The following is a 72,089-nucleotide window of genomic DNA, read 5'->3' as shown; positions in this document are numbered from 1 at the left end:
CACATAGAGTATGGCTCTGTGTTGCCGGATGTCATGCAAAACTCCATAATTGGCACAGGAATGTAGATTGATGGATCGACTAGGATGAGGATCCAACAACTTTTCTATTTCATACGGAGGTCAATTCTTTTGTACATTGACATCTAAAAAAGAATGCATTGCTTTACATAGGGATGAATCTAGTTTTATATGTCTGATTCCATTCCCCTTTCCTATATAAGATCAGAAACAACCATTGTCTTTGTAAGGAAATTTCAGTGACCATTGTGAAACAATTCAAGCAGCAATACCAGAGCATGGAGACGGACATCCCTCCGCCGTACGGATAACCTTGAAAATTCAATTTTTTTTTTGCAAGATATGCCTATTTTCTTTACATTTTGTTAAAGGATTTCCTGTGTCATACTTGAAATCATTTTGTGTTAATTTTTAATAGATTGGTAGGTGAAGAATCAAGTTTGAGTAGGGCGTTCTTTACAAATGAAGATTGAACTTTTGTAGCGAGTTTAACATGGGATGGGGAGAAAATTTGGATTTCTGTAGTGGTTAAAACAAAGGTTTTTGAGGGTTGATGGGATCATGCTTGAGACCAAATCAAACAATTACGGTTTGGGTTAAGTTTTCACCTTCTTTTGGTGTGAATTTTTATGGGTATTATTAAGGTAAGGGGCAGACCTCCCAAAGAGTCATAACATCAGTGTCTATTAAACATAGACTGCTTCACCTAGTTTTTTTTCTTAAGCCTTTGAAAGAACTGTAGTATTAAGGTCCCTTTGGACTGGACTGAGAAGTTTAAGAGAAAAAAACATTATATATCTTAGAGGGTGTCCATGACATTGATTTTTTTCAGTAGTAACCTCTGTATATATTTTGTTTGTTTCTGAAGTGAAAAAGGGATGACGACCATTGATTTTGTACAGGGCTATGGTAAGTAATGGTTATGTCTGTATTTAGCAATTGGAGTTTGATTCAACCCAGTAATGACAGATACAGTTACCTGGTCTTTGAGTTGCCGCTTCTGGCAAGCTAAATGATTTCAGAGTGATGGACACAGTTATTCTATTTAGAAGTTGTGCACTTATGTACAATCTCATACAATGATTTTTCATTATAGATGCATTTTATCTTCATCTTAGGTAATGAAGGTACTGTTGTATTTTTGTTGAATCTACAAACCTGTGCACTACTAACATATTTAATGCACACAGATTTGAATTGAGAAGGAATTAGATCTCACTTGTCCATTGTCCATCTCTCGTGACTTGCAAAACAATGCAGATTTTGCATATTAATGTGCGTGAATCTGAATTGGGAGGTGTCCATTCTCGAATTCCCATATGGCCCTAATTTACAGAAATGTTTTTGCAGGTTCACTGTTGGATAGGAGATTGCAACTTTCCTTGTTTCATGTGGAATACTGTCCAAGGCTTGGGAAGAGTCACTTCTTGCAAGTGGCTCAGAAAGCGGATATAGAGAATGCAACATACAAACCGACAACAGGGTCTTCTTCGCTTGCCTCAATGGTAATTGTGATCAACCAGCTCTCGTCCATCAGGGAGCTCTTAAGTTGTTCCTGCATATTATGGAGGATACAAATTTCCAAGCAAAGGTAACCTTCCAACATAAAGTAACCTTGGATTCAGAAAAAGAGGGTTTACTTCTTCACTAAGCAGAGATGATTTTTGTTCAAAAAAGGGAGAAGTAACATTGTGTTTTGATGTATTCCATTATTAATCAGCTGCAGATGTACACCGACTTGAAGCAAAAGAGACTAAAACCTATCGTCTTTGTGGGTCATTCCTTAGGAGGCGCAGTTGCAACCTTGGCCACCCTATGGGTATTGGAAAAAAGGCTGAGGCAAAGCTCTCCCTTCTGTATCACATTTGGTTGCCCTTTGGTGGGGAGATGTAAATCTTGTTGAAGAAATAGACCGTTAGAACTGGGGAGGCCGCTTTTGTCATGTGGTTTCCAATAATGATATTGTTCCTCGGATACTCCTTGCACCGTTTGAGTCCACTGTTGAACCCTTGTGGGGCAAAGTAATCAATGGCAGCAGTGATCAACCTGATTCTTTTATTCAGGAGGCTTACAAGGCTCTTTGTCAATATGTAAGGGGGTCATATTACAGCCCATATAAGCCTCTTGGCACTTACATGTTTTGCTTGTGTTGCAAACTCGGAGATAATTTTGGAGATGCTTTGTTTGACAATGCAAAGCCAAGAAACTTGTTCTGACAAGATTGTTCAGGATTTCTTTTTAGAGCACATAGAGTATGGCTCTGTGTTGTCGGATGTCATGCAAAACTCCATAATTGGCACAGGAATGTAGATTGATGGACCGACTAGGATGAGGATCCAACAGATTTTATATTTCATATGGAGGTCAATTGTCTTGTACATTGACATCTAAAAAAGAATGCATTGCTTTACATAGGGATGAATCTAGTTTTATATGTCTGATTCCATTCTCGTTTTCAGTCTTAGGCTTATGCTATTAATTTCCTTATTTGAAGGGTCCATCCATAATCAATGAATCTGTTTATATAATGTTTAACATGCGATAGATATTGTATGAGGGTTCACTCTCATTTCAAAAGGCAGGACCCAAATTTTAAAAATTGTTATGACCGCCAGGTTCTTGAACAACGCTCCCATAATGAATCCCGACCCCACCTGAGCAGACGGCTCCTCACCGATTAGCACCTGGAGTGTTTGTTTTGTTGAAAATATTGAGGGGCTCAAATCCGTCATCAAAACACTTCCCATATTTTCCAGCTGGAGTGTCTGTTCTGTTAAAAATATTAAGGGGCTCAAATCCGTCATCAGAACACTTCCCATATTTTCCTGTAGAACTGCCATTCAAATCACAAACGCACAGTATCACATGTTCTCCGTTTTGCAGGCCCTGAGCATGGACCGGCGAATAGGCTCCAAGGGTTTCGAAATACCCGCGGGATCATTCAGGATAATAAACATAATTGTGTTAAATTTAAAAAAAAAAAAGGTTAAATAAAAAAATATTCACAATAAATTTAAAAGTGATGATGATGATGATGAACGTCCGTTGAGACCAAACATTGGTCTATCGGACCTAAAGAAACAAATTATTTATTTTGATTTAAGATTTTATTCCTATGTTCAAAAAGCTTGGAGAGAAGCCTCCTGAGCTCACTATAATTTTGACATTGTAAAAGGCTAGGAAGGTCAGTATTGTAACAAAGATTGTGAAACTGAGATCTAATGTGGTTGTACGCGGGGCACTCTAAAAGGAAGTAGTTTTCATCCTCGATGTTCCTATTCTCACATATATGGTAGATCCTTTCCATCCATGGCATTTTAGGAACTGTCCAACGACCTGTTTCACTATGGAGTTCATGAGAATTCGTTCTAATCTTTGCTATATTAATTTTCTTCTTTGAGCTAGTTAAAATAGAGAGATACTTTTGATCTTCTAGGGTGGGGTTGATGACCTTCTTATAATAACTTAATTTTCTTTTAGCCGCTAAATCTTTCTCACACCACATTTTTTCTTTAAACTTAGAAGTAACAATATCTTTAATGTTATTTATGTTTTGCAATGCATCATTCTCGTTGATCTCCCAATAGTTTAACTAGGCCCTTATGTCTTTATGCCACCCCTGATTGAGCCTTAGGTGGTTTTGGCTTGAATTTAAAGCTAGCTTAGGAAGTCTATGATCGTCTATGTTAATGAGTTTTTGCTTGTACAACAGAAACCTAATCATAATTAGGCTCTCAATAGGGGAAATACTTGCTTCTATAAGGAGAATAGGATAGGGTGTATTACTTTTAATTTTCAGGTTATAAGTTATAAAACGCTTCTGGATTTGCTCAATCTTTCTCCATGATTCTTTGGAGATGCTGCAACCCCAAACCTCACGGCCATATAAGATAACAGGAGTAACTAAAGTTTCAAAGAGGAACTTCTTTTTATCCTACATTACAAGGTTTGTCATTTTACCATTATTTTCAAGACCAAAATAAGCTTTCCACCTCCCATTAATCCTTTTCTCAATGCTATGGTTCCAGTTGAGCTTGTGATGAATATCAATTCCTAGGTACTTGTAAGAATACACTTCCTCCAAGTTATTATTGTCATACATAAAATTAGCGTAAGTGTCACTCTTGGATTTGATAATCATAACTTTTGTTTTGTCAGTGTTAACAGTCATACCCATGGTAGAGCAGAAATCCTTAAGAAGCTTGAGTTGCTTATCAAGATCAGATGGGCACCTTGCCAAAAGAACAATATCGTCAGCATAGAGAAGAAGGATGATGACTATCCCAGCTAAGATCATGCCATCACATCCTGCTTCCTCTAAATAGCCTTCGAGCTAATTAAAAATATATAAAAATGTTAGTTCTTATATTTATTTATTAATTAATAATAATAAATTTATTAAGAAATCTTTTAATTTAATTTTTATTAATTTTAAATCAATAATAAATAATAATAATTTTATTAAGAAATTTTTTAATTTAATTTTTATTAATTTTAAATCAATTTTATGTATAGATTAGTTTGGATTAATCTTAATTTTGGGTCTATGAAATACGAAGAGGGATGAAATCTTTTTTTCATCTTGTAGAGGGATGAAACCTTTTTTTCATCTTGTAAACATTTTTAAAGTTTTTTTTCTAGATGTTTCATAAATTCAAAGTTAAGATAGATCTATCTTATTTGCGTTCTTCAATTTATACCTTACGACGTTTCTTTTGCAACATCTGGTGCAAATACTAATTTAATCACTAGTATAGTTTCCCAAATAATAAACTAAAAAAATTAATAATAATATATCTTGTAAACTAATAAGTAAAAAATATATCATTATTATTATTTTTTATTTCAATAAAAATTTATTATTATAATTTGCCCAAAAGAATAATAATTCGTTGAGAGAATCACTATTATGATGTACTTTCTTATCGAAGGTGCAAGGAAATTTCCCAGCCCATTAAGAGCGTTGAACAACAACCATGTTTTCACCAGCAGTCAATCGGGAAAGAGGGCGAAAACTCACTAGAAGTCACGATTTAGAAAAGTTGATAAGGTTGAGCCTTCTGCTCTCCCATAAGTTTCTTGGGAGAGTTTGAAATTTTTGATATAATGCAATCATAATAGAATGAAAAATGAATAAAATAATGAATTTTAAAGATTTTTTATTTATTCTAAAATTAAAATTTTTGTTATTATTTTTATTTATTTATTTAATTTAAAACGGAGTCGTTTAATGAGGTGGAAAAATTATCCTGACGGTTAAAAGTGGTTGGAATTCGGTTAAAAAATTTTCAAAAAATATTGTAGAGCCAGTGTTTGAATTGTGTTTTTGAAGGTGGAAATGGATTCAGCACCATAAAAACCTGTAAGACACATAAAATTTTGAAGTTTAAAAACTATAACTTGAATTTACAAAAATCCTTGCCAGATTTTTTCTAAATATAACTGTAATTTCCATAACTTTCCGAGCAACTCCTCCACCTCGATTTAAAACGAGTATGATTCTAAAAAAGAAACTCATATACTACATCATCATTACAATATCATTGCATTATAGTTATGTCAACTGATGACAACATATCGTGTATATAGCAATTCAAACCCGCGTGAGTAAGTCATTAATCAACGGTCCCAACAACCCTGGATAAGAGGAAGAAAGGAGAATATACTAATTTAAGAAATGGCGAGGTGAATTTACGTGGAGGATTCTAGACGATTACAAATGAGTGCACTACACGTTTCGCATGGCAAAACCACAAAAAATCTGAGTACGATTGAAAAGGAAAGGGTGGTTTGGCGTACTGGTGAATTTCAACGTCAAAACAACACCCATTATTGAGATTCCTTTGGACTTTCACGCAGCTGCGCGTGCTCTGCACGCAATGCCTGTCCCACTCCAAAAGAGTTTCGACCACTCGTATTGCCATGGCGGGCCTATGGATTACCCCCTTCTCCATCTATAAATGTCACGCAATGTTTTGCTTTCTCAACACATTCAAGAGTTTGTGAGAGTATTCAATTCTGTGTGGTAAGCAATCTTGTGCAAAGATGTCTTCTGGTTGTGGAAACTGTGATTGCGCTGACAAAAGCCAATGCACCAAGAAGGGCAACACCTTTGGGTTGGAGCTCATCGGTGAAACCATCAACTTCCAGTACCAGAATATGGAAGGCGCAGAGAACGACTGCAAATGCGGACCAAGCTGCAAGTGCAACGGTTGCACCTGCAACAACTGATGATGGAGCACATAATATAATCGATTACAATAATTCTCTACTCCCCTCCTCAGGAGGCCCTCTATGTAACCTCTGAGGCGGAGTATTGATTATATAATAGATATTGTTGTTTATCATGTGATGTCGAGGAGGGTTTCTGTAGATGAATTATAACTCTCATCTGCAGATCCCCTCAGTGGGGGTAAACTATTGAAATTCAAGTGGGTATAAATATTTATTATATTGCGTCAACATAGGTGTGTTATAATCGTGTGCCTTTTCTCAATATTTTAATAACATTGTGATATTTTATTACAGGCAAGTTACGGAGATCTCCCTCCACTTCAGTTTTCATTGCGATCAATACGCAAAATATCACACAGATCGTTACATTGATCTTATTGCCAATCTCCATTTTTTCCTTTCCGCCTTAACCATCTTTTATATTGCTCGGATGGTTTAGCTTTGTTTTTTTATATTGCTCAGAGAGTTTAGCTTTGTTTTTTGTGTGGTTTTTTTAGGTGAGATGATTTTTTATTAGAATTTGGTGAAAAAAAATTTGTGGTGAAATTTTGATTTGTGTTGTTTAAACTGATTTTTTGACTACATATCCCGGTTCAGTACTCTCAAACTCTTGAAACATTTAGATTGTGAAAAGTTTATCCAATTTATAATTTCAATAAATCTTTACCAAATTCTAAACAAATTTCAAGGCAAAGTCACTTTCTATATTAAAAAATCCAGCAATATCCTTTTCTATATTTTAATGGCTAATAATAAGTTGTGTTATCTCTATTTCTTTTCTCTTATATATATATATAGAAACTTTAAAGACTAAAAATTATATAAAACCATTTAAATCTTAACTTAGATAAATAATTTTTTAAAATAAACTAAATAATTTTAATTTTTTCTTCATAATTTAATATGATTTTTTTCAGTTTTATAATAATAATTATTATTATTTTTATTTTCAATTTTAATAATTTTTTAATTAGCAAAATGTTTAACAACCAGAATTCCAATAATTAAACTATTAATATAATTCTTATATTTAAAATAAATAAATATATATAAATTTTAATGATTTTGTTTAAAATCATTTATAATTTTGAAGGAAAAATAAAAATATATTTCTGTCGTGATGAAGCCCTGCTACAATAACGAAACAACGACATTGACGAACATTTCAAATTTAAAAACACATAATAATAGGAGACTTGTCAATTATTATAAAGCATCTCTTACCGCACTTTAATCTTCAAAATCATTCTTTATCATATTTGATTTGAAAAACTTTAAGATTAACAAAACGTTTTGAAGTAATAATTTGTTGTTAAATGCTCTCAGCTCATAATATTGAGGCAAATAGCCTTGCTTATAAGGATGAAAACATGCATGAGGACATATAAGAAAAAGGAGTTGGGGAAGGGGGTGCTCGATTCATTATGCTCCTATAAAATTTAGGAGCATCAAGTTAATTATGGAAGCTACATACACGTGTCTATCCTTATAGGTTTGGTGGGTTGCACTTTTTATTTCAACCCAAATTTTGATGTGATTCATCGTCACCACACTTTATTATTAAGGGTGTGATGGAGTAGCTTCTATGTAATTGTGGTTTAATTTAGTTTCTATGTAACTGTGATTTAATTTTGCTTAGTTGTAATTGTAGGTCTCCACCTCAGGTTTGTTTTAGTGAGTTTATAAAAGAGATTGTGGTGGAAGGATTGTAGTTTTATTTAGGGTTTTGGTACTTTAATTTTATTATCCTTTTGACCTACCTTTCATGGTGGTAGTAGTGATTTAGTGTAAATGGTGTGTTGTGTGAATTAATGGAGGTTAAAGACAATGTAGAGTGGGGTGAATGGGATGTAATAAAAATTCAGGAGTTTGTGGTTAATTTGGCTATTTAATAGAGTCAATAGCATGATATATGGGAAAGAAAATGATGGCCAAAATCCAGGAGAGAATAATATGCTATAATTATGAACAATGAAATATTTGGAACTGAAATATTCATGTCTATACAAAGTAGCAATTTTATAGAGTTGGACCTTTAATTAAGACTAGTAGTCTTTTGGTAACTTGCATTATTGGTTTTCTCAACCTATCATATGGGGTTATTTAGTCCCCCACTCCTTTTGCTAAAGGCTTATTTGGTTTGAAGGAAGCTAGAGTGGAGGTTTAAGGCCCTCTCAAGTTGAAGTTAAAAATAGCTAATAAAAAAACAAACAAACAAACAAACATGCCATGTAATGAATTAGAAATGAGTATTTAGTCCCCTACTCCTTCTACTAAAGGCTTATTTATTTTGAAGGAGGCTAGAGTGGAGGTTTAAGGCCCTCATCGCTACAAAAGGAACATGCCTCAACGACTTGGTTGGTTGTCTTATGCCTTTATGCATATTGGCAAGGGTTTACCATGTTTGTTATGGTTTGATACTTGGTCTTGGGCATTCGATATATACTCTTTTTTAAGAGTTCTATTATGCAGGCACATATGTCTGGTTTGCTATTTAGATGTGTGATGCCCATTTCTTTTGGGTTTTTGACAGACTCTCTTTTTTCCATTGGATCTTTTTTGCAGGCCTGCGTGCTTGATCTATTTGATTAATGAGTGGCTCCCCGTTGTATGAAATGATGTTATGGCTCACTCGGATGTACTTAGAAATATATGTAAGCACATATTTTTGTAACATCTTTTTATCTTAATAGAAAATTGTTATTTTTTGCTTTAAAAATAATAAAGATTGAATGGGCAAAACTTCATTCAGAAATTTCAAATAGGAGAAAAGGCCAAACGTCACTAGTGACAACAATTTCGAAAAATTTAGGGTGTTGAGCCTTTTGTCACCACAAGTTCGTTGGGAAAGACCAATGTCTTTGTATTTTATTTTAAAGTTTTATAAATAATGAAAAAAAAATCAATTTCTTTTAAAATATAACTATTAGTGGATGCAATGATAAGTTGGGCTAAATTTACGTGGAGGCTTCCACACGATTCGAAATGAAAAATCTACAGAAAGAATCTGGGTACGATTGAATGGGGATAAGGGTGGTTTGGCGTACTCGCGAAGTTCAACGCTGTAACATCAACTATCCAGATTCTTCTGGACTTTGATGCCGCTGCGCGTGCTCTGCACCCAATCCCACTCAAATTTGAATATGTGAAAAGAACATGGGTGAGACAAATAATAATAGGAGACTCCTTGATTGTTATAAGGTATCTCTTATAACACTCTAATCTTCAAAACCATTGTTTATCATGTTTCGTTTGAAAAACTTTAAAATTAACAAAACTTTTGAAGTAATATTTTGTTGTAAAACGTTGTAAGTTTATAATATTGATGCTAATAACCTTGCTTATAAGGAGAAAAATATGCCCCCATGGCATTTACTAGCATAAGTTCACCATAAAAGCCACACACATGAGTCTACCTTTAGAGGCTTGATGGTTGTGGCTTTAATTTCAACGCAATTTTTGATGTGACACATTGTCATCACCCTTAATTCTTAAGAGTACGATGGATTAGCTCTTATGCAATTGTGGTTTAATTTTTCTTAAAGGGTTGGTGGGAATTATAGATCCTCACCCTGACTTCGAGCCTTGTGTTTCAAGCCCAAGGGGTTGCTTTAAGTTTGCAAATGAGATTGTGGTGGGAAAGGATTGGAGTTTTATTGGAGGGCTTTGGCATCCTAATTTTGGTATTCAGTTGATTTACTTTTCATTGTGGTAGTAGCGACTTAGTTCAAATTGTTTTATTGGAGGGCTTTGGCACCCTAATTTTGGTATTCAGTGGATCTACTTTTGATTGTGGTGGTAGCGACTTAGTTCAAATTGTGTGATGTGTGAATTAATGGAGGTGAGAGGAAATGCATAGTGGTGTGAATAGGGTGTAATGGAAGCCTAAGAGTTTATTGTCAATTTCGCTACCCAATGGAGTCATTGACATGAGGCTTGAGAAAGATAAATAAGGATGGAAATTTAAGAAAAAAAATAGTATACTATTTAAACCTCTATTTAATTATGAACTAAAAGATTTAGAACTGAATTATTTTTGTCTATATAAAATAACAAATAACTATGAAAATTTTGGAATTGAAATATTCATAAAATATATAATAGCAAATATGTGGAGTTGAACCTTTAATTAGCACTAGTAATATGGCGCTTCGCGCTATGCTGCTGCCACTTTCTCTGCTGTCTGGCCTTGCCGTGTCTCTTCGTTTGTCTTCACTGATCGACCTATGGTGAACTTAGTGCGAACCTACTCGGATCTTTCATGCTCTGTGACCTTACACACGGCTTCCTCGCCTTCTAACATTCTGGCATCCCTTCGATCCTTTGGTGAATCCCTAATGAACTTCGAGTGAAGATTATGAGACAACTACTACACAACAGCACAAATTAAAGCACACAGTACTCGGAAGCGAAAAATGAAATAACACACTTTTATTGAATTTTCAGATATCGATTACACTTGATTTACAGTCTGTTCATACCAGAGATGGACTGTGTTCGCATTTACCAGACTGATGCTACTCAATACTCAGATAGCTTACTAGAGGCTACCTGGCGATTACATAGTCTTTGTCTTTGAACATATACTCAAAACACACATATAGACAGACACACTAATGATCTGGCCACTTTAGGTTCTCACCAGTGCTCTCACACTGATGCGCAGGCTTCTCAGATCACCTAAAGACTTGAGTTCTTCTCGTGATGCAAGCAGATCAGACTTAATGTCCGCAGTTGCAGAGCAAGAGAGGCTCTCGACTCTTAACTTCAAAAGACACAATAACTCTAACTCTCGATGCCCCGAATGAGCCTGACTCTCTTCGTTTTATAGGAAGAAGAGGGGACAAACATCCAACCATCGGACCAACAAGTTGAGTACGAAAGATTCTATCAATCACGGAGATGTGGCTCAATATCCACCAAAAGTCGAAGAAGTGCTCTGAGTCTCGTGACTAAAGAATCTTTTTCCTATTACAAGATTACTGTCAATCCTACGGAAAGCATATTATCTACAATGTGGATGCCTTTTAACCATTTATGGCCCACGAGGAAACTGGCCATGAATAGTCCTCATGACTAGACAACATAATTACACAGTGGAGTTTTCTAGATAAACCTACGGAAACCATTTTATGAAGAAGGACTAGCACTGTAGGATGATTCACCAATAGGTGTGATTCCCAGGAACCTATTTCTGGGATAAATGAGGTCGTCCCATGCCTTTGTATAGATCTGTCGAACTATTATAGGTTTATTTAGCACATATTGATGCTTGATTTTAGTTATGACTAGCCATTCGTCATGCCTAGCCATAAATTGTTGTAGTATATGGTGATCTGGATAATTCAACAAACCACTTACTATGGTACAAGGAATATGGAAACATTCAACAGCATTTCTGTGGAAGCATTTGTTGCATGACATCTGAAAATAACTTTCATAAAAGATTGGATCTATAGCAGTGCAATTTACTCCAAAATCTCTCCACTATTCACCTAACCATCTTGAAAATTGATTTCTTTGCATGGTCCTAGTTGATCCAAATTTTAATTTTGTATAATGGATTTCTTTCTTTCCATCAACATTTAGGATATCCCACCATAATTTTTTGTAACCTGCAAAATTATAAACAGTGTCAGGAAAAATAAGATTAGGATTATTTTGTGGCCATAAGATAGGAGAATTTTTGGTGATTGTCTAATCCGCGTTTCTGGTTTTGTTGATGACTAAATATCTGTGATAGATATTTCTTTGTCTTCCTCCTTCAGACCAAATTATTGCGATGTCATGGAAATTATTTTGTAATGCCTCTTCTGCTTGATGAGCTGCAACCATACTGCTAGTATACACCATATCATGGATCCAATGATTTCCTTTGGGAAATACTCTTCTTTCAGGCACTAGGTGTAAAATATCTGTATGTGGCTGTAGATCTACATCTAAGACTTTTGTTTGTCTTAGCTGCCAAGTTGGCTTCCAGTTCTTCTTGTATTCTTCCCAGCTTTGGTCCTCTCTGATAGTTCTGAGAACTTCTTGTTGATTATCTGGGTCCCATTCAGTAACAATAACAAAAACATGTTCTTATTCTTGTGATTGGGTTTGTATGTATTCTCGGCTGAGAAAATCAGGTAGACAATTGTCTTCTCCTTTGATGTGTTCCACTTTGAAATCAAAATTGGCAAAAAGGGCTTGCCATCTGGCGAATTTGGCTTCTCCAGGCTTCTTGATATCTTTATTAAGCACCTTCTTAAGGGCAGACGCATCTGTCCTGAGAAGAAATGGTTTATTGACCAGATGGATCTCGAATTTTTCGATGCTATTCCATGCTGCTTTCACCTCTTTTTCTATAGTAGAATATCTTTTCTTAGTGGGGTTCCATCTTCCTGAAGGGAACTGGATAACTTGTTCTTCATTGTCTTTTTTCTGTTCTAATATACCCCCCCATCCGATGTTGCTGGCATCGGATTCTACAATCTTATAAGCTGCATCATCAGATATATACAGTATGGGAAGGTCTCTGACCTTGGCTTTAATCTTTTGAACTGCTCTGGTATGGAGTGGAGTCCAAGGTTCAAGATTTTTGCGCAACCTCTGATTTAATAAGCTTCTATCCTAAGCGCAGTCTTGGTAGAAATTACTGACGTAATTTAAATAACCAAGAAATCTTTGTAGCTGTGTCTTGTCTGTAATGACGTCTGGAAATTTGTTAGAGAATTCCAGAGCATGTTTTTGCAAGGAGATTTGGCCATTGAATATAGTATGGCCAAGAAATGTTATGGAAGTATGAAAGACTTCGATTTTATTTTTGCTTAATACAAGACCATTCCTCTTTATTGTATTTACAAAGGTCTGTATATGTTTAAAATGATCTTGCAAATTTTTGAAAAAATAAGTATATCATCTATATACATAATCAGCCAATCGAAGAAGGGTTTAAATATAGAGTCCATCACCTTCTGGAACTTGGATGTTGCATGCTTTAGGCAAAAAGGCATCACATTCCATTCATAATGTTCGACTGGGACATTGAAAGCTGTTTTGAAGTTATCCTTCTATGATATAGCAACTTGCCAAAATCCTGATTTCAGATCGAACTTGGAAAATATCTTTGCTCCTACTATTCTGCTTATCATATCTCCTTTGTGGGGAATCAGATATGTATTATCTGCTAGTACTGAGTTCAAAGGCTTATAATTGATGAATAGCCTTGGGATGTCTCTGATTTTGTCTACTCTTTTATTTACATAGAACCCATAACAATTCCACGGGCTCTCTGATTCTCTAATAAATTTCTTACTCAACAGATTCTTGATTTTTTTTCGTAGAGCTCACGATATTCCTTGTTCATCGGAATTGCCTTACTTTTACATGGCTTACCTCTATATTCTGCTTTATAAATCAATTCAACACAATATTGCTTTCTGTGCCAAAAAGAATTTGGATCTTCTGCACAACACTATTTCTCTATTTGTGCCTTTAATTTTGAAATCTTCTTTTGTATTGCTGGTAAGCTTAGCTGTTGTGAGATATGAATGGTGGATTTCAGATCTTTTAGATCTGTTAGCTTTGATTCAGCTTTCTTTAGCTCTTCCATAGTCTGAACCATTGTCGAGACTCGTGGAGCTGAGACATATGGTAATTTAATTTTTCTTGGGCCATTCGAGGAGGTAGGAAGAGTAATAAAATATCCACCCTTATTCTTTTTCGTTCTAAATGAACCATGTGGTTCAACAACAGCTAAAAATATGTTAGCTAAAATGCAATCAATAGGGATGTCAGCAACTGCAAATTTTAATTTTATGCAGTTATTATCAAAGAAGATAGATGCCTTGGGAATTTCATACTTCAGCGTTTTACTTCCCAAGCCAATAACTTTTCTTTCTGCTGTCATCCAATATTTAGCAGGGATCACTTTTGTATTTAGAATATTTACGTCTGCTCCAAAATCAATAAGAGCAGTCAAATTGAACATCTGTCCCTGGATGCAAATATTTATTTGTACATGATGTTGCTGGTATTCGATGGCGAGTATCCTCATTTCTTGAAAACCTGAAGCAGTATCTTTTCTTCCTTCATAAATCTGTACATTTGGCTTGTAAAATTCTTTTGTATCATATTCTTTTATAGAATCTGCTTCATCAATGGATTTGCCTTTTTCTAATCTCACAATCTGAGATTTAAGAATAGAAATTTTAGATTTGAGATTGTGAATTTCATGACTTACCTCCCCCAAGGTAAGCGCGCGAACCTTATCCTGTTGTTGATGCCTTTGGAATGATTTTGCATTCTTTTCATAAGAGGCGTCAATGAAGAGTGGCTTCTTTGAAGAACTTCTGCTGGAAGATTTCATTTGGTCCATGAAGGCTTCCATAAGGCGATTCTTCATTTCTCCTTCTTCCATAGCTCTTATTTGGGACAAGATTTTTATCTCATCTTCTTCTGTCTATGCCATAAGAATCTTCTCTTTGTATTTCTGTGGCTGTATATCTTCATCAGAAGATTCATTAGAAATTTCAGATTCAGAAGAGAAAATACATTTACAATTTTCAGAATCTGAACAATCACAAGCATTTGCATGAAAATTTAATTCTTCAACTTCTTCTTCTGAAGTATATACAGAACTAGAATTAGAACTTTCACCAGATGAGTCAAGCAACTGTTGTTGTTGAATCTAGGGGTGTTCTTTGATCACCACATTGGGGCAATGATTAGTTTTATGATTTCTAGACCCACATTTCATGCAAAGATATTGAGCCTCTATTTTTGGAGTTTTTAATTTTTGATTTTGAGGCTGAAATTTCTTGCCTCGATTTCTTTTTTTTTCTTCACCTACTGGACAGTTATTTGCAGTATGTCCATTTTTTCCACACAACCAACATGTCAATTTATTCCATTTTTCTTGCTTTGCACTATGCAGGTGTATGTCAGATGGTTTATAATAATGTGTCTTAGGGACATATTTGTAATATCCCTCCCTTTTATGCTGTCGAAAAAATCGGCCTTTCTTCTTAAAGTCTTTTCTGGTTGATTCTTTCTTTTCTTTCTTGGCTCATTTCTTGACTTTTCTCCTTTTAACTAATGGATCATCAAGAGATAACCCATACTTGTTGCACAATGATTTGCTGTCGGGGAACCTGGACAACTTTTCTAAAGACTTATTAATTTTTGAGCTTGTGCAGAGACCAACCAGAGCTTTAGTAATAATTGAATATATTTGTCCCCATGTGTAAGACTCAAAAGGCATTTGAAAAAAATCTTGTAGTCTAAGATAATCAACAAACCTGGAAGGGAGTGCTACAAGATAGACTTGCTTCCATAACAAATTCTTTGAGTGTTTGACTTCATAAATTCTCTACATCCAATCTCGATGGAAGTCTTCATATTGGGATATTTTATTGCACTTGAGATTCATTAAAATAATCTCATGTTTATCGGCTATTTCTACTTCAGAACCACACTAGTGCTCAACAATCATGGAAGTCAAGGCTCCAATCATGTTGTTCTATACTGTCCCATCTAAATTATGAATTATATTTCCTTGCTCGTCTTTGAGCAGCTGTTCTTCCATCTTTTTAATTAAAGCAGGAGAGGATTCTGTTTCCCACCATTTTGATAGTGTGCCTGTGAAACACTAGATGATTGTTTTGCAAGATTGTACCTTAGTTTTTCCTCTTAGACACATAAGTTTATATTCTGTAAACATCATGTCTACCATTTGTCTTATCTGACCGACACTGAGGTTATCTATAGTCCATTCCCTAAGAGAATCAGGGAAGAAAGTGTGGGTTTCATGCAGTTTGCCTTTTCCTCTGATATCAGGTGTTGAATACCTACTATACTGACTTTCCAAAGGCTCATATATAGGCATACTTCTAGCTCTTTTTCCTCTTCCTTGAATAGACTTGCTATAGAAATATGCTCACTTGAAGTCTCAACTTTTTCTGGTTCTTGGGATGCAATTTCTTTGGGGAATAGAAAAGGAAACCTATCGATAGGCTTGACAGGATCATGAATACGGACACTTGCTTTATATAAAAAAGAAGAAGGAATTGGTTTTTTTGTTTTGGATATAGATAATTGATTCATCTTCTATACCAGTCCATTTATTTGTCCAGATGTAGAACCTATATGTTCCACCATTTTGTCTTCAATATTTTCTAGCTTTATTAGAGATTCTCTAACATATCCCCTAACTACTGAAGTAGAATTTTGAACATTATTCAAGGAATTATTTACAGAATTTAAAGAAACTTGGACAGTATCAAATTGTTCTTTTACCTCTTTGGATTTGGCCATGTTCAATTCAAGACCCTTCACAGATGTGTTTGTCCAATTCACATGTTCAGAAGTTTTATGTATTCTGCCATCAGTACCAGATGCACTGCCATCCTTTAATACTAATGGTATTTCTTTGGTAGAATTTTGTCCTTCTCCAAGCACTATACCTTTGTATGGAGGAAAAGTTGTAGGTGTTTCAACTTTAAGGCCATCTAGTGCTATCCAAGAATGTTGAGATGAAGTGGATGCATCAATCATTAAAATCATTTGTTGCTTTCTCCTTTCTAACCAGACATAGAATGAGATCCATGTGTTAGTACATTCCATGTGTTTTTTCCATTCTTGAGACAATTTTATTTTCTTAGACATAGAATGACTGAAACCAAATTCTTTTGCTTTAGGATTTGTAAAAAGATCCCAATTCAACATGGCTTTCATCCATTTAGCAGGGACTCTATTTTTCGGACATCCATCCATTAAAGTGAAGAATTTGTGCATCTCCATGACTGCTGGCTTTTTGCAGTCATCCAGAACAGAACCAAATCGGCAATCTGGTATAAGGCCATTAGCTTGCTCAAGATAACCAAGACCGTATCTTGGTTTAACTGGTCTCATTACTAAAAACATTTGGGGTTGACCTTGGATCTTCATTTTCCAAAATAGGAATCTCATACATCATCAAAACATGCTCTGACTCATGAGGAAATGGAATTTCTGAGCACTTAGGATTAGGAGATGGATTGACAGAAGTTGTAGGTGGGGCTTCACCAGTCCTAAGATGATGATTATCATGGATTTCCAAATCTGCAAGCTGGCTTAAAATAACAGGATACTGACACTCTAGGCATTTAACTTCTAGGGAAGAAAAATTTACCATCTGGGCTAATTCAAACAATGAAATATGTTTGCAAGTATTTACAAGAGAACTTGTGCAAGCAGTGTCAACAAGTTCAAGATTTCTGTATAGTGGTGAACTCTTGCACATTTGATCTATCCTCTTTTTGTCTATAGTAGATATATGGGGAAAAGATAAGATGGCAGAGGAGGACTTTTCTCTAATATCTGTAGAAGTAGTTTTCTTGACTCACAGAGGCCTGGGGTTTGAAACCACCCAGTGTTCACGGAATGTCAAATCTTCCCACCTAATTGTTTGGTGTTCTATTTTTTTTTATTTCTAGAGTTTGTTAACACCACAACAATAGCCTTAGAATCTTTACTTGGGGCATGCATAATAGCAGGATACAGGGTATTTGTGTGCCTGAAGCAACCTCTGGTTTGGATTACTATATTATGTCTTTTCTTATTCATATCAAATCCAGTTGTCTAGATTTGGAGCTGGAGAATGCTCTCAATAGTTTCATCAAAGACATAAAATGAAAAATTTGGATAGAAATAAAAATAAACTGGACCATTTGAAAGAGGTGCAACTATCCCTCCTATTAATGAATCTATATATTTGTTATGTTTAAGATCTCGGGCAGTAGCTAACACAAAAGTATTCAAACCCTGATGTGTTAATGCATGTATTCCAATTCTGATACAACCCAAATGAAGGTACTGGGTTTTTAGACGTTTAGCCTCAGCCTGTAATTGTTTGGGGTTAAGTAAAGGAATAGATTATACACAGTCATAATTTTCCTGAATCTGACTGATAGATTCCTTTATACTTATCGTAGTAGCGACAATTAAATGGAAGGCAGATAGATCTGCATAGATTTCTGAAGCATTAATTGAAGGTAGTTGCCACCTAGTAGAGGGTTGGCTTTCTTCATATCCAAGTTCAACAGAATTTAAAACCTTACTAGATGCAATAGCAAACATATCCCGAAGAGGATTTTCTTGAGCAGAGAATTCTTGCTCTTCGATATCATGGTATGAAACAGACTTTCTAATTGGATCCATTTTATATAGAGTGATGGAAAAGATGAGTACTGACCCAGCGAACCAGACATTACCGGCTCTGATACCAATTTTAGCAGGGGCTTTCACAAAGCTTGCTACAGTGCTGCTACAATGTCGCACGCTCCGCGCGCTATGTTGCTGTCGCTTTCTCTGCTATCTTAGCCTTGCCGTGTCTCTTCGTTTGTCTTCACTAATCGACCTCTGGTGAACTTAGTGCAAACCTACTCGGATCTTTGATGCTCTGCGACCTTACACATGGCTTCCTTGCCTTCTAACGGTTTGGCGTTCCTTCGATCCTTTAACGAACCCCTAATGAACTTCGAGTGAAGATTATGAGACAACTACTACACAGCAACACAAATTAAAGCACACAGTACTCGGAAGCGGAAAATGAAATAACACTCTTTTATTGAATTTTCAGATATCTATTACACTTGATTTACAGTCTGTTCATACCAGAGATGGACTGTGTTTGCATTTACCAGACTGATGCTACTCAATACTGAGATAGCTTACCGTAGGCTACCTGGCGAATACACAGACTTTGTCTTTGAACATATACTCAAAACACACATATAGACAGACACACTAATGATCTGGCCACTTTAGGTACTCACCAGTGCTCTCACATTGATGCGCAGGCTTCTCAGATCACCTAAAGACTTGATTTCTTCTTGTGATGCAAGCAGATCAGACTTAATTTCCACAGTTGCAGAGCAGGAGAGGCTCTCGACTCTTAACTTCAAAAGACACAATAACTCTAACTCTCGATGACCCAAATGAGCCTGACTCTCTTCGTTTTATGGGAAGAAGAGGGGACAAACATCTGACCATCGGACCAACAAGTTGAGTACGAAAGATTCTATCAATCACGGAGATGTGGCTCAATATCCACCAAAAGTCGGAGAATGCTCCGAGTCTCATGACTAAAGAATATTTTTCCTATTACAAGATTACAGTCAATCCTACAGAAAGCATATTATCTACAATGTGGATGCCTTTTAACCAGTTAAGGCCCACGAGGAAACTGGCCATGAATAGTCCTCATGACTAGACAACATAATTACACAATGGAGTTTTCTATATAAACCCACGGAAACCATTTTATGAAGAAGGACTAGCACTGTAGGATGATTCACTAATAGCATTGTAGGATGATTCACCAAGAGCTATGATTACCGGAATCCTATTTCTGGGATAAATGAGGTCGTCCCATGCCTTTGTATAGATCCACCGAACTATCATAGGTTTATTTAGCACATATTGATGCTTGATTTTAGTCATGACCAGCCATTCGTCAGGTCTAGCCATAAATTGTTGTAGTATATGGTGATCTGGATAATTCAGAAAATCACTTACTATGGTACAAGGAATAGGGAAACATTCAATAGCATTTCTGTGGAAGCATTTGTCACATGACATCTGAAAATAACTTTCATAAAGGATTGGATCTATAGCAGTGCAATTTTCTCCAAAATCTCTCCACCAGTCACCTAACCATCCTGAAAATTGATTTCTTTGCACCAAATTTTAATTTTTTATAATGGATTTCTTTCTTTCCATCAACATTTAGGAGATCCCACCATAATTTTTTGTAACCTGCAAAATTATAAAAAAATGTCAGGAAAAATAAGATTAGGATTATTTTGTGGCCATAATATAGGAGAATTTCTGGTGATTGTCCAATCCGTGTTTCTGGTTTTGTTGATGACTAAATATCTGTGATAGATATTTCTTTGTCTTCCTCCTTCAGACCAGATGATTGTGATGCCGTGGAAATTATTTTGTAATGCCTATTCTGCTTGATGAGTTGCAGCCATACTGCTAGTGATGAGCCCCCAAATTGGGTAACCTGTTGGGCTCATTTTGCCTAATTATCCTTGTTCAATCCTCCATTTTTCATAGATTATTCATGTTTTCCTAGTATGTTTATGTTATTTGAATGAATAAGGGTGGTCACTCTACCTAGGAGGCTAATACGTGGTTATTTCAGGATTTTTGGACAAACTTTGGAGCAAAACCAAGCAATCATGGGTCAACTGACAGCCAAGCTTGAGGTGAGGATTCGTAGGGAGGTTGTCTCTTGCATTAAATGGCCTTCCTCGAAATCTCCACCCTCAACACCGAGCTCCACAGGCCACCAAAACGAGTTTTAAAGGCAGCCAAGCAGATTTTGGAGGAGTGACTGTTCACTAGCAGTTGGGACAGCCGAGTCCCTTGAATCTAGGAGGGCTGCTAGCCCCCTCGTATTGTACAAATAGGAAGGCCTCAACCTTCGTAGTTTACTTTTGGAACCATTGTTATTTTTGCACTATAGTGTTGTCATTTTGCTCAGCCTGTTTTATTGTAGCTACTGTTGTACAACTTTCTTATGATGGTTATTTTTGAATAATGATAAGCAGCTCTACTTGGTATCAGATCTGAGTCCTTTATAGGAGCCTGCAGCTCTTGGGGTTGGGCCCAACCCGAGTGCTAAGGCCTCCTCTATGTATTGCTAGTTGTTCTTTATGCATTTGCAAAAACATTTCTGTTAAGTAGGTTAAGGTTCACTGATTAAATAGGTCACTGTAAATGGTTAGATAGACTTTTGAATGCTCATATTTTTTTGATAGGTTGTTAATAGGAAAAAGATTCAAGAAAAGGGCCATCAAACATCTCTGGTTTCACCTCTCCTTCAGTAGGATCTTGAGTTGGGATCAGGATAACGTTGCTGCCCACAAAAACACTAATTTTGTCGTGCCATGCAATCACTAGTGTTTGATTTTCATGTGTAGAAGTTGGTTGCAATTTCAGACTTTCATTTGCTTAGTTGCATGAGTTAAAATACATAGTTTCATTGCAGATCACACTTCTGCTCATTCTCTTTATTGGCAGCTAGCAGATTTAAGTCATCATAATTAGGATTTTGAATTTACAGGTCTTCGTTGGATCAGTTGGAAAAAACGCCTTGCAGAGTACTTGTACCACTCCTTCATCTGTTCATTCGCCATCAGCACCATCCACTCCACCTACTCCTTAGAATCCTTGCCTCCTGTTCGCCATTTGCTCCCATAACCCTAGTTTTGTGTGTAACATTGCTTTAGTCTTCTTTGAACCAAATACAGCCATCCACACCTGTCCATAACTCCATCCACCGAGTTCTAGACCATCTCAAACCCTCACCCTACCTCCACACTCACTCCTTCACCTTTTCCTCTCCATTCATCCACCAAAAACCTCATCTCTGAACATCATGTAGAAAATTCTAGACATCCTGTAGAAAATCGCAAACACCCTGTAGAACCCCTGCAAACTTCCTGTAGAGGCTCACGAATGAGGTTTCTTGATAGCCAAACTCGGTGAAACTCTATGGAAGGGTGTTAGGGACCCCTTAGACCCTCTCTGAACCTTCTTGACCTTTCCCAAGCATTTCTTCTTACATATCCACCTCTGCACAACCCAAAAACAGTCAAATCATATGCATAATAACTCTGGCAACTTATTCAAAAGTACAAAAAGATGTTTCTTTCAGATGTTACTATAGAAGTAGCTTAGATACATGTATTTACCTTCCTAGGAGTCAATGGCATTTCCTTCAGTAGTTTACATCCTCTTCTTGGCATCAGCAGGGTTAGCTGGTAGAATTAGGGTTTGCTATGGTTTGCATTTTCTTTTATCTTTTCACTGTCTTTCTGCAAGTAGACCAGCCTTCTTTAAAGTAGCTTTCATCCATCGGTTAAAAAGCTTCTTCTCAGAGCCCATAGAAGTTGGCTTGAGCCCCTACCAGACTTGTGCCAGCTGACCAAGTGACAGCTGCAGCAAGATCTAGTACTTGTGCATACAGCACCGTCGCTTCCAAGTTTGTTACGAACTACCGGGTTGATAAAAGTAAAGAAGGGAGTCCCAGGAGTTGTAGCATTATTGCTGCAATACTAGAGCTCACCACCTCTTTTTGGCGCCGTTGTCGGGGAAGCGTCAGAGTATTTGTGATTGCTGCTTTTCTTCTATTTTCCTACTCTCGCCTTCTGCTAAGTAGTTTATTTCATTTCCATTCTGCAATTTCATTTCTGCAAAAGTAAACTAGACATTTCCTGCTTTCGTAGATTAACCTTTCAATTCTGCAAGCGTAGAATAGAATTTCAATTTTGCAAGTGTAGTCTAGTATTTCCTTCTCGCAATTTGATTTCAGCAAAATAGATTAGTCTTTCCCTGCTTTCATTTCAATTCCGCATTTTCATTTCTGCAAGATAGATTTTAGTTAGTTGCAATTCCATCTGTTTCAGTTTTGCAAGTACAAGCAGAAAAAAACAAAAACAACCAAAAGTCCTTTCATGCCTCGTAGGAACATAGATAATACTGGAAAATTCCTACCCAACACCCCCACCACTTCACTAAGTCACCCTTCTCTCTTCTTTGGTGGCAATGATCCAGAAGAACCTATAAGTGAACCTCCTGAGATATACGAAGATCCTATAACAGAAGAAGAGCAAGAAAACATTCCTTTTGAGATTATGGCTAACAACAGAAATGGTAGAGACGATGATGAGAGAATAGAAGGTACCTTCCCCATCCGAGAGACTAACGGGGACATGAAAATGAAGAACATAAGTCCCTCAGCCTTACCTCATTTCCATGGATTGACCACTGAAGACCTTGATACCTTCCTGTTTGAGTTTGTTGTCCTTTGTCGAACTTATGACTATACAAAAGATGAGAAAAAGTTGAAACTTTTTCCCTCTACCCTCAAGGATGTAGCATTACGCTGGTTCATGGGGTTACCTGGAAACAGTATCACTACTTGGGCTCAGATGCAGCAAGCCTTTAACAACAAATACCGGGATTACTGTAGGTCAAAGGAAACCAAGGGGGAAATCTTTCGGATGACCATGGGAAATGATGAGTTTCTAGAGGACTATGAGGAAAGGTTCCAACTTAGCTATAAACGGGCCAGGTGCACATTTGACCCTGAATATCTAAAGCTGGTTCTGCTCCGAGGAGTCCCTGAAGACCTTCTAGATACCATTCACATGCTAGCTGGAGGAGATATTTACCAACTACCTTATGAGGACATAAAGACTGTGTTTAGAAACCACTCTAGGGCAGCCCGGAAAAGAGGTAGGGGGAATACACTTTCAGCTAGTACTACCTTCTCCAAGCATGAGTTTGCTAATCAGATGGAAGACGTCAAAAGTGAGATGAGACAGAACATTGCCATGCAACTTGATACTTTCTGAATCCAACAAAAGAAAGAGGAAGCTGAGAGGGCTTTGGCCATTTTCTGTCCCAGATGTATGAGGAAGCACCCTAAGAACGAGTGTCCATTGCACTCAGTGGAGGTATGTTTCGTTTGTGAGGAGAACCACCCTAAAAACCAATGCCCAACCTTGCCCGGATTCAAAGCCATGTACCAAGGGACTGAGGCACCCACTGAACCTCTCTACTTCCTCAACCAAAGGAGACCGCATGGACCTAGACCTTACCAGCAGGGGATGCAAGGGACATCCCAAGCTTATTATAGCCCCAACCAATCGGCTCACATGCCTTCTTGGGGTCCCCCTGCTCATCCTTCCTGGTCTGCACCTCCTCCGTGGTCTTATCCACCTCAATACCATTCTCAACCCACTGTTCATTCGTTTCACTCACATGTCCAGCCACAGCCTCAGTGGAATGAACCTCAACTGGGGTGGAGGCCCCAATACAACTCTCCTCCCGCCATTTTGCCTCCACCACTGGCTCAACCGCAACCATTACCTCCTGCTCCTCCAAGACAACCCCAGATGCCTGCCCAACTGAACCCGAACCCCAACAACCGACAGGCCCAACAGGTATACACTGGGGAAATAACATGTCCTACCTATGTTGTGGAGATCCAGGAGATCAACCTGCGATCCGAAAAGACTCTTCCAGATCGCCAACCTCCTCCCCCAGAGGACGAGGAAGAGAAACATGAAAGTGAACCCAAAGCCATTCCACCCTTTCCTGAGCGACTAACAGTAACCACACAACCAAACCCATAGGAGACTAAACTTCTGAGGGAACTAAAACAGTTGTGTGTGAAAATACCCCTTCTCCAGGCCATCAAATATGTACCAATATACAACAAATTGATTAAGGAGAAGTGTTTCAGGCACCCAGGCAGGAGAAAGAGAGATGCCTCGACAATCAATGTCATAGGACAACTGTCTGATCTAATGTTGGGCAAGTAATCTGTCCAAAGTATTTGGACCCTGGGAGTCCTGTAGTTGATGTCCACATCAATGTCACCATTATCCCCCATACCTTGATTGATCTAGTGGCTTCCATTAATGTGATGACCAGGGACACCATGCTTAAACTCAACCTTCAGGGTTCCTTAAGGAAGACTTCGACAGTCCTGCAGTTGGTAGATCTCTCCACCGTGACTCCTTAAGGGATTGTGGAGGATGTTTTGGTATCAGTTGACTCTTGGGAGTATCTTGCGGACTTCTTAGTCCTTCAACCAAAGGCAAAGCTTACTGGATACCCCCTCATTTTGGGAAGGCCTTGGTTAGCCACTGCGGATGCTTACATCAGTTGCCGAGCTGGAAACATGACCATAAAAAATGGTCCTATGTCCAAGCAGCTAGTCCTATACCCTCCTGCCCAGCCTCTGCTAGAACATGACTTACCGCTCTGGCTGGAAGAAGGAGATGAGGATGAGGTATACTCTGCACCCTTGTGCACCATAGAAACCACTAGGGGAGGTCCTCAAACCGAGGATGATTTGATTGAGACCTTGATTCGGAATCCACCTCCCAGTGCATTGTCCTTAGAGGAATTGGTGGAGGATACCCAAGCCAGCACCTTAGTGGACCTCTGTGTGACTGATCCAACCTCTCCCAGAATTAAGAATGTGGAGTTTGGCCCCGAGAGAACTTTGAAGATCAACTCCTCCCTATCTCCTTCCCAGGAGAAGGAGCTGTGTAGCTTACTGAACAAACATTTAGATGCTTTCGCCTGGAGCTATAAGGAGATGAAAGGAGTCCATCCTTCGGTCTGTACCCATCACATCTACATTAAAGAAGATTGTAAACCAGTTAGGCAACCTCAGAGGAGAATGAATCTAGCCCTTAAGGACATTGTCAAAGAAGAATTGCAAAAATTGTTGGATGCAGGATTCATCTATCCTATCTCCGATAGTGAGTGGGTTTCGCCCCTAGTGCTTGTGCCCAAGAAGAACGGGAAGTGGAGAATCTGTGTAGATTACTGAGAACTTAACAAATCCACTAATAAAGACCATTTCCCTTTGCCTTTCACAGATCCGGTGTTGGATGGACTGGCAGGGAAGAAGTTTTTCTCTTTCCTAGATGGGTTCAGCGGGTATAACCAGATCCAAATCAGCGCAGAAGACCAAGATAAAACCACCTTCACTTGTCCTTGGGGTACCTTTGCCTATCACGTCCTTCCCTTTGGGCTATGCAATGCTCCTGCCACTTTCCAGAGAACAGTATTGAGCATCTTTTCTGAGTTGGTCCATGATTCAGTAGAAATCTACATGGATGACTTCACTCCTTATGGGTCCAACTTCCAAGAAGCATTGACCAATTTGGGAAAAGTTCTAACCAAGTGCATTGAGATGAACCTGTCCCTCAGTCCTGAAAAATGTGAATTCCTGATGACTGAAGGGACTGTGCTAGGACATACCATTTCTCGCCAAGGATTACAGGTGGACCCTAATAAAATTGCTATCATCCAAAAGGTCCCACCTCCTCAAAAGGTAAGAGATGTTCGGAGTTTCCTAGGCTTAGCAGGATATTATCGAAGATTCATTAAAGACTTCAGCAAGCTAGCCTCGCCATTGTTTGGACTCTTAGGGAAAGATGTTGAGTTTAAATGGACTGACAACTGTCAAGGGGCACTGGATGAGTTGAAAGAAAAGCTGGTGTCCGCCCCGATCTTGAGAGGTCCAAACTGGGCCCTACCTTTCCACATCCACACTGATGCCTCGAACAAAGCCATAGGGGCAGCCTTAGGACAAATTGAGGAGAAACTCCCATATGCCATATACTTCGTCAGCAAAAACCTGTCCAAGGCAGAAATGAACTATACTGTAACCGAGAAAGAGTTCCTGGCCGTAGTCCATTCCCTAAACAAGTTCAGACACTACATCACCGGTTATCAAACATTTGTGCACACTGATCATGCTGCGATTAGATATTTAATGAATAAGCCTGATGTCAATGCTCGTATTATTAGATGGTTACTTTTGTTACAACAATTTGATTTGACGATTGTCGACAAGCCAGGTAAGGAAAATGTTGTTGCTGACTTCTTGTCTAGATTGGACTTGCCTGCAGGTGAAGAAGGAACAGTGGATGACCAGATGCCAGATGAACATCTATTTGCTATCTCAGTACTCTCTCCATGGTTTGCTGATATAGCAAATTACTTGGTCTCAGCACAGTTTCCTCCGCATCTGTCCTCAAAAGAGAAGAGAAGAATTGTAAGGAAGAGTGCCCCGTTCACATGGATCGGGGGCAACTTGTTTAAGCTTGGCCCAGATCAGATCTTGAGACGTTGTGTTAGGGAGGAGGAAGTCTTTGACATCCTCCTAACCTATCATGATGGACCTTGTGGAGGCCACTTTGCAGCAAAAAGAACTGCCTTCAAAATTCTACAGCCAGGCTACTATTCGCCTACTCTTCATCAGGATGTCAGAAGATACGTCAGCCAGTGTGACCAATGTCAGAGGATGGGGAAACCGACTCCAAGAGATGAAATGCATCTCCAACCTCAAGTGACCTTTGAGCCATTTGAGAAGTGGGGCATGGATTTTGTGGGTCCTATCAACCCTCCTTCAAGGCAATAGTCTTACATCATTGTGTGCACCGACTATCTGACCAAGTGGGCAGAAACAAAGGCAATCAAAGCAGCAACAGAAGAAAAGGTGGCTGAGTTTCTGAGGGAAAATATCTTCTACAAGTTTGGCTACCCAAGAGAGTTAGTCACAGATCAAGGAAGCCAGTTCACCTCCAACCTGATTGAAGATTTGCTCGCTCATCACAAGATCAAGCACAAGACTTCCACCCCCTATCATCCTCAAGCAAATGGGCAGGTGGAAGTCACTAATCGAGCATTGGAAGGGATTTTGACCAAGGTTGTGAGCAGCAGCAGAAAGGATTGGGTAGATCACCTGGTTGAGGCCACCTGGGCCTACAACACCACTTGGAAGACCACAACCGGTTTCACACCTTATGAGCTGGTCTACGGGAAGAAAGCTTTGCTGTCCATAGAGTTCGAGTACAATACATTGAGGGTGGCAGCTCAGCTGGACCTAGATCTCAGCCATGCTCAACGTGAGAGACTATTGTAGCTAAATGGATTAGAAGAACAAAGAATGCAGACCCTCCTCCACTCAGAAGTAGTTCAACTCCAGAGGAAGATATGGCATGACCGGCACCTTAATGAAAAGCAATTTCAGCCGGGAGATTGGGCACTGCTGTATGACTCAAGATACAAGGATTTCAAAGGGAAGCTGAGGACAAGATGGTTAGGACCATATACAGTGGAGAAATGTAACGACAATGGTCCAGTCCTTATCAGGACCGTTGATGAAGAGGCCATCCCCATGCTTGTCAATGGACATCAACTGAAAATCTACAAGAAACCCCTCTCGAGGCAGGAATTCATTGAAACCGTGGAAAAATCAGTACTGGTAATGGAGCAAGGTTCTGCCTCTGTTCTGGCCACACCTTGATCATCAAAAAAAAAAAAAAAAGAATAAAAAGATCCCTGGACGAAAACCTCTCTAAGGTGGCCAGGGCAAGCAGTGAGGGTGAAAACCTCATGGAGGCGCCTCTGCTGTCTCTCTAAAAATAAAGAAATGGAATAAAAAAAAAAAAAGATCCTTGGGTGAAAACCTCTTTGAGGCACCCAGGGCAGATAGTGGGGGTGAAAACCTCATAGAGGCGCCCCTGCTGTCTCTCAAAAAAAAGAGGAAAAAAAGGAAAAGGCAAGGAGAAAAAGAAAAAAAGAGAAAAAACAGGTCTGATCTTTGAAATTATTGCAGGTTGCAGGGATATAATGCAGATAAAGAGGGTCGCGCAAACCAAGGACAAGGGCCAAGCTACCAGGCATCCTCACCGACACTCCCTCCATGGTCACACACTTTTTCCAGGATTTGGATACATTCGGGTCAAGATTCAACCTGCTACAAGAAGTTTCAGGGCTTTCTACAATAAGTTCTGCATTTCTACTGGAAACATCTTGTAGAACCTTTGGACGAGCCAAAATCGATTCTGGAGGAGGATTTAAGACTTGAAGTTTGTTGGTGAGGCCTGCAGCCACCCCTTTGTCCCATCCATCACCTGTTTCCTCTCTTTCCACTGCCATTACCACCATTTGGTCCTGTACCCCTGCACAGTCATGTAAAAAAGTCATGTTTTCCTCAGATCGCCATTTTTTTCCAAGGGACAAATCAAATACATGAAGGCCCGCATACTATACCTGTCAAAAGCTCCAAGAGGACCCTTCACCCGTGACTGTAGCCGTGCCTGTTTCAGCATGCAGCCCAGGAGGAGAAGCAGCTACAGGATGTCCTACAGGAATCCTGTAGCAGTTGATCCGCCTGGAATACACACTATGGAGTCAGGAGTAGTTGAAATCAGCACAGGAGGCATGCTACCAGCTCTGCGGAAATATGAACACCTTCTCCACAGCTGAGAGCAGACGGGGCCGTGCATGCAACGTTCACCACCATAGGACCGGTTCCTGAAAGCCTTGCATCTGGCATCAGCAAATGGACGAGGGAATTACCACGCCTGTGCATGAAGCAGCAGCGAGCAAAACCATTGCTTCACATCCAAAAACCTATGAAACACGTCCACGGTCACCCCCAGGTAAGTGCCTAACCTTATTTCGTCAAATTAACATGAACTATACTGTGAAACTTGCATGACTGTGAATGTGCGGATTGAACAAATGCAATGGTCAGTCAACTGGCCATCCACAGCCAGTAGAACTGTCTCGTGGGATCTGAACGAGCATGGTTACGCTCGATTCCGCCAGAAAGACGTGGAGCCGACACGTGGGAAGTGTCCAGTCGGGGAAATCAGCAGATTTGCAGTGAAATCGGCGGACTGACAGGGATGATGGTGGGTAATGGCGGAGATAGATATTGGTGGTCAGAAACACGCCGAGGAATGATGGCCGTGACATTGTCTAATGGCTCGGCCTGGACACCTCACCCCTACGCCATGAATTGCGCTGTATTTCAAAATCATTCGACCAGAGCACACACCTCAACCACTGTCATTTACGCCACAACCGGTTTTTCAGCACCGTGAGCGTCCTCCTCCTCTGCAGTTCGTTAGCCCGAATTTCTCGGCCCAGTTCAAACTATTCCCGCGTCCCAGACTTGCTCTGCAGCGCCATGACGTCCTCCAGAAGCAGCAGAAGCTCTCTATAGGAAGGAGCTCTACAGGAAGCAGAGTGAAAGCTACCGGAGTAGAGAAACCCATGTCTGTGCATCGGAATTGGAAATCTCGAGGAGAGGTAGGCTCGAACATGCCATCCCCATGCTTAATTTTCGAAAGGTGGTGAATTAGCTTGTTTGAAGTGGGGAAAATTGAAACCAGTCTGCCTGTGGTCAAGAACGGTGGTTTGCTTATATAATACACAGAATTTCTTTTGAATGGTGTTGCGTCGTACTCACCTCCATGATTCCTGTTAACAAACTCTCCCCATTATTATGACAAACCGCTGTAAGGCTCACCTGTGCATGTATCAAAATTTTTTTGTGTGACTATTATATGATTGGTATAAAAATTTGCTCTGCACTCTGTCTGTGAGAGCTTCATTCCTTTTGACAAGTCGAAGTCTTGGGCGGCAGCAGTATTTTAACCAGAGAATTGGTGAAAGGGGGAGATACAAACAGTGGAGAAACCCTGTCCTGAGAACCAAGGAGGAAAACCACATCCGAATTTCCATTCTAACCAGAGCTCAAGCCGAAAAACAGGGTATTTTCACCATGCCTGGAGGGTTTATCAGGAAGGAACCCTCAGATTCCGAGAAATTAAGAGAAACTCCTGAGGTGGTAGACCTATTTACCTGTGCAAAGTGGATGACCTTCTGTGATAAAATCCAAGGTCACGATGATGAAATAACATAGGAGTTCCTAAGGTCCCTGCAGCCCAAATCAAAAACATTGGCAACTGTAAATTTCAGGGGATTGACCTTGAAACTTTCCTCACAACTCATTAGCTGGGTCATTGAATTGCCATTGGGGATGCCCTGGGATAAAGAGGAAAGGAAATTGGGCCAAAAAGCCAAAAAGGAATTCTTCCTACCGGAAGAACAGTTTTCAGAGGATAAAAATGGGGTCCGGAGAGCTAGCTTATAGCCATTTTGGAGTGAGGTCAGCCTTCAAATTATGAAATATATTACCTGTGAGGGGCGATTTAGTATTGTGTATGGGTATCACTTCTGCTTGTTAACTGAGCTCAGGCATAAGATGGATTTGCCCTCAGAACAAAAATTGAGCATCCCATACTTCCTCCTGCAGTCATTGATTGAGTGTGGCACAAAACTGAAGGAGGGGACACCAGACCAGCTGGCTCATCATGGGCTTATCAAGCTCCTCATAGAAGATGCCCTCCATACTTATACCGTCCCTATCTCCTGGGAGATTTTCTGTAATATGACCAAGAATGATGATATCCGGACTCTGGCAGAAGAACTCACTTCATCCAGCAGTGAGGAGAAGGAGCATATTGAGGCAGAGAAGAAAACTAAGGGTAAGGAAGCTAAGGGTAAGAAAACCCAGGACAGGCCATCACAGGAAAAGCCACAAGAAAAACAAAAGGAAAAGCAAGAAAAAGGACAAGCTGTTGAGGCCAAAGCTGGGAGTAAAATAAAAACACCAACGCCAAGGGAGAAACGGTTGCAAACTCGGGCATAGAAGACTAAAAGGATGCAAACAACACCCAAGGCAACCACAGCACAAGTCAAAGAGAAGGCACCCTCAGCCAAGCAAGCCAAATCAGGGAAAACTGGTTCTACAGGAAGCCAGCAGACTATTTCTACAGGAAGTCAGAAAACTGCTTCTACAGGAAGCCAGAAAACGGCCACTACAAGACTTTCTACAGGAAGTCCGGGGAAAGGGCAGCAGAAGGAGAAATCGGCCGAGATTTTAGCTAGGGAGGCAGCAGCTGTGCTGGCCACCCTAAGCACATCCCCCAAGCAGAAGGAAAAGCGAAAGAGGGAGCCTCCCCTGTACTTTAAGGCAAGAAGAAGTGTAAGAATTAAAACCGGCAGACCCTAACCTCCATCCAAAGAACCAGTCACGATTGTAGACACCCCTACCACACCAAAGGAGAGGTCCCCCTCTAAGGCAGCCATCACTTACGAGCGGGGAAGCCTGAAGACATCCACCTGGAGGGAGAGGATGAAAATGCTGGACACCAAAACCTCTCTACAGGATGCTGAAACCATTCTACAGGAAACATTGGCTAGACTGAAGGAGACCGAAGAAATGGAAGGTGAGGCAGCCAAATCACCACAGAAGGAATAAGAGGTCGAGCACATTATGTAACCTAGCCCCCAACCCAGCTTGGGCTCCTATTATAACTTCTTGGAGGCCGGAAAGATCATTCCCCAGAAATTCACAGTGCCACTCTTCCTTGCACTAGAGGAAGAGAGGGTGAGGACCCACACTTGGATGAAAATTGCTAAGTCCAAGGGAGTAGCAGATATAGGTCCTCTGGAGGAGCAGCTCAAAGAGGCCAGAAGAGAATTGGCTATGGTGCGACATGTGGAGAGCATCTAGCGGGTCAAGCTACAGGAAGAAAATGAGCAGCTCAAACAACAACTACAGTCACAGGGACAGAGGTAGGAAGACAGGCCTCACATCTTGGGGGAACAAGAGCAATAGGAGGGGCCCACAACAGCCACAGATACCCCTTATGAACAACAAAGGAAGGAAGGGACACAGACTGAAATTGAGGCACTGAACCAGCAGCTCCAGGAATAAGAACTATAGATATTTTCTCTAAAATAGTAGCTGCAAGAAAAGGAGGCCCAACTGGCCTGCATGGCCAGCTGGGCAATGGAAGCTCTGCAGTGTGGGCAGCTTGCCAAATCCTATGCCCTTTACCTCAAGGACCAATTGTTACAGTTTCAAATCAATACCTTGGCTCAAAGGGGCATCACCCCTTTCCAAAATTATCATCAGTTTGCAACTTTATGTGGCAACAGTTCATCTGAGGATAGGGCCAAATTGGCAGAGTTCTACTTGCACAACTTTGCCCTTCCAGACATGAATGCATAGGATCCTAACACGGTGATAGGGGATGTCTAGCTTATGGACATGGCCTCTTGGATGAGCCATGAGGAGAAGAGAGCAACAGAAGTCTGCAGTATCATAGGTAGAGAGCTCAGTGAGCCTCTCATGATCAGAGCAGAGCCAGATGACCCATCAGCAGTGATAAGCACCCACCAACACTTGGCCAACAGTCCTCAGGATCTACCGGAATACATTGAGCAACAGGCTCAAGCCATTGCCCATTTTGAAGACATGGAGAGACTGTTGGGAGAAAATTGTATGCATGCCTGCACAAGGCGGTGGAACACACTGCCTCATAGCCTGAAGATAAGGGAATACCATTCTCCCACTAGGATGAGGGAGGCCTTGGCAAGGGTACCTCTCTACAAAAATTTGATGCAGGACTTGCAGGCCAATTGGATTGGCTTGAAATTCAGTCCTCCTTTACTTCTGGGATTGCTAGAAGGAGTGAAGGAAGAGGAGGAAAGTAGACAATGGGAGGAAGTGGAGAGGAAGGCAAGATTCCACGACCGGGAAGAGGATATCACAGCAGAGGCTTGGGACGTGAGGGAGGCGATCAAAGCCATAAAGGATGATGAGCTGGACTAGTTGCTCAGAGGATGAGCAACCGATTCAGCAGGGGGGTGATGATGAGCCCCCAAATTGGGTAACCTATTGGGCTCATTTTGCCTAATTATCCTTGTTCAATCCTCCATTTTTCATAGATTATGCATGTTTTCCTAGTATGTTTATGTTATTTGAACGAATAAGGGTGGTCACTCTACCTAGGAGGCTAATACGTGGTGATTTCAGGATTTTTGGACAAACTTTGGAGCAAAACCAAGCAATCATGGCTCAACTGACAGCCAAGCTTGAGGTGAGGATTCGTAGGGAGGTTGTCTCTTGCATTAAATGGCCTTCCTCGAAATCTCCACCCTCAACACCGAGCTCCACAGGCCACCAAAACGAGTTTTAAAGGCAGCCAAGCAGATTTTGGAGGAGTGACTGTTCACTAGCAGTTGGGATAGCAGAGTCCCTTGAATCTAGGAGGGCTGCTAGCCCCCTCGTATTGTACAAATAGGAAGGCCTCAGCCTTCGTAGTTTACTTTTGGAACCATTGTTATTTTTGCACTATAGTGCTGTCATTTTGCTCAGCCTGTTTTATTGTAGCTACTGCTGTACAACTTTCTTATGATGGTTATTTTTGAATAATGATAAGTAGCTCTACTTGGTATCAGATCTGAGTCCTTTATAGGAGCCTGCATCTCTTGGGGTTGGGCCCAACCCGAGTGCTAAGGCCTCCTCTATGTATTGCTAGTTGTTCTTTATGCATTTGCAAAAACATTTCTGTTAAGTAGGTTAAAGTTTGCTGATTAAATAGGTCACTGTAAATGGTTAGATAGACTTTTGAATGCTCAGATTTTTTTGATAGGTTGTTAATAGGAAAAAGCTTCAAGAAAAGGGCCATCAAACATCTCTGGTTTCACCTCTCCTTCAGTAGGACCTGGAGCTGGGATCAGGATAACGTTGCTGCCCACAAAAACAATAATTTTGTCGTGCCATGCAATCACTAGTGTTTGATTTTAATGTGTAGAAGTTGGTTGCAATTTCAGACTTTCATTTGCTTAGTTGCGTGAGTTAAAATACATAGTTTCATTGCAGGTCACACTTCTGTTCATTCTCTTTATTGGTAGCTAGCAGATTTAGGTTATCATAATTAGGATTTTGAATTTACAGGTCTTCATTAGATCAGTTCGAAAAAACACCTTGCAGAGTACCTGTACCACTCCTTCTTCTGTTCATTCACCATCAGCACCATCCACTCCACCCTCTGCTTAGAATCCTTGCCTCCTGTTCGCCATTTGCTCCCATAACCCTAGTTTTGTGTGTAACATTGCTTTAGTCTTCTTTGAACCAAATACAGCCATCCACACCTGTCCACAACTCCATCCACCGAGTTCTAGACCATCTCCAACCCTCACCCTACCTCCACACTCACTCCTTCACCTTTCCCTCTCCATTCATCCACCAAAAACCTCATCTCTGAACATCCTGTAGAAAATTCTAGACATCCTGTAGAAAATCGCAGACATCCTGTAGAACCCCTGCAAACTTCCTGTAGAGGCTCATGAATGAGGTTTCTTGACAGCCAAACTCGGTGAAACTCTATGGAAGGGTGTTAGGGACCCCTTAGGCCCTCTCTGAACCTTCTTGACCTTTCCCAAGCATTTCTTCTTGCATATCCACCTCTGCACAACCCAAAAACAGTCAAATCATATGCATAATAACTCTGGCAACTTATTCAAAAATACAAAAAGATGTTTCTTTCAGATGTTACTATAGAAGTAGCTTAGATACATGTATTTACCTTCCTAGGAGTCAATGGCATTTCCTTCAGTAGTTTGCATCCTCTTCTTGGCATCAGTAGGGTTAGCTGGTAGAATTAGGGTTTGCTAGGGTTTGCATTTTCTTTTAGCTTTTCACTGTCTTTCTGCAAGTAGATCAGCCTTCTTTAAAGTAGCTTTCATCCATCGGTTAAAAAGCTTCTTCTCAGAGCCCATAGAAGTTGGCTTGAGCCCCTAGTGGACTTGTGCCAGCTGACCAAGTGACAGCTGCGGCAAGAGCTAGTACTTGTGCATATAGCACCGTCGCTTCCAAGTTTGTTACGAACTACGGGTTGATAAAAGTAAAGAAAGGAGTCCCAAGAGTTGTAGAATTATTGCTGCAATACTGGAGCTCACCAGCTAGTATGCACCATATCATGGATCCAACGATTTCCTTTGGGAAATACTCTTCTTTCAGGCACTAGGTGTAAAATATCTGTATGTGGCTGTATATCTGCATTTAAGACTTTTGTTTGTCTTAGCTGCCAAGTTGGCTTCCAGTTCTTCTTGTATTCTTCCCAGCTTTGGTCCTCTCTGATAGTTCTGAGAACTTCTTGTTGATTATCTGGGTCCCATTCAGTGACAATAACAAAAACATGCTCTTGTTCTTGTGACTGGGTTTGTATGTATTCTCGGCTGAGAAAATCAGGTAGACAATTGTCTTCTCCTTTGATGTGTTCCACTTCAAAATCAAAAATGGCAAAAATGGCTTGTCATCTAGCGAATTTGGCTTCTCCAGGCTTCTTGATATCTTTATTAAGCACCTTCTTAAGGGCAGATGCATCTGTCCTGAGAAGAAATGGTTTATTGACCAGATGGATCTCGAATTTGTCGATGTTATTCCATGCTGCTTTCACCTCTTTTTCTATAGTAGAATATCTTTTCTCAGTGGGGTTCCATGTTCCTGAAGCGAACTAGATAACCTGTTCTTCGTTGTCTTTTTTCTGTTTTAATATACCCCCCCATCTGATGTTTCTGGCATCGGATTCTACAATCTTATAAGTTGCATCATCAGATATATACAGTATGGGAAGGTATCTGACCTTGGATTTAATCTTTTGAACTGCTCTGGTATGGAGTCGAGTCCAAGGTTCAAGATTTTTGCGCAGCCTCTGATTTAATAAGCTTCTGTCCTTGGCGCAGTATTGGTAGAAATTACTTACATAATTTAAACAACCAAGAAACCTTTGTAGCTGTGTCTTGTCTGTAATGATGTCTGGAAATTTGTTAGAGAATTCCAGAGCATGTTTTTGCAAGGAGATTTGGCCATTGAATATAGTATGGCCAAGAAATTTTATGGAAGTTTGAAAGACTTCGATTTTATTTTTGCTTAATACAAGACAATTCCTCTTTATTGTATTTACAAAGATCTGTATATGTTTAAAATGATCTTGCAAATTTTTTGAAAAAAGAAGTATATCATCTATATACACAATCAGCCAATCGAAGAAGGGTTTAAATATAGAGTCCATCACCTTCTGGAACTTGGACGGTGCATGCTTTAGGCCAAAAGGCATCATATTCCATTCATAATGTCCAGCTGGGACACTGAAAGCTGTTTTGAATTTATCCTCCTCTAATATAGCAACTTGCCAAAATCCTGATTTCAGATCGAACTTGAAATATATCTTTGCTCCTGCTATTCTGCTTATTAGATCTCCTTTGTGGGGAATCGGATATGTATTATCTGCTAGTACTGAGTTCAAAGGCTTATAATTGATGACTAGCCTTAGGATGCCTCTGATTTGTTCTGCTCTTTTATTTACATAGAACCCCTAACAATTCCACGAGCTCTATGATTCTCTGACCAATTTCTTACTCAACGGATTCTTGATTTCTTTTTCGTAGAGCTCACGATATTCCTTGTTCATCGGAATTGCCTTACTTTTACATGGCTTACCTGTATATTCTGCTTTATAATGCAATTCAACACAATATTGCTTTCTGTGCCAAAAAGCATTTGGATCTTCTGCACAACACTCTTTCTCTATTTGTGCCTTTAATTCTGAAATCTTCTTTTGTATTGCTGGTAAGCTTAGCTGTTGTGAGATATGAATGGTGGATTTTAGATCTTTTAGATCTGTTAGCTTTGATTCAACTTTCTTTAGCTCTTCCATAGTCTGAACCATTTTCGAGACTCGTGGAGCTGAGACATATGGTAATTTAATTTTTCTTGGGCCATTCAAGGAGGTAGGAAGAGTAATAAAATATCCACCCTTATTCTTTTTTGTTCTAAATGAACCAGGTGGTTCAACAACAGCTAAAAATATGTTACCTAAAATACAATCAACAAGGAAGTCAGCAACTGCAAATTTTAATTTTATGCGGTGATTATCAAAGCTTATAGATGCCTTGGGAATTTCATACTTCAGCTTTTTACTTTCCAAGCCAATAACTTTTCTTTCTGCTGTCATCCAATATTTAGCAGGGGCTTTCACAAAGCTTTCTACAATGCTATACGCTCCATGCGCTATGCTGCTATCGCTTTCTCTGCTGTCTTGGCCTTGTTTTGTCTCTTCATTTGTCTTCACGGATCGACCTCTGGTGAACTTAGTGCAAACCTACTCGGATATTTCACGCTCTGCGACCTTGCACATGGCTTCCTCACCTTCTAATGATCTAGCGTCCCTTCGATCCTTTTGCGAACCCCTAATGAACTTCGAGTGAAGATTATGAGACAACTACTACACAGCAGCACAAATTAAAGCACACAATGCTCGGAAGCGGAAAATGAAATAACACTCTTTTATTGAATTTTCAGATATCGATTACACTTGATTTTTAGTCTGTTCATACCAGAGATGGACTGTGTTCACATTTACTAGACTGATGCTACTCAATACTGAGATAGCTTACTAGAGGCTACCTAGCGATTACACAAACTCTGTCTTTGAACATATACTCAAAACACACATATAGACAGACACACTAATGATCTGGCCACTTTAGGTTCTCACCAGTGCTCTCACATTGATGCGCATGCTTCTTAGATCACCTGAAGACTTGAGTTCTTCTCATGATACAAGTAGATCAGACTTATTGTCCGCAGTTGCAGAGTAGGAGAGGGTCTCGACTCTTAACTTCAAAAGACGCAATAACGCTAACTCTCGATGCCCCGAATGAGCCTGACTCTCTTCGTTTTATAGGAAGAAGAGGGGACAAACATCCGACCATCGGACCAACAAGTTGAGTACGAAAGATTCTATCAATCACGGAGATGTGGCTCAATATCCACCAAAAGTCGGAGAAGTGCTCCGAGTCTTGTGACTAAAGAATCTTTTTCCTATTACAAGATTACAATAAATCCTACGGAAAGCATATTATCTACAATGTGGATGCCTTTTAACCAATTAAGGCCCACAAGGAAACTGGCCATGAATAGTCCTCATGACTGGACAACATAATTACACAGTGGAGTTTTCTGGATAAACCCACAGAAATATTTTTATGAAGAAGGACTAGCATTGTAGGATGATTCACCAATAACACTGTAGGATGATTCACCAAGAGATGTGATTCCCAGGAACCTATTTCTGGGATAAATGAGGTCGTCCCATGCCTTTGTATAGATCCGCCGAACTATTATAGGTTTATTTAGCACATATTGATGCTTGATTTTAGTCATGACTAACCATTCATCATGCCTAGCTATAAATTGTTGTAGTATATGGTGATCTGGGTAATTCAACAAATCACTTACTGTGGTACAAGGAATATGGAAACATTCAATAGCATTTCTGTGGAAGCATTTGTTGCATGACATCTAAAAATAACTTTCATAAAAGATTGGATCTATAGCAGTGCAATTTTCTCCAAAATCTCTCCACCAGTCACCTAACCATCCTAAAAATTGATTTCTTTGCATGGTCATAATTGATCCAAATTTTAATTTTGTATAATGGATTTCTTTTTTTCCGTCAACATTTAGGAGATCCCACCATAATTTTTTGTAACCTGCAAAATTATAAACAGTGTCAGGAAAAATAAGATTAGGATTCTTTTGTGGCCATAAGATAGGAGAATTTCTTGTGATTGTCCAATCCATGTTTCTGGTTCTGTTGATGACTAAATATCTGTGATAGATATTTCTTTGTCTTCCTCCTTCAGACCAGATTATTGCGATGTCATGGAAATTATTTTGTAATGCCTCTTCTGCTTGATGAGTTGCAGCCATACTTCTAGTATACACCATATCATGGATCCAACGATTTCCTTTGGGAAATACTCTTCTTTCAGGCACTAGGTGTAAAATATCTGTATGTGGCTGTAGATCTACCTCTAATACTTTTGTTTGTCTTAGCTGCCAAGTTGGCTTCCAGTTCTTCTTGTATCCTTCCCAGCTTTGGTCCTCTCTGATAGTTCTGAGAACTTCTTGTTGATTATCTGGGTCCCATTCAGTGACAATAACAAAAACATGTTCTTATTCTTGTGATTGGGTTTGTATGGATTCTCGGCTGAGAAAATCAGGTAGACAATTGTCTTCTCCTTTGATGTGTTCCACTTCGAAATCAAAATTGGCAAAAAGGGCTTGCCATCTGGAAAATTTGGCTTCTCCAGGCTTCTTGATATCTTTATTAAGCACCTTCTTAAGGGCAGACGCATCTGTCCTGAGAAGAAATGGTTTATTGACCAGATGGATCTCGAATTTTTCGATGCTATTCCATGCTGCTTTCACCTTTTTTTCTATAGTAGAATATCTTTTCTCAGTGGGGTTCCATGTTCCTGAAGTGAACTAGATAACCTGTTCTTCATTGTCTTTTTTCTGTTTTAATATACCCCCCCATCCGATGTTGTTGGCATCAGATTCCACAATCTTATAAGCTACATCATCAGATATATACAGTATGGGAAGGTCTCTGACCTTGGCTTTAATCTTTTGAACTTCTCTAGTATGGAGTGGAGTCCAAGGTTCAGGATTTTTGTGCTGCCTCTGATTTAATAAGCCTCTGTCCTTGGCGCAGTCTTGGTAGAAATTACTTACGTAATTTAAACAACCAAGAAATCTTTGTAGTTGTGTCTTGTCTGTAATGATGTCTGGAAATTTGTTAGAGAATTCCAGAGCATGTTTTTGCAAGGAGATTTGGCCATTGAATATAGTATGGCCAAGAAATTTTATGGAAGTCTGAAAGACTTCGATTTTCTTTTTGCTTAATAGTGGAGTTGAACCTTTAATTAGCACTAGTAATCTGGTTGGTAGCTTGCATTAAATAAGCTTTACTAACCTACCATACAGAGTTATTTAGTGCCCGCTCTTTCAGCTAAAGGCTTATTTGGTTTAAAGGAAGGTAAAGTGGAGGTTTAAAGCCCTCTCAATTTGAAGTTAGATATAGCACAAAAGGAAGAGTACAAGAAGGAAATTACAATGACATAAACCTTTTTCATAGGCTAATTTTTTTATTGTTTTGTTGTTAAGGAAATTTGTTCAACAATACATTTATCATGTTAGTTAATAAATTAAATAACCAATTATAATTTTTGAAATAAAAAATACAAGTATATTATATTTAATTTATATTATAAATTTGTTTAATTTACCATAATTTTAAAGAATTTGCTATTTGTTTAGTAGTAGAAAGAATACAATAAAATCTATTTTGCTTTCAAAGTTGAATTTGAAGTGTAGTGGAATTAATTCAGTTCTCTCTCAAATTATTGTTTATATGAATTTTAATTAGAGATATAGGCATGTTTATTTCGGAATAGGGCTTCCACGCTTTTAATTTAATTATCAATAATTATGAGGTGGATGGTGGGGATTCAATGTCCATAGAATATTTTAGAATATTCTTAGCAGTATACATAAAACAAATGTTGATATTTATCTCCAAAATAGTTATGCCTTTCCATTTTAATTAAATTTATTAATTAAAAAATATCATATGAACAAGTGTTATATGAAGTGAATTGTGGTTTTCTGAGCATGTGATATGATAAGTTATGGTATTGTATCAAAACTTATTTAGAAATTAAATGAATAAATATTCATGGTTAAGAATTTTGTTCTATGGTTTTTTAAATATACATATATTTAACTTCTATAAATATTATTTTTATAATAATAATAATAATAGAGTTATACTTTAATTAGTTTTTATAATTTTTTTAATTTTAACAACATGTACTCTAGAATAAGTGTTTTCAAATTCATTATGGATTGTTGTCTATCACCATTTACCAACTATCCAATTTATATAATTTACTCTTATATTAACTTGATTTTTCACTTCAATAATTTTTTTTTTAAATTTTAACTTTTTTTATATATATACAAATTATCATTAATTTAAAGTTTTAAATTTAAAAAATTATTTAATTATTTTAATATTTATATTTATATGGGATATTAACATATAATTTACAAAATCATTACTTTAAAATTTTTAAGTTTTTTCCATTAATTTATTTTGATACAAATCTTCCCATAAATTACCATTCCACTTTACTTGAAATTTTCAAAACTTCTCAAAACTTTTTTTTGAAGGTATACTAAAGGCAAACACTTAATACATTTAAATTTAAAATTTAAAAAATATAATATCTATTTTTACTTTCAATATTAATTACACCAATATATGTTTATTTTGGAATATTTTTTCTATAATTTTAATTTAATAATCAATAATTATTAGATAAATTGTAGAAATTTAATTTCTATAAAATATTTTAGGATATTCTTAATAGTATACACAAATCAAATATTGAGATTTATTTACAAAATAATTATGCTTTTTTTTACCTTTTTAATTAGATTGATTAATTAAAAACGAGTTGTCTATAGTGCGACTTTTTGGAGTTTCCAGTGCCTCTCATGCAAACAAGTGTTATTTATTTAAATTGATTAATTAAAAAAACTCTCATGTGAACAAGTGTTAGGAAATGAGTTATGGTTTTTTGAGTATATGATATTGATAAGCTATGGTATTGGCCCATTATATTGTAACAAAGCCTATTTAAAATTAAGAATTTCCACAATAAAGTAAGATTAATTCTCCATAAATAGAAATTATATATATATATATATATATCTATATATATATATATATATATATATATATATATATATATATATATATATATATATCTATATATATATATATATATATATCTATATCTATATATATAGATATAGATATATATATATAGATATAGATATATATATATATATATATATATATATATATATATATATATATATATATATATATATATATATATATATATATATAATTGTTTGACTGCTAAGAGTACTGTGATATTGTATACCAGTATTGTGATATTTTATACTCTCAATTAACGCAAATCACCCTCCATTACCACCTGAGATTATTGTGTTCCGGGAATTGGTAGCGACATGCAACAAACAGCCAACAACTGAAAACTAGCAAAAGTTTGTCAAGAGAATGGATTACATCCCCACAGTCGCTTTGCCGACTGAAGAACCCTGTAAAGCGGCGTTGAATCTAGTAGAAAGAGGGCTTATTGGACAGTTCACTGGGTTATGGCCCTCGCCTAAAGCTGTAGATGCCTGGGTGCAAAGGAACTGGCAATCTCTTGTCAAGGAAGGAATCAAAAGCCACTTCGTCAGCAAAGGCTTCTTTGTATTCGTATTTGAAGTGACAGAAGACATGAATCTCATATTCAGAAATGGCCCGTATTTCATGGGGCCCCAGGGTTTGTATCTGAATAAATGGACTCCAGACTTCAACCCAACACAGGACATGCCCTCGGCTATCCCGGTCTGGGTGTGCTTGCCTCGTTTACCTCTGCATTGGTGGAACCCCAAATATTTAGAAACCATAGGCAATAAACTTGTTAGCCTCACTCTCATAATAAAAAAATTATAAATCCAAAATTATAATTAAATAAATAAAGTCTTCAGAATTAGGAGTTAGTTCCTCAAACTAGGGAGTTTAGTTAGGATGAGAGATTCTCTCCAACTAGTTCTCCTAGATTAGTGTTTTGTTGAGAATATATCTCAACCAAGTTTGTTCAAGATAGACGCACTATCTTGAGACAATTTGCTCATGTATTTATATGTATTTTAAACATTATTTAAAAGAATGAAATTCATGAGAATGAGAGACTACAGGAAAGTATCTCATGCCTTTTCCGCCATGTATATTTCTGATATTTATTTTATGAGTGTGAGTGTTTTACTATTAGTTTGTTAAATTTCTTCAAAACTTGGCAAATACATCGACCGAGCTAAAAGGAGGAACTAGTACTCCTGTGCGAGAATTTTTGTAGAAGTAGACCTAGAGGAAGGCCTCGTTGAAGCTATAAAACTCACGGTGGTTGACTGGACACACATCCAAGTGTTAGATTATGAACAACTCCCATTTAAATGTCGGCATTGCCATGGCTATGGGCACCTTGATGGGCACTGTAAAAAGAAAACAAAGGATGGGGTTGAGAATGCAAAAGGAGATCAATGGACTCAGGTCCAGAAACCAGGAACAAATAAGCATAATAACAGATCCAAAGGGAAAGGAGTGCACAGGGGAAGTGGTGCTCCTCCCATACAATCGGTGGGGAGCTCAGTCCCTCCAAGAACATACACACCCACAAACCCCTTTGAAATGCTCAATACACCAGAAAAAATCCCATACCTAGCAGCTAAAGAGGCTGAAAAGCAGACCATCACCATGGAAGAAGAAAAAAGGCAAGAGGAAATAGACCCTCCCCAAACCGGAACTCCAAAGTCATCTCTAGCTCCCCAACCTGTGCAGATATGACAAGGAAGAAGACTCAAGAGATTTTGGGATCCTCGGAAGATGAGACAAACGAGAGGCCCTCGAAAAGAGTGGGGAGGAAATCTCACAGAGAGGCCAGAGAAGAAGAGGCAAAGAGACAAAAATTGCAAGGCAGCCAACCCACGACTGAGATGTCCATAGGTAGAAATACTAGAATCAGGCCTCCCAAGGGAGGAACTGCCCCACCCTCTGCTAGTAAATAGTTCGATTAATCTCTTGGAATTGCAGAGGATTGGGGAATCCCTGAAAAGCTGAAGCAGTCAAGAACTTATTGAAATCAGAATTTCCTGAGATCCTCATACCCCAAGAGACTAAAATATAAGGGGAAGCCCTTTTGGAACTCAGTAAAGTAAAATGGAAAACAAAAGCTGGAAAAGCAGTAAGTGCAAGGGGTACATGCGGTGGGCTTGCCACTCTCTGGGAGGAAGACAAGTTTCAACTTGAGATTTCCTTCCAGACACAACACTGGATTTACACCAAACTCCAACACCTTCATAGTAAGATTACCTTTTTTCTCTTTAATATTTATGTACCTTTCCTCTATGCAGAAAAGAAAGTTTGCTAGAAAACCCTATTCGACTTCCTTGAAGCCTACTCCCTCAAGAATGTAATTCTAGCAGGAGACTTCAATCTAATCCTTGACCCAAAGGAAAAAATAAGAGGAACCAGTAGCAGGGACCACTTCCTTCCCATTGTGGAAGATCTGATCCAACAATGGGATTTACTGGATTTTAAGCCAAAAACAGGGTTTTACACTTGGACAAATAACAGAATTGGGGCGGAGCACATTTCAACCCGGTTGGACAGATTCCTACTTCAGAGCACCTTCCTCTCCGAAAAGAAGATCATAGCCACAAAAATTCTACCAAAGTTGACTTCAGATCATAAACCCATTCTTCTACTGCTGGAAGAAGAGGAAAATTTGGGGCCAATACCCTTCTGATTCAGCCCTCTTTGGGTGGATAGAGAAGGGTTTATGTATACAATTAAGAAGGCCTGGTCCATCTGTGTTCGTGGATCGCCCAGCTATGTCTGGGAGCAAAAGCTAAAGGCCACCAAAACAACTTTGAAAGAATGGATAAAAAAGCCCACGGACTCCCCCACTAGTCATAGAAAATAGAATATTCAACAGTTGCATGATTTCCAAATGGGCCTAGAGCTGCAAGACATTATCTGCTCAGAAATTCAGATTGAGCAAGATCTCCAAATCAGTACTTTCCGATCATTCAGATAGGAGGAATAATCCTTGAGGCTCGAATCTCGAAATCTCTAGCTTGTGTCTGGAGACAAAAATTCAACCTTCTTCCACAAGAAAATTTGAATTCGTCTCTCTAGAAACCACATTGCTGAAATCACCTCACCAGATGGGGTTTTTCTCAAAGGCACAACTCTGATAAAAGAGGCTGCAACCTCTCACTTCTAGCAGATGTACAAAGAAGAAGGTGCGGATGATGAAGAGGAAGCACAATACTTCCTCAAGCACGTTCTAAGACTGGTTAACGAGGAGGATAACTCATTACTCCTAAAGCCCTTCACTAGAGATGAAATCAGCAATGTCATATAGAAGATGGAACCAGACAAAGCTCCAGGACCCGATGGGTTCTCCATCCATTTTTATAGAATCTATTGGGACATCATCAAGGATGATTTGCACTGAATGATCAAAGGCTTCCTCCGAAAAGCGAAAGTGGGAGGAAGCACAAACTCCACTTTCCTAGCACTAATACCAAAATAATCGAACCCGGTGACGTTCGACCGCTTCAGGGCAATTTCACTATGCAATGCATCCTACAAAATCCTCACCAAGTTACTTGAAAATAGAATGAAGCTGCTACTGGAAAAGCTCATCTCTCCTAACCAAGGCGGGTTTGTCAAAGGCAGACATATCTTGGACAACGTGATACTGGTGTAGGAAATCATCCATTCCAACCATCAACGCAAAGAGCAAGGTATGCTCATTAAGCTGGACATGGCAAACACCTTTGACCGAGTAAGGCACTCTTTCCTCCTCGAAGTTCTTTCTGCATTTGGTTTAAATTCTGATTTCATAAAATTGATCAAAGCATGTATTGGATAACCTTGGATAGCCCCTCTAGTAAATGGCAGGCCAACAAACTACGTCAAAGCCTCGAGGGGCATTAGGCAAGGTTGCCCTCAACTCTGTTACTGAACAACGTACACACATGGACTATCTCATTGTTGAGATGCAATTTTGTCATGCCTAGAGTGGTTACAAATTTAGACAAAGAAATCCATAGACGTGAACCCTGGCAGTGCACATTCGTATTACAAAGGTAGTCAATGCTCATTGGAAGCTACCGTTTATGCAGAGATGGAAGCGAAATTTGGGTTATAAAGGCCTAACCACTGGGCTTACAGTGTCCTTTGCGAGGGTGGATCGTTTTTATCTCTAAAAAATTTACTGGTTAATTTATTAACTGGCTAAACCAGTCCCCTCGTTAGATGGTGTTTTGGTAGCTTTATTGTTATGGTTTTCTTATTGGATAATGCAGTAAATGTCATTTTTGTTTTGGTATCAGGTGTCTCGGATGGACGTATAATTGTACTCTCCTATGGTGAAGAACGCTGCATCCATATATGGGTACGACAAAACAACAGGTATGCCTAAATCTGCTCCATAACAGCAAATATACATGACTCACACATATGAATGTTTTCTCTAGTTCTTATAATTTGCTTTCTGGTTGAAAGTCCCTCTTCATTTCCTTATGCCGTGTTGTTTTGAGGCCATCAGAAAGATTTTCTCTACTGTTTTTTCTTGTTGGCTTTCCATTCCATACCCTATTTCACAAAATCCAATATGGCTCCAAATAACATAATTTGTTGTTATTTCTAGACCTTGTAACAATTTTAGGTTTCGGATTTGCAATTTCTAGATTAATTGTATGGAATTTTACTGTTGCTGCTGTGATGTTTAATTCTAGTTTTTCTACAAACTTCATAGTTATAAATTCGAAATTTTTTTAGAATACACTCTCGTGATTGCATTATCTTCGGGGGGGGATTCATAACCCACATTCTGGTTTTAGCTATCTTCCTAAGTACATGTCCATATATGCTATAGTTTCAACCAGTACTCCCAGTGATTTTGGCTTCTAAACTAGAGGCCATACAGGAATCCCATTCCCTCATAGTTTTTCCTAGTCTTCTTGTGGTTTTTTCGGCTGTCAAAACATCACCCTCCAGTGGTTATCTGAACTTTTTGGCATAAGTAGGTGGAGCTCGTTCCTATAGACACCTCGCCTCATAAAAGTAAATGCATCACCTGTACACATTTCCATGTTAACTCTGACCTCACATCATTCCATATCTGGGCGATATTCCACCTGTCAGTACACATTCTTTTTTCTTTTTCGGGATTGTCCAAGTGATGACGTCTTTTTCCCTCAGTGTGTGAATATTATATTCCTCACACGCTCTCTATCTCCTTGATTATGTTGATTGACGATCCCAACGTAATCTGGGATATATCACAGATCATTCATACCAGTCCACATTAAAATTTGGCCTGTCACCTTTTACTCCCTATTCGAAAATTCATTTCCATACGCCTCCCCTCCCTCACTTTTCCACCCATGACGGAAGTGGATTCTGACGTGTCTGCCAACACGGCTCTCATACGAGCCACCATGGAAGTTGAATCACTTCACATGGGTGGTATTGTTCTCGATTGCCACAGTGGCCCCCGCTCATTGGATGCATGGCATACCACTCTTGGTGATGATCGGGTGCCAGTTGTCGATCTATCGCCTCATTCAATGCGGGGTGGCAGACATGCATTTCATGAACGTCGTCACAAGCATCGGTCTATTAAAACTACTCCACCACCTCTGGCTCTGGCTTTAGACAATGCCACTCTGGTCGACTGCATTAACAGTCTACAGAAGCGTGCTCTAGTTGGCCGATGGTATTTCTCGGCAATGGAGGACTCTAAGATGCGAAATTGGTTAGGGAGGAAATGGAAAACTATGCTCGGATACCTGCCTACTATGGTCAAATTGATGAAAGGCTAGTACAACTTTCATTTTCTCAGTCAAGAGGTCTTAGAGAAAATTAAGGCCATACCATGGGTTCATGGAAAAAAATTCTTGGCACTGCATAATTGGTACATAGGATATAATCCCCTGCATAATACGCCTATCAATAAGCTGACCTGGGTAAAATTACCAGGTCTGCCTATTGAACTATGGACCAAATAGGCTCTAATGGACATAGGAAACGACATTGGAAAATTTGTTTATGTGGATCCGCGATGCCGTGGAGCACAGGACAAGAGAGTCACTTGGATACTTGATGAGCCCCAAATTTGGTAACTTGTTGGGCTCATTTGGCCTAATTATCCTTGTTCAATCCTTCATTTTTCATAGCTTATGCATTATTTTTCAGTATGTTTATGTCATTTGTATGAATAAGGGTAGTCACTCTTCCTAGGTGGCTAACACATGCTCATTTCAGGTTTTTTTGACACATGTTGGAGCAAAACCGAGCAATCATGGGCTAGAAGACAGTCAAGCTTGGGGTGAGGATTCATAGGGGGGTTGTCTATGGCATTAAATAGCCTTCCTCGGGATCTTCACCCCCAACTCCGAGCTCCAAAGGCCACCAAAACTGGATCTAGAAGGCAGCCAAGCGAATTTTGGAAGGAGCTGTCTACTCACAGTTTGGGCAGCCAAGTCCCATAGATTTAGGAGGCCAGCTAGGGCCCTCGTGGTGTATAAATGTTAAGGCCTCAGCCTTCGTGAGGGACTTTTGAAACCGTTTCATATTTTTCACTACAGTGCTGCTAGCTTTACTTTGTTCTCTTGTAGCCATTTTGGCATAACTCTTGACTTATGACTATTTTTTGATAATGAGAAGCAGTCCGATTTTATATCAACTCTGAGTTTCCTATAGGATCCATAGCTCTCGGGGTTGGGCCCAACCTGAGAGCCTAGGGCTTCCTTATTTGTAATGTTACCTTTCCTTTATGCATTGTTGTTCTCCTTTTATGCATTTGAAACGTATTTCTGTTGGGCAGATTTAGGTGTGTTGGTTAAATAGGTCACCGTTTATGAATAGAATTGCTTCAGTTGTTTAAATGGATTGGTAGGATAATAACAGGAAGAAGCTCCAAAAAAGGGGTCAACAACACTCTTTGTTTCGCCTCATCCTTATTGGATCAGGGGCTGGAACTGAAGAAACAGTGCTGCCCCAACAAAAACACTAGTTTGCTTGACCATGCAACCCTTAGTGTACTGTTTTCATTTGCAGAAGTTAATTATGGGTTTATATATCTGAAATGTTCTCTGCATGATTGATGTATATGGTTTTCTTTCCCAATAAAACTGTTGTTCATTCATTTTATTGACAGTTAGAGTAGATTAGCTAGGACTTTGATTATTTGTAAGACGTTGTTGATTCGGTTAAATGTACATTGTGCAGGGCATCTCAACCACTCTCTCATCCGCCTAAGCCTCATCAGAGCCAGTTGTTCCATCTCCTAGCTAGGTTCCTCGTCTCACATCTGTCCTCTTGCCCACGTAACCCTACCTTTTTGTGCAATCATGGTTTCAGCCTCCTTTGAGCCAATTTAGCCATCTACACCTTCTCGCCACTCCATCCACCAGTCCCTGGGCCACTACCAGACCCCTATCCTACCTCCATATCCATTCATGCATCTCCCCTCACTCACCCATCCTCCAAAATCCCATTTTTAAACATCCTGTAGAAATTTCTGAACATCCTGTAGAAATTCCTGAACTTCCTGTAGAAGCTCACAAATGAGGTTTCTTGAGAGCCAAACTTTGTGAAACTCTCTGGAAGGGTGTTAGGGACTCCTTAGACCCTCTCTGAACCTTCCCGACCTCTTCCAAGCATTTCTCCTCCTTGATCCACCCCTGCACAGTAAAAAGCCAGTCAAAGGCACATGCATGATAATTCTAATAACTTATTCAAAAATACAAAAAGATGTTTTCTTTAGGTAGAGGTAGTCTAGACACATGTATTTTACCTTCATAGAAGTAATGGCATTCCTTCCAGTAGTTTGCATTCTCTCCTTTGCATCAGTAGGACTAGCTGGTAGAATTAGGGTTTGCTAGGGTTTGCGTTACTTTTTGGCTTTCAGTTCTTTCCGCAAGTAGATTAGCTTCCTTTGAGTTAGCTTTCGTCCATCAGTTAAAAAGCTTCTTCTAAGAGCTCATAGAAGTTGGCTTAAGCCCTAGCAGGACTTGTGCCAGCTGACCAAGTGACAGCTGCGGCAAGAGCTAGTACTTGTGCATACAGCACCGTCGCTTCCAAGTTTGTTACGAACTACCAGGTTGATATAAGTAAAGAAGGGAGTCCCAGGAGTTGCAGCATTATTGCTGCAATACTGGAGCCCACCATCTTTTTGGCGTCGTTGCCGGGGAAGCATCAGAGTATTTGTGATTGCTGCTTTTCTTCTATTTTCCTACTCTCGCCTTCTGCTAAATAGTTTATTTCATTTCCATTCTGCAATTTCATTTCTGCAAAAGTAAACTAGACACTTCCTGCTTTCATATATTAGACTTTCAATTCTGCAAGCGTAACATAGAATTTCAATTATGCAAGTTTAAAATAGAATTTCAATTTTGCAAGCGTAGTCTAGTATCTCTTTCTCGCAATTTGATTTCAGCAGAATAGATTAGACCTTTCCTGCTTTCATTTCAATTCCGCATTTCCATTCCCGCAAAATAGATTCTAGTTAGTTGCAATTCCATCTGTTTCAGTTTTGCAGGTACAAGCAGAAAAAAAATAATAATAATAATAAATAAATAAATAAACAAAAAAACAAAAAACAAAAAACAAAAAACAAAAAACAAAAGCAATCAAAAGTCATAGAAGAGAAGATGAGAGAATAGAAGGTGCCTTTCCCATCCGAGAGACCAATGGAGACATGAAAATGAAAAAAATAAGCCCCTCCGTTTTACCTCACTTCCATGGGTTGACTACTGAAGACCCTGATACCTTCCTGTTTGAGTTTGTTGTCCTTTGTCGAACCTATGATTATACAAAAGATGAGCAAAAATTGAAACTCTTTCCCTCTACCCTCAAGGATGCAGCACTACGCTGGTTCATGGGGTTACCTGGAAACAGTATCACCACTTGGGCTCAGATGCAGCAAGCTTTCAATACCAAATACCGGGACTATTGTAGGTCCAAGGAAGCCAAGGGAGAAATCTTTCGGATGACCATGGGAAACGATGAGTCTTTAGAAGATTACGAGGAAAGGTTCCAACTTAGCTATAAACAGGCCAAGTGCACACTTGACCTTGAATCTCTAAAGCTGGTCCTGCTCCGAGGAGTCCCTGAAGACCTTCTAGATACCCTTCACATGCTAGCTGGAGGAGATATTTACCAACTACCTTATGAGGATATAAAGATTGTGTTTAGAAACCACTCTAGGGCAGCTCGGAAAAGAGGTAGGGGAAACCCAATTTCAGTTAGTACTACTTTCTCCAAGAATGAGTTTGCTAATCAGCTGGAGGACCTCAAAAGTGAGGTCAGACAGACCATTGCCATGCAACTTGATACATTCCGAATCCAGCAAAAGAAAGAGGAAGCTGAGAGGGCTTTGGCCATCTTTTGTCCCAGGTGTACAAGGAAGCACCCTAAGAACGAGTGTCCATTGCACTCAGTAGAGGTATGTTTCGTTTGTGAGGAGGACCACCCCACAAACCAATGCCCAACCTTACCAGGATTTAAAGCCATATACCAAGGGACTGAGGCACCCACTGAACCTCTCTACTTCCTCAACCAAAGGAGGCCGCATGGACCTAGACCTTACCAGCAGGGGATGCAAGGGGCATCCCAAGCTTATTATAGCCCCAACCAATCTGCTCCTATGCCTTCTTGGGGCCCCCCTGCTCATCCTTCCTGGTCTACACCTCCTCCGTGGTCTTACCAACCTCAATACCATACTCAACCCACTACTCATTCGTTTCACTCACATGTCCAGCCACAACCTCAGTGGAATGCACCTCAACCGGGGTGGAGGCCCCAGTACAACACTCCTCCTGCCATTTTACCTCCACCACCGGCTCAACCACAACCATTACCTCATGCTCCTCCAAGACAACCCCAAATACCTGCTCAATCGAACCCGAAACCCAACAACCAACAGGCCCAACAGGTATATACTGGGGAAACAACATGCCCTACCTATGCTGTCGATATCCAAGAGATCAACCTGCGATCCGAGAAGACTCCTCCAGATCGCCAACCTCCTCCCCCAGAGGACGAGGAAGACAAACAGGAAAGTGAACCCAAAGCCATTCCACCCTTTCCTGAGAGACTAACAGTAACCACACAACCCAACCCAAAAGAGAATGAGATTTTAGGAGAACTCAAACAGTTGTGTGTGAGAATACCACTTCTCCAGGCCATCAAAGATGTACTGATATACAACAATCTGGTTAAGGAAAAGTGTTTCAGGCACCCAGGTAGGCGAAAAAGAGATGCCTCAACTATCAATGTCATAGGGCAACTGTCTGATCTTATGTTGGGGCAAGTAATCTGTCCAAAGTATTTGGATCTTGGGAGTCCTATAGTTGATGTCCACATCAATGGCACCATCATACCCCACACCTTGATTGATCTAGGGGCTGCCATTAATGTGATGACCAGGGACACCATGCTCAAACTCAACCTTCAGGGTTCCTTAAGGAAGACCTCGACAGTCCTGCAGCTGGCAGATCGCTCCACCGTGACTCCCGAAGGGATTGTGGAGGATGTCTTGGTCTCTGTTGACTCTTGGGAGTATCCTGCGGACTTCTTGGTCCTTCAACCAAAGGAAAAGCTTACTGGATACCCCCTTATTTTGGGAAGGCCTTGGTTAGCCACTGCGGATGCTTACATAAGCTGCCGAGCGGGAAACATGACCATCAAAAATGGTCCTATGTCCAAGCAGCTAGTCCTATACCCTCCTGCCCAACCTCTGTTAGAGCATGACTTACCACTTTGGTTGGAAGAAGGAGAAGAGGATGAGGTATACTCTGCACCCTTGTGCACCTTAGAAACCACCAAGGGAGGTCCTCAAACTGAGGATGATTTGATTGAGACCTTGATTCATAATCCACCTCCCAGTTCATTTTCCTTAGAGGAATTGGTGGAGGATACTCAAGCCAGTACCTTAGTGGACCTCTGTGTGACTGATCCAACCTCTCCTCGAGTTAAGAATGTCTAGTTTGGTCCCGAGAGAACTTTAAGGATCAGCTCCTCCCTATCCCCTTCCCAGGAAAAGGAGCTGTGTAGCTTGCTGGCTAGTCATCTAGATGCTTTTGCTTGGAGCTATAAGGAGATGAAAGGAGTCCATCCTTCGGTCTGTACCCATCACATCTACAATAAAGAAGATTGTAGACTAGTCAGGCAACCTCAGAGGAGAATTAATTCAGCCCTTAAGGAAATTTTCAAAGAAGAATTGCAAAAGTTGTTGGATGCAGGATTCATCTACCCCATCTCGGACAGCGAATGGGTTTCCCCTCTGGTGTTGGTACCCAAGAAAAATGGGAAGTGGAGGATCTGTGTGGACTACATAGAATTGAACAAAGCCACCAAGAAAGACCACTTCCCTCTCCCTTTCATAGATCAAGTGTTGGATGGACTGGCAGGAAAGAAGTTTTTCTCTTTCCTAGATGGGTTCAGCGGGTATAATCAGATCCAAATCAGCCCGGAGGACCAAGATAAGACCACCTTCACTTGTCCTTGGGGTACCTTTGCCTATCGAGTCCTTCCCTTTGGGCTATGCAACGCTCCTGCCACTTTCCAGAGAGCAGTATTGAGCATCTTTTCTGAGCTGGTCCATGATTCGGTGGAAATCTATATGGATGACTTCACTCCTTATGGGTCCAACTTCCAAGAAGCATTGTCCAATCTGGGAAAATTTCTAACCAAGTGCATTGAGATGAACCTGTCCCTCAGTCCTGAAAAATGTGAATTCCTGATGACTGAAGGGACCGTGCTAGGACATACCATTTCTCGCCAAGGATTATAGGTGGATCCTAACAAAATTGCTCTCATCAAAAAGGTTCCACCTCCTCAGAAGGTAAGAGATGTTGAGAGTTTTTTAGGCTTAGCGGGATATTATAGAAGATTCATTAAAGACTTCAGTAAGCTAGCCTCACCATTGTTTGGCCTCTTAGCAAAAGATGCTGAGTTTAAATGGACTGGCGACTGTCAGAGGGCTCTCAATGAATTAAAGGATAAGTTGGTGTCCGCCCCGATCTTGAGAGGTCCAAACTGGGCCCTACCTTTCCACATCCACACTGATGCCTCGAACAAAACCATAGGGGCAGCCTTAGGACAAGTTGAACAAAAAATTCCATATGCCATATACTTTGTCAGCAAAAACTTATCCAAGGCAGAAATGAATTATACTGTAACTAAGAAAGAGTTCTTGGCCGTGGTCCGTTCCTTGAACAAGTTCCGACACTACATCACTGGCTATCAAACATTTGTACATACTGATCATGCTGCAATTAGATATTTAAGTAATAAACATGATTACTTTTGTTGCAACAGTTTGATTTGACTATCGAAGACAAACCTGGTAAAGAAAATGTTGTTGCTGACTTCTTGTCTAGATTGGATTTACCTACAGGTGAAGAGGGGACAGTGGATGACCAGATGCCAGATGAACATCTTTTCGCTATCTCAGCACTCTCTCCCTGGTTTGCTGACATAGCAAACTACCTAGTCTCAGCACAGTTCCCTCCACATCTATCCTCAAAGGAGAAGAGCAGAATCGTGAGGAAAAGTGCCTCATTCACTTGGATCGGGGGCAACCTGTTCAAACTTGGCCCTGATCAGATCTTAAGGTGTTGTGTAAGGGAGGAGGAAGTCTTTGACATCCTCCTAACCTGTCACGATGGGCCTTGTGGAGGAAATTTTGCAGCCAAGAGGACTGCCTTCAAAATTCTACAGGCAGGCTACTATTGGCCCACGCTTCATCAAGATGTCAGAAGATATATCAGCCAATGTGACCGATGCCAAAGGATGGGGAAACCGACTCCAAGGGACGAAATGCCTCTCCAACCTCAAGTGACTCTTGAGCCATTTGAGAAGTGGGGTATGGATTTTGTGGGTCCTATCAACCCTCCTTCAAGGCAAAGGTCTTACATCATTATGTGCACAGACTATCTGACAAAGTGGGTGGAAACCAAGGCAATCAAAGCAGCGACAGAAGAAAAGGTGGCTGAGTTTTTAAGAGAAAACATCTTCTACAAATTTGGCTACCCAAGAGAGTTAGTCACCGATCAAGGAAGCCAGTTCACCTCCAACTTAATTGAAGACTTGCTCGCTCATCACAAGATCAAGCATAGGACTTCCACCCCATATCACCCTCAAGCAAATGGGCAGGTGGAAGTCACCAATAGAGCATTAGAAGGTATTTTGACTAAGGTGGTGAGCAGCAGCAGAAAGGATTGGGCAGATCGCCTGGTTTAGGCAACTTGGGCTTACAACACCACCTGGAAGACCACGACCGGTTTAACACCTTATGAGCTGGTCTATGGGAAGAGAGCTTTGCTGTCAATCGAGTTTGAGTACAACACATTGAGGATGGGAGCTCAGCTGGACCTAGACCTCAACCATGCTCAACAAGAAAGGTTATTGCAGCTGAATGGGTTAGATAAACACCGAATGCAGACCCTCCTTCACTCAGAAGTGGTTCAACTTCAGAGGAAGATATGGCACGACCGGCACCTCAATGACAAACAATTCCAGCCGGGAAATTGGGCACTACTGTATGATTCCAGACATAAGGATTTCAAGGGGAAGCTGAGGACAAGATGGTTAGGACCATATGTAGTGGAGAAGTCTAATGACAATGGTTATGTCCTTATCCGGACCATTGATGAAGAAGCCATCCCCATGCTCGTCAATGGGCATCAACTAAAGATCTACAGGAAACCTCTTTCGAGGCAAGAGTTCATCAAAACTGTGGAAAAATCAGTGCTGGTCACAGAGAAGGGTTCTGCGTCTGTTTTGGGCATACCCTGAGCATCATTATATATAAAAAAAATAAAATAAAAAAATAAACAATAAAAAAAAAAAAAAAAAAAAAAAAAAAAAAAAAATCCTTGGGTGAAAACCTTTCTGAGGCGCCCAAGGCAGGTGGTAGGGGTGAAAACCTCATTGAGGCGCCCCTACTGTCTCTCTGAAAAAGAATTGGAATAAAAAGATCCTTGGGTGAAAACCTCTCTGAGGCGCCCAAGGCAGATAGTAGGGGTGAAAACCTCATTGAGGCGCCCCTGCTGTCTCTTAAAAAAAAAGAAAAAAGGAAGAAACAAAAAGAAAGGAAAAGAAAAAGAAGAAGGAAGAAACAGAAAAAAACAGGCTTAATCTCTGGAAATTGTTGCAGGTTGTAGGCACACAATGCAAAAACGAGGCCTCTCAACTCAAGGACAAGGGTCCCTACCAAGCTACCAGGCGACCTCACATACACTCCCTCCATGAACACTCATTTTTTTCAAGGTTTGGACACAATCTGGTCATGGTTTAGCCTTCTACAGGAAGCTACAGGACTTTCTACAGGAAGTTCTGTATTTCTACAGGAAACATCCTGTAGAGCCTTTGGGCGGGCTAGGACCGATTATGAAGAAGAATTTGAAGCTTGAAGCCCATTGAGGAGGCATGCAACCACTCTTTTCTTCCATCCTTCACCTCCTTTCACCACCATTGCTGCCATATGGCCGAATATACCTGCACAGTCATCCCAGAACTTTGTTTTGTCAGATAAAAAAAAAGAAAAGAGATTTTTTTTGGAGGAAATAAAGCATGCAGAGGCTCGCACACTTTACCTGTCAAGGAAATCTCAGGACCCTGCACCTGTGAACGCGACTCAATTATTTCGGCATGCACCCCAGGAGGAGAAACGACTACAGGATGTCCTACAGGAATCCTGTAGCAGCTGATCCGGCTGGAGCACATACCATGGAGACACCAGCAGCTCATGAAACCGGTGCATGCAGCATACACCACCAGGAAATCAGGTCTCAAGGTCTCGTAGCCAGCAGCAGCCAATGAAGAGTAGCTCCAGCACCCGTACACGAAGTAGCAGCAAGCAGATCCAGCATTCCTCGTCCTGAAGCCTGAAAAAACCCACGTCCACGGCCGCACAGGTAAGTGCCTAACCTTATTTCGTCAAATTACATAAGCTATACTCTAAATGTGCACGACTGTGAGAATGAACGGATTGAACAAGTCGGGTAGCCATTCAACTGGCCACCACAACCAGTCCGACGGCCTCGTCGGATCCGAATGGCCTTGGTTATGTCGAAAAGACGGGCAATTGACACGTGGGAAGTGTCCAGTCAGAGAGAAGCGACAGTATAATAGGAATGGCGGTGGTGAATGCAGAGGGAAGGATTTGGCGGTCAAGGACATGCCACGGAATGATGGCTGTGACGTCGGCCAACGGATCGACTGGGACAGCTCACCCCCGCGCCATGAATTCCGCAGCAATTCAAAATCGGCTGGCTGAATCACTTATGATACACTGCAGTCATTTACTCACAACCGTTTGGCAGCCGAGTACGCATCCTCAATCCTCTGAAGGTTGTTAGCCCGAGTTCTCGGCCTGTTCCAACGTCCTGTTGCTGCTCAGAAAGTCCAGAACCACTGTAACGTTCTCCAGAAGCCGTGCACGATTTCTACAGGAAGCTGCACTACAGGAAGCCCGGCATTACGGGGAAGCTTGGACTGTTCACGTCGAGGGTGGCAATTCTTAGTGAGGTAGGCCTGAACATAACTTTCCCATGCAAATAATTCAAAAGGTGGTGAATTCGACGTGTTGAGAGGGTAGGGAAAGTGTGAATCAAGTCTGTTTATGAATTCAAAAGCCGTTTTCTTATCGCTGCATGAAATTGTCGTCATAGTCTGCATGTGAGATTTTCTCCAGGGTTTTGAATTAAAATTGAGCCACTATCAAGGCTCACCGGTGGGAAATTGTGAATTTTATATGACTGTGTGCATAACAGAGACATAGCTCTGCGCTTTGTGTAGAAACACCCCGAAGTTCTCCTTCTGTACACGAGCAGGCAAGTTCAGAACAACAAAAACAAGTTTTTACCATGCCGAGAGGGTTCATTAGAAAAGAGCCTTCGGACTCCAAGAAATTACGGAAAACCCCTGAGGTGGTGGACTTGTTTTCCCGTGTACACTGGATGTCATTCTGTGACAAGCTTCAAGGTCACGATGACGAAATTATAGAAGAATTCCTAAGGTCCTTGAAGCCGAAGTCAAAGACATTGGCTGTTGTCAACTTCAGAGGATTGACCCTCAGGCTCACCCCACAGTTCATTAGCAGAGTAACTGATCTACCGATGGGGGTACCCTGGGATAAGGAGGAGAGGAAATTGGGTCAGAAAGCTAAAAAAGAGTTCTTCTTGCTAGAGGAACAATTTTCAGAGGACAAGAATGGAGTTCGAAGAACTAGCCTACAGCCGTTCTGGAGTGAAGCCAGCCTCCAAATTATAAGTATATTACATGTGAGGGGCGATTTAGCATCGTGTATGGCTATCATTTCCGGTTGCTCACAGAACTCAGGCACCAAATGGACCTACCCTCAGAGAAAAAGTTGAGCATTCCTTACTTCCTCCTGCAGTCCATGATTGAGTGTGCCACCAAACTGAGAGAGGGGACGCCAGACCAGCTAGCCCATCATGGGCTTATCAAGATCCTCATGGAAGATGCACTCCACACTTACACCGTCCCTCTCTCCTGGGAAACTTTTCGGAATCTGTCTAAGGGTGATGACATCCGAATTTTGGCTGAGGAGCTCACTTCCTCCAGCAGCGAGGAGAAGGAGCACACTCAGGCAGAGAAGAAAGTTAAAGGACAAGAAACCCCGGGCAAAACACCAAAGAAAGAACAGAAGGGAACACAAGAAAAAAGCCAAGCTACCAAAACAGGGGGTGGTAAAATTACACCAACACCCAGGGAGAAAAGACTACAGAGCAGGGTAGAAAGGACTGAGAAAGTCCAAGCCAGTGAGGGCACCCCTAAGGCAGCCTCAGCCAAGCTAAAGGAAAAAGCACCCTCCGCCAAGCAGGCTAAAACGGTGCCATCTGCTTCTACAAAAAACCAAAAGGCTATTTCTACAGGAAGTTTAAAAACGGCTTCTACAGGAAGCCAGAAACCAGCCACTATAGGACTTTCTACAGGAAGTCCGGAAAAAGGAAAGCAGAAGGAGAAATCGGCCGAAATTCTAGCTAGGGAGGCAGCAGCCATGCTGGCCACCCTAGGTACCTCTCCCAAGCCAAAGAAAAAATGAAAGAGGGAGACTCCTCTATATTTCAAAGCGAGAAGAAGTGTAAGAATTAAAACCGGCAGACCCCAACCTCCATCCAAAGACCCAATTACCATTGAAGACACCCCTACCTCGCCAAAGGAGAAGTCCCCCTCCAAAGCATCAGTCACTTATGAGCGGGGGAGCCCGAAGACATCTACCTGGAGGGAGAGAATGGAAAGATTGGCTTCAAAAGCCTCTCTACAGGATGTTGAAGCTGTTCTACAGGAAACATTGGCCAGGCTCAAGGAGACTGAAAGAATGGAAGGGGAGGCAGCCAAATCACCACAAAAGGAAGAAGAGGTAGAGCACATTATGGAACCTAGCCCCCAGCCCAGCTTGGGCTCTTATTATAACTTCTTGGAGGCCGGAAAAATCATTCCACAGAAATTCACAGTGCCACTTTTCTTTGCACTAGAGGAAGAAAGAGTGAGGACCCACACATGGATGAGAATAGCCAAGTCTAAAGGAGTAGCAGATATAGGTCCCTTGGAGGAACAACTCAAGGAGGCAAGAAGAGAATTGGCTATGGAAAAACATGTGGGAAACTGCCAGTGAGTATTTCTACAGGAAGAAAATGAGCAGCTCAAACGACAGCTACAGCTACAAGGACAGAGGAAAGAAGAGGACACAGCAGCCAAGGACACCACAACAGAACCCCAAGAAAAAGAAGGAGTGCAAGCTAATCTTGAGGAACTAAACCGGCAACTACAGGAAAGGGAATTGCAGGCAGGCATACAGATACAATCTCTAAAACAACAGATGCAAGAAAAGGAGGCACAACTGGCCTGCATGGCCAGTTGGGCAATGGACGCTCTGCAATGTAGGCAGTCGGCCAAATCCTATGGCCTATACCTAAGAGATCAGTGGCTGAAATTCCAAATTAACACATTGGCACAGAGGGGTATCTCCCAAATCCAAAACCCCCAGCAGTTCATGGATTTATGTAATAGCAGTTCATTAGAAGACAAGGCCAAGCTATCAGAGTTCTACCTGCATAATTTGGCCCTTCCAAATGTAACCTCATGGGACCCCAACACAGCAGTAGGGGATATGCAGCTGATGGCAATGACCTCATGGTTAAACCACGAAGAAAAGAGAGCAGCAAAGGTTAGAAATGTCATGAACCGAGAACTACATGAACCACTGTTGATTAGAGCAGAGCCAGGGGACCCCACAACATTGATATCAGCCCACTAGCACCTAGAAACCAGCTCTCAGGCTTTATTAGAGTACATGGATCGATAGGCTCAGGCCATAGCACACTTCGAGGATATGGAGCGATTATTAGGGGACAATTGTGTTCATGCTTGCACCCGTAGGTGGAACACATTGTCCCACAACCTCAAAATCAGGGAATATCACACTCCAACTAGAATGAGGGAGTCCTTGGCACAAGTGCCTCCTTACAAGAAGTCTATGCAGAACCTCCAGGCCAGCTTCATCGGCCTCAAGCTAAGTCCACATTTGCTTTTAGGATTGTTAGAAGGAAGCACAGAAGAAGAAGAGCATAAGCAGTGGGAAGAGGTGGAAAGGAAGGCCGGATTCCATGACAGTGAGGAGGATACTACTTCAAAAGCCTGGGATGTGAGGGTGGCGATTAAAGCAATGAAAGACGAGGAGCTGGACTAGTTGCTCAGAGGATGAGCAACCCTTTTAGCAGGGGGGTGATGATGAGCCCCAAATTTGGTAACTTGTTGGGCTCATTTGTCCTAATTATCCTTGTTCAATCCTTAATTTTTCATAGCTTATGCATTATTTCTCAGTATGTTTATGTCATTTGTACGAATAAGGGTAGTCACTCTTCCTAGGTGGCTAACACGTGCTCATTTCAGGTTTTTTTGACACATGTTGGAGAAAAACCGAGCAATCATGGGCTAGAAGACAGACAAGCTTGGGATGAGGATTCGTAGGGGGGTTGTCTATGGCATTAAATAGCCTTCCTCAGGATCTTCACCCCCAACTCCGAGCTCCAAAGGCCACCAAAACCGGATCTAGAAGGCAGCCAAGCAGATTTTGGAAGGAGCTGTCTACTCATAGTTTGGGCAGCCAAGTCCCATAGATTTAGGAGGCCAGCTAGGGCCCTCGTGGTGTATAAATTTTAAGGCCTTAGCCTTCATGAGGGACTTTTGAAACCGTTGCATATTTTGCACTACAGTGCTGCTAGCTTTACTTTGTTCTCTTGTAGCCATTTTGGCATAACTCTTGACTTATGACTATTTTTTGATAATGAGAAGCAGTCTGATTTTATATCAACTCTAAGTTTCCTATAGGAGCCATAGCTCTCAGGGTTGGGCCCAACCTGAGAGCCTAGGGCTTCCTTCTTTGTACTGTTACCTTTCCTTTATGCATTGTTGTTCTCCTTTTATGCATTTGAAACGTATTTCTGTTGGGCAGATTTAGGTGTGTTGGTTAAATAGGTCACTGTTTATGAATAGAATTGCTTCAGATGTTTAAATGGATTGGTAGGATAATAACAGGAAGAAGCTCCAAAAAAGGGGTCAACAACACTCTCTGTTTCGCCTCATCCTTATTGGATAAGGGGCTGGAACTGAAGAAATAGTGCTGCCCCAACAAAAACACTAGTTTGCTTGACCATGCAATCCTTAGTGTATTGTTTTCATTTGCAGAAGTTAATTATGGGTTTAGATCTCTAAAATGTTCTCTGCATGATTGATGTACATGGTTTTCTTTCCCAATAAAATTGTTGTTCATTCGTTTTATTGACAGTTAGAGTAGATTAGCTAGGACTTTGATCATTTGTAAGACGTTGTTGATTCGGTTAAATGTACATTGTGCAAGGCATCTCGACCACTCTCTCATCCACCTAAGCCTCATCAGAGCCAGATGTTCCATCTCTTAGCTAGGTTCCTTGTCTCATATCTGTCCTCTTGCCCACGTAACCCTACCTTTTTGTGCAATCATGGTTTCAGCCTCCTTTGAGCCAATTTAGCCATCTACACCTTCTCGCCACTCCATCCACCAGTCCCTAGGCCACTACCAGACCCCTATCCTACCTCCATATCCATTCATGCATCTCCCCTCACTCACCCATCCTCCAAAATCCAATTTTTAAACATCCTGTAGAAATTTCTGAACATCCTGTAGAAATTCCTGAACTTCCTGTAGAACCCCTGCAGACTTCCTGTAGAAGCTCACAAATGAGGTTTCTTGAGAGCCAAACTTTGTGAAACTCTCTAGAAGGGTGTTAGGGACTCCTTAGACCCTCTCTGAACCTTCCCGACCTCTTCCAAGCATTTCTCCTCCTTGATCCACCCCTGCACAGTAAAAATCCAGTCAAAGGCACATGCATGATAATTCTAATAACTTATTCAAAAATACAAAAAGATGTTTTCTTCAAGTAGAGGTAGTCTAGACACATGTATTTTACCTTCATAGAAGTAATGGCATTGCTTCCAGTAGTTTGCATTCTCTCCTTTGCATCAGTAGGACTAGCTGGTAGAATTAGGGTTTTCTAGGGTCTGCGTTACTTTTTGGCTTTCAGTTCTTTCCGCAAGTAGATTAGCTTCCTTTGAGTTAGCTTTCGTTCATCAGTTAAAAAGCTTCTTCTAAGAGCTCATAGAAGTTGGCTTAAGCCCTAGCAGGACTTGTGCCAGCTGACCAAGTGACAGCTGCGGCAAGAGCTAGTACTTGTGCATACAGCACCGTCACTTCCAAGTTTGTTACGAACTACCGGGTTGATATAAGTAAAGAAGGGAGTCCCAGGAGTTGCAGCATTATTGCTGCAATACTGGAGCTCACCATGTTTTTGGCGCCGTTGTCGGGGAAACGTCAGAGTATTTGTGATTGCTGCTTTTCTTCTATTTTCCTACTCTCGCCTTCTGCTAAATAGTTTATTTCATTTCCATTCTGCAATTTCATTTCTGCAAAAGTAAACTAGACACTTCCTGCTTTCATAGATTAGACTTTCAATTCTGCAAGCGTAACATAGAATTTCAATTCTGCAAGCGTAAAATAGAATTTCAATTTTGCAAGCGTAGTCTAGTATCTCTTTCTCGCAATTTGATTTCAGCAGAATAGATTAGACCTTTCCTGCTTTCATTTCAATTCCGCATTTTCATTCCCGCAAAATAGATTCTAGTTAGTTGCAATTCCATCTGTTTCAGTTTTGCAGGTACAAGCAGAAAAAAAAACAAAAGCAATCAAAAGTCTTTCCATTTCATGCCTCGTAGGAACAGAGATAAAACCGACAAATTCTTACCCAATACCCCCACCACATCACTGAGTCAACCTTCTCTCTTCTTTGGTGGCAGTGATCCAGAAGAACCTATAGGTGAACCTCCTGAGATATACAAAGATCTTATAACATAAGAAGAGTTAGAGAACACTCCATCTGAAGCCATGGCTGAAAACTGAAACGGTAGAAGAGAAGATGAGAGAATAGAAGGTGCCTTTCCCATCCGAGAGACCAATGGAGACATGAAAATGAAAAACATAAGCCCCTCCGCTTTACCTCACTTCCATGGGTTGACTACTGAAGACCCTGATACCTTCCTGTTTGAGTTTGCTGTCCTTTGTCGAACCTATGATTATACAGAAGATGAGCAAAAATTGAAACTCTTTCCCTCTACCCTCAAGGATGCAGCACTACGCTGGTTCATGGGGTTACCTGGAAACAGTATCACCACTTGGGCTCAGATGCAGCAAGCTTTCAATACCAAATACCGGGACTACTGTAGGTCCAAGGAAGCCAAGGGAGAAATCTTTCGGATGACCATGGGAAACGATGAGTCTTTAGAAGATTACGAGGAAAGGTTCCAACTTAGCTATAAACGGGCCAGGTGCACACTTGACCCTGAATCTCTAAAGCTGGTCCTGCTCCGAGGAGTCCCTAAAGACCTTCTAGATACCCTTCACATGCTAGCTGGAGGAGATATTTACCAACTACCTTATGAGGATATAAAGACTGTGTTTAGAAACCACTCTAGGGCAGCCCGGAAAAGAGGTAGGGGAAACCCACTTTCAGCTAGTACTACTTTCTCCAAGCATGAGTTTGCTAATCAGCTGGAGGACCTCAAAAGCAAGGTGAGACAGACCATTGCCATGCAACTTGATACATTCTGAATCCAGCAAAAGAAAGAGGAAGCTGAGAGGGCTTTGGCCATCTTCTGTCCCAGGTGTACAAGGAAGCACCCTAAGAACGAGTGTCCATTGCACTCAGTAGAGGTATGTTTCGTTTGTGAGGAGGACCACCCCACAAACCAATGCCCAACCTTACCAGGATTTAAAGCCATATACCAAGGGACTGAGGCACCCACTGAACCTCTCTACTTCCTCAACCAAAGGAGGCCGCATGGACCTAGACCTTACCAGCAGGGGATGCAAGGGGAATCCCAAGCTTATTATAGCCCCAACCAATCTGCTCTTATGCCTTCTTGGGGTCCCCCTGCTCATCCTTCCTGGTCTGCACCTCCTCCGTGGTCTTATCCACCTCAATACCATACTCAACCCACTACTCATTCATTTCACTCACATGTCCAGCCACAGGATCAGTGGAATGCACCTCAACCGGGGTGGAGGCCCCAGTACAACACTCCTCCCGCCATTTTGCCTCCACCACCGGCTCAACCACAACCATTACCTCCTGCTCCTCCAAGACAACCCCAAATGCCTGTTCAACCGAACCCAAACCCCAACAACTGACAGGCCCAGCAGGTATATACTAGGGAAACAACATGCCCTACCTATGTTGTGGAGATCCAAGAGATCAACCTGCGATCCGGGAAGACTCTTCCAAATCGATAACCTCCTCCCCCAGAGGACGAGGAAGACAAACAGGAAAGTGAACCCAAGGCCATTCCACGCTTTCCTAAGAGACTAACAGTAACCACACAACCCAACCCAGAAGAGAATGAGCTTATGGAAGAACTCAAACAGTTTTGTGTGAGAATACCACTTCTCCAGGCCATCAAAGATGTACCGATATACAACAAACTGGTTAAGGAAAAGTGTTTCAGGCACCCAGGCAGGCGAAAAAGAGATGCCTCAACTATCAATGTCATAGGGAAACTGTCTGATCTTATGTTGGGGCAAGTAATCTGTCCAAAGTATTTGGATCTTGGGAGTCCTGTAGTTGATGTCCACATCAATGGCACCATCATACCGCACACCTTGATTGATCTAGGAGTTGCCATTAATGTGATGACTAGGGACACCATGCTCAAACTCAACCTTCAGGGTTCTTTAAGGAAGACCTCGACAGTCCTGCAGCTGGCAGATCGCTCCACCGTGACTCCCGAAGGGATTGTGGAAGATGTCTTGGTCTCTGTTGACTCTTGGGAGTATCCTGCGGACTTCTTGGTCCTTCAACCAAAGGAAAAACTTACTGGATACCCCCTTATTTTGGGAAGGCCTTGGTTAGCCACTACGGATGCTTACATAAGCTACCGAGCGGGAAACATGACCATCAAAAATGGTCCTATGTCCAAGCAGCTAGTCCTATACCCTCCTGCCCAACCTCTGTTAGAGCATGACTTACCACTTTGGTTGGAAGAAGGAGAAGAGGATGAGGTATACTCTGCAACCTTGTGCACCTTAGAAACCACTAGGGGAGGTCCTCAAACCGAGGATGATTTGATTGAGACATTGATTTAGAATCCACCTCCCAGTGCATTGTCCTTAGAGGAATTGGTGGAGGATACTCAAGCCAGTACCTTAGTGGACCTCTGTGTGATTGATCCAACCTCTCCCCGAGTTAAGAATGTGGAGTTTTGTCCCGAGAGAACTTTAAAGATCAGCTCCTCCCTATCCCCTTCCCAGGAAAAGGAGCTGTGTAGCTTGCTGGCCAGTCATCTAGATGCTTTTGCTTGGAGCTATAAGGAGATGAAAGGAGTCCACCCTTCGGTCTGTACCCATCACATCTATATTAAAGAAGATTGTAGACCGGTCAGGCAACCTCAGAGGAGAATGAATCAAGCCCTTAAGGACATTGTCAAAGAAGAATTGCAAAAATTGTTGGATGCAGGATTTATCTACCCCATCTCGGACAGCGAATGGGTTTCCCCTCTGGTGTTGGTACCCAATAAAAATGGGAAGTGGAGGATCTGTGTGGACTACAGAGAACTGAACAAAGCCACCAAGAAAGACCACTTCCCTCTCCCTTTCATAGATCAAGTGTTGGATGGACTGGTAGGAAAGAAGTTTTTCTCTTTCCTAGATGGGTTCAGCGGGTATAATCAGATCCAAATCAGCCCGTAGGACCAAGATAAGACCACCTTCACTTGTCCTTGGGGTACCTTTGCCTACCAAGTCCTTCCCTTTGGGTTATGCAACGCTCCTGCCACTTTTCAGAGAGCAGTATTGAGCATCTTTTCTAAGTTGGTCCATGATTCGGTGGAAATCTATATGGATGACTTCACTCCTTATGGGTCCAACTTCCAAGAAGCATTGTCCAATCTGGGAAAAGTTCTAACCAAGTGCATTGAGATGAACCTGTCCCTCAGTCCTGAAAAATGTGAATTCCTGATGATTGAAGGGACCGTGCCAGGAAATACCATTTCTCGCCAAGGATTATAGGTGGATCCTAACAAAATTGCTCTCATAAAAAAGGTTCCACCTCCTCAGAAGGTAAGAGATGTTCGGAGTTTCTTAGGCTTAGTGGGATATTATAGAAGATTCATTAAAGACTTCAGTAAGCTAGCCTCGCCATTTTTTGGCCTCTTAGCAAAAGATGCTGAGTTTAAATGGACTGACGACTGTCAGAGGGCTTTGAATGAATTAAAGGATAAGTTGGTGTCTACCCCGATCTTGAGAGGTCCAAAATGGGCCCTACCTTTCCACATCCACACTGATGCCTCGAACAAAGCCATAGGGGCAGCCTTAGGACAAGTTGAACAAAAACTTCCATATGCCATATACTTTGTCAGCAAAAACTTATCCAAGGCAGAAATGAATTATACTGTAACTGAGAAAGAGTTCTTGGCCGTGGTCCATTCCCTGAACAAGTTCCGACACTACATCACTGGCTATCAAACATTTGTACATACTGATCATGCTGCGAATAGATATTTAATTAATAAACCTGATGTGAATGTTCGTATTATTAGATGGTCACTTTTGTTGCAGTAGTTTTATTTGACTATCGAAGACAAACCAGGTAAAGAAAATGTTGTTGCTGACTTCTTGTCTAGATTGGATTTACCTACAGGTGAAGAGGGGACAGTGGATGACCAGATGCCAGATGAACATTTTTTCGCTATCTCAGTACTCTCTCCCTGGTTTGCTAACATAGAAAACTACCTGGTCTCAGCACAGTTCCCTCCGCATCTATCCTCAAAGGAGAAGAGCAGAATCGTGAGGAAAAGTGCCTCATTCACTTGGATCGTGGGCAACCTGTTCAAACTTGGCCCCGATCAGATCTTAAGGCATTGTGTAAGGGAGGAGGAAGTCTTTGACATCCTCCTAACCTGTCACGATGGGCCTTGTGGAGGATATTTTGCAGCTAAGAGGACTGCCTTCAAAATTCTACAAGCAGGCTACTATTGGCCCACGCTTCATCAAGATGTCAGAAGATATATCAGCCAATGTGACCGATGCCAAAGGATTGGGAAACCGACTCCAAGGGACGAAATGCCTCTCCAACCTCAAGTGTCTCTTGAGCCATTTGAGAAGTGGGGTATGGATTTTGTGGGGCCTATCAACCCTCCTTCAAGGCAAAGGTCTTACATCATTGTGTGCACAGACTATCTGACAAAGTGGGCGGAAACCAAGGCAATCAAAACAGCGACAGAAGAAAAGGTGGCTGAGTTTTTAAGAGAAAACATCTTCTACAAATTTGGCTACCCAAGAGAGTTAGTCACCGATCAAGGAAGCCAGTTCACCTCCAACTTAATTGAAGACTTGCTCGCTCATCACAAGATCAAGCATAGGACTTCCACCCCATATCACTCTCAAGCAAATGGGCAGGTGGAAGTCACCAATAGAGCATTATAAGGGATTTTGACTAAAGTGGTGAGCAGCAGCAGAAAGGATTGGGCAGATCACCTGGTTGAGGCCACTTGGGCTTACAACACCACTTGGAAGACCACAACCGGTTTCACACCTTATGAGCTGGTCTATGGGAAGAGAGCTTTGCTGTCAATCGAGTTCGAGTACAACACATTGAGGATGGCAGCTCAGCTGGACCTAGACCTCAGCCATGCTCAACAAGAAAGGTTATTGCAGCTGAATGGGTTAGATGAACACCGAATGCATCCCCTCCTTCACTCAGAAGTGGTTCAACTTTAGAGGAAGATATGGCACGACCGGCACCTCAATGACAAACAATTCCAGCCGGGAGATTGGGCGCTGCTGTATGATTCCAGACATAAGGATTTCAAGGGGAAGCTGAGGACAAGATGGCTAGGACCATATGCAGTGGAGAAGTGTAATGACAATGGTTCTGTCCTTATCCGAACCATTGTTAAAGAAGCCATCCCCATGCTCGTCAATGGGCATCGACTAAAGATCTACAGGACACCTCTTTCGAGGCAAGAGTTCATCAAAACTATGGAAAACTTAGTGATGGTCATAGAGAAGGGTTCTGCCTCTGTTTTAGGCATACCCTGAGCATCATTAAAAAAAATAAAAAATAAAAAAATCCTTGGGTGAAAACCTTTCTGAGGCGCCCAATGCAGATGGTAGGGGTGAAAACCTCATTGAGGCGCCCCTGCTGTCTCTCTGAAAAAGAATTGGAATAAAAAGATCTGTTTGTTCAATTTAGTGTGTTCTAAATTGCTAATTAAAATGTCAATCCGGGATTCGTAAACTGACGAAGTGAGGTGTACTATATGTACAAGATAACCATTTTCTTAGTCTTTTGTCGTTTTTGAGTTTTTTTTAGTTTGTTTTTGGGTTTATCTTCTATGGATTCCCTAGTGTGTGATGGCGAAATTGAAAGTTAAGTATGGATGGTAATGGTGATTTCTACAGTGATTTTCCAAACTTAAAAGTTTTCAAAAAGAAAGCTCCAAACTGACTGTAATGAAATCAATTCTCAAAAGGAAGTAAATGTACCAAAACAGTGAACTAGTGACAATGGCCCAGTATCCTTACTGCTGTATGAAAAAGAAAGTAAAAACTGAACTTAAAGCAACTCAAAGACTGAAAGCAAAGCAACTAAATCACACTACTTCAACCCCCATTCTGACCCTTCACCTTTCAACTCACTCTCTCTATAGGAAGTAATCATAAACAAGCTGAGTAATATGACATCTAAATTGCATAAAAGGAAACTAAGATTTAACTACTCATTCATATTTCAACTCTTGAAAATGACATAAGTAATTCAATCTCTAACTTGCAGGAAAGCAAACTAAATCATACTACAATAAGTAATATTCTGATTCCTTACTAATAGAGTCACTTGACTATAGAAAGGAAATCATAAACAGATGAGTAATATGATGTCTAAGTAGCAGAAAAGTAAATAAGCAAAACACAATTTGAAAAATGACAGTGCTGGAATTAAACTCAGGAAATGAAAATCAGCAGAAAGGACAAGATGATCTCATGTCAGTAGTTATCAAAAAAAATATGTAAATCTGCCCGGGCTACCTACAACAAAACCTGTAAAAGAAGCATTGATCAGCTAATAGTTATAAAAGAAAACATAAAGGAAATATGAACAACAATGAACATCAGAACAGTGCAATATATATACAAACAATGATTTAAAAACAGTAAATGAAAGCAAGTAAGAAACTATACAAAGATTTGGTGTACAGGGGCCCTCTGCAACCTCGGCCAGTGAATCACTTAGTCACAAATCAGATTCAGGAAAGCTGTCTTCTCATGTATTTAAAGTGCAGTAATAAAACAAAGTGAAACACAGTAAAGTGGGCTGATGACAACAGTCAAAATTTCATTTCAAAAAACTACTATTCAGCATATATCAACGCGTTATTTATAAGTAAAGGTGCTGCAACTAATTCCTAGATTTTATGCTGCCAAGAGACACGTAAATCTCCTTGACCCGAGATCTAGCGTGATGGTCATCATGACAGTTGAATCCATGGAGTGGTGGCTGCTCGATTCAGTTCACGGGCTGCTCTACAAGTGTGCCAGTACCTCCGGAAACTAAGGATCGTGCCATGCAAACCTTCACGTGGGCAAAACAGAGCCGTGCCACCGCAAAACTCCTCATTTGGCCCTTCCTTTGACCATCGTTGACCGCGACCATTTATGAGTGATTTGGCTGATCTAAGGGGACACACTCCATGTACACGTCACTTGCAGCTTACCCATGTGGCCGGTTTCTCCATTGGACACCTGTAGCATAGCCTTTAACAAAATGGCTGCGGAAACTTGGGCTGGCTGCAGAAAGTGACAAGTTTCCGCAGCTGCTTGAACAAAAATCTAAATCAAACAACCGTCATAAACATAGTTAGGAAACCATTTCATAAGCTCTTTTTAGAATAATATGCAACGATTTGATAGCTTGGTGGATGAAGTAAATGGAAAAATAAGGCTGAAAGGGTATATAGGGAAGTGCAGGTTTGGGACTCAACATACCCCCACTGTGAAGGTGTTGCATGTCCTCATGCAACCAAAATTTAGTCACTCCTCTCTAATCCATATGTTCTGATGCTTCTGCTAGGACATCTAGCCCTCTTTTCTTCTTCTTTGGTGCTACCACCATTCTTGGTTTCCTTATTAGACATCTGAACTTGAGATTGATCAATGCTCTGCTCAACTTTTTGCACTTTTTCTTCAGTTTCTTGTTTTTCTTTTGCCATAGTCCTAAATGGAGCATAGTGTTATCATGAATAATTTTATCTACTTTGCTCTGCTCTTTGAGTGCTTCATTTTCCTGCTTGATATGCCTGTTTAGGACCTCTAATTCAAATACCTCCTGTTTTAAGGACTGAACTTGTGCATCTAGTGGCAGAGTGGTACTTGGACCTGCAGCTGATTTTTCTAATGATTCCAAGTAGTCATATACTTCCTGTTGATTGGGGTCTACTTCAGGTGTCTTTCTTGGACTGAGTTCAAAATCTGGTGGAGGAGGAGGACTGCTCTCTAGCTTTGGCCGAGAAGGGTTTTCATCATGTGAAGGACTGGTTTCAATGCTTGGTTGAGGACGAGGTGGACTACGGCCAGCTGGAGTTTTCTCAGGTGTCTCTCCACCCAAGTCAATGAAGTGGGGCCGTTTTATTTGTGTTTTACTCCCTTTTCCTCTTAACCTTGTGCTTCTCCTTAAGTATTGTGGACTAGTACTCTTTTCTTGTATACTCTGTTTTCATTTTTCCTTTTTCTTTGCCATAGAAGCAGCCTGAAGATGTACTAATCTTTCTGACAGTGGTTGATAATCCTCCTCTATGGATGGCTCAGGTGATTGGTAGACTTCTTGGATGGTCCTTTTGCCTTTTTCTTTCTTCTGTTTCTTGTCTTTAGTTCTGTCTTCTTCTTCTTTTTGACCAATTTCTTGAGTTTCTATAGTAGGGGAGTCTTGGACTGTGGTGCTATTTTCTCTTCTCCTACTTTTTCTTGGTGTCTTTGGTGTGCTACTTTCAGAGGCCTCAGATGGCTCTTGGAAGTAGTTTCTTATCAAGAATTGTTCCCATGTATCTTTGTTTTTCTTTAGTTGGTCTTCAATAAGAATTTTTATAAGTCCATGATGGTATAGATGAGGGTCTATATTGCCTATGTGTTTTTGGACTGTAATGCTCATCTTCTTCAAACTCAAGAGTAAGAAATAAGGCAAATTAAGAGTCTGATTCTCTAAGAAATTCATCAACAGTCTAGCATGGTACATGTACATCGAACCAAAGCGTCCTTCACAAGTGACAAATTTTTGGATAACTAACAGCAGACTAGCCCATTCTTCCTTCAATGCATGAACAGGAATTCCTTTAGTAAACACAGTGGTGTCCATACCTGGGTTTCTTAGCATAATTCTCCATGCCTGTTCATCCATGCTTTTATTTTTGAACCATCTCTCACCTTCCTGAGGTAAGCCT

This window comes from Pinus tabuliformis, chromosome 6 (genome assembly GCF_031772625.1).
Source record: "Pinus tabuliformis cultivar Carrire ecotype Pingquan chromosome 6, CPIR1, whole genome shotgun sequence".
Lineage (NCBI taxonomy): Eukaryota > Viridiplantae > Streptophyta > Pinopsida > Pinales > Pinaceae > Pinus > Pinus tabuliformis.
Note: the sequence above shows the minus strand (reverse complement) of the source record.